Source organism: Larus michahellis, chromosome 2 (genome assembly GCF_964199755.1).
Source record: "Larus michahellis chromosome 2, bLarMic1.1, whole genome shotgun sequence".
NCBI classification, from domain to species: Eukaryota; Metazoa; Chordata; class Aves; order Charadriiformes; family Laridae; genus Larus; species Larus michahellis.
Window position 1 is genome coordinate 156,663,066 of NC_133897.1, and position 60,948 is coordinate 156,724,013.

General features: G+C 45.7%; 2 protein-coding genes across 2 annotated transcripts; both read right to left on the minus strand.

Annotated features, from left to right (window-relative positions):
• Positions 1-19,901: 19,901 nt before the first annotated feature.
• On the minus strand, positions 19,902-27,382 carry KLHL38 (kelch like family member 38). Its single transcript, XM_074577774.1, has 4 exons — positions 27,206-27,382; positions 25,175-26,650; positions 23,646-23,751; positions 19,902-21,705 (listed from the first exon to the last, which is right to left on the minus strand). Exons 2-4 carry the CDS (start codon positions 26,522-26,524, stop codon positions 21,419-21,421), a joined length of 1,743 nt encoding a protein of 580 aa, XP_074433875.1. The 5' UTR covers positions 26,525-26,650; positions 27,206-27,382; the 3' UTR covers positions 19,902-21,418.
• Positions 27,383-34,790: 7,408 nt separating this feature from the next.
• Positions 34,791-60,696, minus strand: ANXA13 (annexin A13). The gene is made up of 11 exons (XM_074577775.1): positions 60,641-60,696; positions 47,185-47,263; positions 44,801-44,895; positions 42,203-42,373; positions 41,515-41,548; positions 41,349-41,428; positions 39,511-39,579; positions 39,190-39,291; positions 37,212-37,287; positions 36,276-36,388; positions 34,791-35,094 (listed from the first exon to the last, which is right to left on the minus strand). Exons 1-11 carry the CDS (start codon positions 60,653-60,655, stop codon positions 34,975-34,977), a joined length of 954 nt encoding a protein of 317 aa, XP_074433876.1. The 5' UTR covers positions 60,656-60,696; the 3' UTR covers positions 34,791-34,974.
• Positions 60,697-60,948: the final 252 nt, after the last annotated feature.

Here is a 60,948-nt window from a genome sequence, read left to right on the forward strand (position 1 = left end):
ATCGACTTAGGGTTCCCATGTGTCACACTGTTTTCACATGAAAGCATTAACAAACTAAACGCAGCAAGGGAAAGAAGCAATAAAGCATCTGGACTTTCTTGGCCAGGCATGGAGTAGAGCGTGCCTGATTTTTCCAGGAAGCAAGTGGATTTGAAGAGAAAGTGCCAAGGAGTCACAGCAGCATCACTGTTATTACAAGGAGGGGATTTTCAGCACACACTGTGCCGAAATGACAATGTGTGGCTGCTACATCTTCAGGATCTTTTAGTCTTTGTGCAGGCAATGGGAGCCCAGCTCCTAGAAGATGCTGGAAAAGGGGAAGCAGCCTAGAAATAGCCCAAGAGTCCTACTCTCCAGGGTGTTTTTCATCAGCCCAGAGCTGGCAGCTGCAAGGAAAGGGCACAACAGTGGTACCTGCAACAGAAGGAATAAATTCAGAGTTTAAGTCCCTATTTCTTTGGCTGCAGTTAACTCTTTTCCGAGTTCTAGCTGGGAAAGAGGCAGTCTTGTTCTTGTAAAATAGAAGGAAGATCTAAGTAATACCAGATCTGTCTTTATAAATACAGATCTAGTGGCTTGATTATTAAATTTTAAAATATAATTAGAACTGCAGGAAATAATGCAACTTGCTGCTTTGAGGACCTTCCCATTCAAAAGAGAAGTCGTGTCTCTCAATTGGGGCTAATACTGCAATTACGCAGCCTTGTGCTGAGTTGCTCATCTCAACACTTGGATGATGGTGTGAAGCATTTTTTGGAGAGCATCACAGGTTCCTTTCCCAAAAATTGAGATACAAGCCTTGACAATCCCTCAAAGTCATGAAAAGGCCCCTTTATACATTGGCAGGGGTTCAGGTGTTTGGGGTCGATGGAAAAAATAATTAATCCCTGCCATAGTAAAATTTGGATACGGGCTGCAGGACTCTGAATAACTCCACAAGCTCAGCAGGCTCATAATTGAGAAGAAGCCCAAGCAGGCCACCTGCATGGCTGGAACATCGATTTGGGGGTTTTTGTTGGCAAGAGCTGGTGTGCATTAAGAGCCTCCGAGCTCTGCAGAAGCAGTTAGGTGCTCTACTCAGCCACCGCAAATCAATCCTAAAGGGAAAAAAAAGTTACCTGTCATCCTTCCTTGGCTCATGGTAAGATATGTGAGCTGCCACATTACAATTATAGGCCAGTTCAGGAGAAAATTTTATCCCTCTGATCCAAAATGCATTACCTGGCCCGGGGCAGGACCTTCCTTCTGTTTTTTGGCAGCCGAGATGCTCGTTCGCCTGAGTTTAACAAGTCCCGGTGCAGGAGGAGAGCTGCCGGAACGTCGTGCCTCCCTGCTCTTCGCCTGTACCAGCTGCGGGGTGATGCAATCTGCCTCCCCGCTCATTAAACGAGGTCAGATTACCTCGCTTTTCATTGGAGTCGGGCCTGTGCTCCGCAACAGTTACTCTGGCTCAGCTCACAGGCAGGAAATTGTTAAATTTCAGCAATTAACCTCAAGAACGAGTCTGTCAGCTGAGTCCCTCCCAGCCCGTTCTTTAGGTTGCAGGTCCTCAGGAGCAGGAGTTGCTTTTTTTTACTGAGCTATGTTCTCTTATGTGATTTCCCACCCATACTGCTTCAAAAAATAAGTGAGTCCTCCTAAGTTTGCATTTAATTTTAAGGTTCTCCTACTTCTAACTCACCAGGGGTTTGCCTGGGCTAGGTGGGACACAGTAGCTGCATCAACCTGAGAGTGCAAAATAGTCTCCTCTTCTGCTGCCAGAACAGCTCATTTGGCCCCTGCAGCTGCTGCTGGCGACTTTCCCACTGATATTAGTGGGGCAGGTTTTGTTCTTAAATTTGCAGCCTGTGTCCCGAAGGAATACTGTAGCTTGAAACACTGCGGTGGTTCGAATGAGGCTTTTTGCCGACGGCTGCAGCGGAGCAGTAAGTCCTCGTCCTCCAGCCCTGTTGTCTGGGGGCAGAGCGGGTGGCCAAGAAAAAGCATTTCCCAGCAGATACCGTGCTATTTACTGGAGGGTGTTGAGCGCTGTGCAGAGGATGCTGGCTTTTAAAGCGTGACCACTGTGAGTACACCAGCTGGAGCACAAGGAAGGAAAACGCTTCTAGATCCAAGTTTAGTGATCAGCTATTCCATTGAGCATGAAGCTTGTGTAAGAGCTTATAGCGCTCATCTTTCTGTTGAACGTCCAACAAGTGCTGCAGCAAAATTAATTCCAGATAATACAATTGAGGTTAACTTAATGGAGAAGAAGCTCGGGAAGCTTTTTTGGAAGGGGATGTGTTGTGTGTATCTATGTATCTATATCCATTATGGGAAGGACGTTAGCTCTGGTGTGGGAGGGGAATGACACATGGGGCCTGATGGAGGTCTCATCACGCGTCTGGAAAATACATATCGTCTAAGGCAGTGTGTGTGGTGTAGGAGAGTTAGGAAACCTTGAACAGGTGACAGATGATTATAAACAGCTGAATTTTAAGTCTCGGAGATATCTTAAATGCAGAGAGACATCCTAAGGCAGCTACCTACCTTAAATTGCCTGAACCCAGTCTTTTCCTCCTGTTCCCAGGCCCTGCAGCTTACCTTCTACAAAGCTGTTATTGTTTAGCCTGCGCAGAAACTGCCTTTGTCATCATATTGGAGCCTAACTCCTCCAGCTAAATTAGCTCATTGTGTCAGCGTCTACAGTATACAACCCTGCAAGCCAGAATGTAAATTTATTATTTTTCCCATAAAAATAATTTCACAATGTTTTTGGAACAAGCCTTCCTGCTGTCTTTCGAATAGAGCGTTTAAGTTGAAGGAAGAAAGAGAAGGTAAATTCAACTTAAAATCTTCAGACCCAAGATCACCCCCAAAGCATTGGTGTCACCACAGTCAGAAGCCACCTTATCTTCTGGTGTGGTTTCACTGCAGCTGAGAGCTTACGAGAATGGCTGATACCATGAGAACAGTTGATCCCTTTTTCACCCTTCCCCGGTGCTGGGATTTGTGCTAGATTACATCCAAATGTATTTCTCAAGAAAAGTCAACTGGGGATACCACTCAACTCCCTTATCTTGATGGATCTTCAAAGCCATTCCCCATCCCAATACCCAGCCTTATCTAAACAGAGGTGCTCGGTGCATCTCTGGGACATCTTCTCTGCGTGGTCGGACCGTATGATCATCAGCTGTTTCAGCAGCAGAAGTTGGTGTAAAAACAAAATGGCTGAAGGATCTGTAGGCTGTAAAGAAAGGACAAAATGCAAAGCGCAGATGGATGCTATTCCCAGAGAGGAGCGGAGGGGGGGCGTCCAGTCATACTCCCTGTTCATCCTCCTTCACTGGGGTGCATGGGGTCTGGCTGGATCATCCCATGGGGGCTTTGGGTAAAGACTTGAGGATTTAGATGATATCAGCTATGCCAGGAATTCGTGCCCCATCGCATGCTGTCAGAAAAACCACAGTTCCCTGTAGAAAGAGGAACCCATTTTCTCACCCGCCGGGGGCTGAAGTGCGGAGAGCAGAGCATTACTGCGCTGATCTGACTAAGCTGACATAATAGGCTTCAAATAAATAAGTCCGAGGCAGACAGTAATTGCAGTAACATGGGCTTAGTGGGGAAAACGCAGATTGCCACAGGTATGCCCCAGCTGCGAAGGAGGGCATTGTCTCTTCCTTTGCTCCTCGCCACATAGGACTCCGTTGTATAATTTACAATTACAGCTTGATTGGCACCACAGACCAGAACCAACAGATGAAATGAAACCTGATAGCCCCTCCCTGCTATTTAAAGTAATATTCCAAAAATATCCCCCCGTTCCCCAGGCGTGGATATCACAAAGGGCAGAAGAGGACATCGCCTCCCAAATTCTGCCTCCATCTCTTTCCCCTAGCTGTAGCCCGGTCATGTCCTAACTGTCATACAATGTGCATAAATATTTATATAGTTAACAAAAGAAAGGAAAAAGGGGAAGGGGAATCCTCTATCAGCAGCCAAAATGTCTGGCTGCAGTATTTCCAGCAGGAAAAGGTTAAATTCAACTTTATGACATTTTTCATGAAGTGTCTGCTTTCCAGGGACACTCTGAGTTTAGAAACATTAAGAGTTTGGTGCTGTGGTGATAGTACCTCAGTGTGCCCCGGGAGGCAGGGCTGTCCTCCTCAGCCACAGAAGGTCTTCTGTGGTGCACCAGCATCAATGACTCTCGTAACGTACCGTTGTCCTCCTCCAGGAGGGCAGACTTCACTGCTTCCTGGGCGTTTTGGTCTTTACCGGTGAAATGGTCCATACAGTCGGCAGGTTCCCCTAATGTTTAACAGGGATACAAAAAAGACGGCACTGGAGTTATGCCTCTTCACATGTAAACCCAATTTTCTGACCAATGACACGCATGGTTTTAATTTAATTTATCCTGTACAAGCTATCAGCTTGTCAGTTGGGTAGCAAGCTGTTGTTTTTTCCCCCTAGAAAAAGCAGCACAGAGATGACGTACGGGGTCAGGGATGGGACAAACTAACCTGGTGTAAAGGTGTAAAAAAGACAACATAAAAATGAGCCTGCACATAAAAGCTTTAAGTGGTGTAACACAATTCCTGCAATTAAACTGACACAGTATCAGTCAGACCCTTGATCTGGTTTGCTGGACTAACAGAGGAGGATAAAAACTCAACTAAAGTTGGCAGATAGCGGAGTTTCGGCCCAGAATTTAGTTCTTGGACTAAATTCGAAGACTAAAGTACAGCTCTGAAGGCAGAAGCTCATCCAGTAACTGGTTGATTCCCTCTGCTGGGAAGTGGTAAAAGACATCGCTTTTACCAGTGGACCAGAAGGATGTCTTTTCTCAGAAAACACTGTTGTGAATTTCAAAGGCATCGTGTTATGTACAATGTTCATCTCTCTGGCATGTTGGATGAAAATACTTTATCCATAATAATAAGGTAATTGGCTGTAATTTAGCATATTAAGCAATCCGTCCTCAAAAGTCGCAAGACAATGCATGGGAGGGTTTAGCCCCTAGTACAGGCAATCACGGCGTGTGTTTTAGTGGTGCAGGTAGTATGAGACCTGCCCCCTCTCGAACGAAATACATTATCCCGAGCACACAAGCAGCATGGATCCACTGAGACCAGTATTTGGAGCACAGAAGAATCCTGCTGGTCCTCCGTCACCTGTTCCAGCCAACTTTCTTCTTCCCCACCCAGATAAAATGCCCTGCAGATCTAATGGTAGAATTTGGCTCTCAAAGCTAGAAAGCTCCAACTGTAGCCAAAGTAATATCCCAAAATAGAAAGAAAAATGAGAAACCAGAAATGTTGTTTTCCTCTTTCAAAAGTTTCAGCAGGAAGCTAGCAGTGAGAAACCGCTAAAATGGCTCTCTCCCAATTACCTCTCCTCATCTGGTCATTGCCTGAAACGCTCAAAAGATTCCTCATCCTAAGGTCCAAAGGGACCTTGACTTCATGCCTGTGGCTCCGGTATCACTGGAAACCACCTTAAGGTAACTGAGCTCAGGATTTGGTCTTTCTGTATGAATCAGTCTTAGGGAAGCTGACAGCTACAAATCCCCGTGTTTTTGTTCTGATGAAAACAGCCTGAAGATCTAAATTTAACAGTTGATTTCACAATGCTCATTTTTGACTGTAAGTAAAATCACCCTTGAAAAAAAGCTTATAATAGGAAGAGCTATATTCTCCAGATGCTGGAAAAGCAAATCAAAAAAGCGAACGGGACAAATTTATCCTCATTCACAATTTAGACTGCTTCTCGTGGAAGCTTTCTAGTCTCTGCTTGGGATCTTTGGATAAATACCGTGAATAAAAATAATGTTAGTTACAGCAGAGATTCATAATTCCTGACCCCATTTCAGAGGAAGATACAGCACATATCTGCAATGTTTGGGTCAAGGGAAACGACGCCTGCGGATCAAATCTGTGATGTGAATGTTTTTTTCACATGAGGAAACCAGACAGAATATTTTTCCAAGATGAAAAAGACTCTTCCTCATGTACACAGTTATTCTGATGAATTTCTCCTGGTTGACGAGTTATCACTATCACTTACTCCACAGTCACATCACTACACTTTAACAGCGTAAAGGGACCATAGAGTGGATGTAAATATAATTTATAGTTGAAGAATGGCATAAATCACCTGCACATTATGAGGCGATTTATTGTAAATGAGAGTGGGGCCTCTACAGTGAAAATCTGCTCCCAAGAGTGACAAATGGCATGTTCTACTCAGCGCTTTCTATTTGAAACAAGGTCTGCTTTCAAATAAACCAGGATGGATACCAGAGAATGACCCGCGTCCTGCTCCTCCTCGTGCCTTGTCAGCAGTTCACCGGGTTCCAGCCATGCAAATTCATGGAAGAGAGGGAGATGTGCACGTGTCCTTGCAAACACGATTTTTATTTGGGAACATCCTGAACCTCGGATGCCAGTGACGTTTGTCAGTCCAGCACTTAGGAAAAAAGTCATTGCACTTCTAAACTGAAGGCAGCAGAGACCAGCTACTGCGAGAAGTTACACAGAGGGGTTTACAATACAGTGTGCCATGTCCCAGCCCCCCCCCCAAAATAGGAGAGGTGCACCCACTATGGCTCAGGGCCTGCCTTTGGCCATGTTCTACTGGTCCAGGGGGTGACAGAGGTGTCCCCTCTGCTTGTGCAGGTGCACATCTGCATGGACACCTCTGAGGAACCAGTTGGGAGATGGGTGCCAAGAGCACAGGTATGGCCCAGGCTGCCCTCCTGGGCCAAGTCCTGGGCTTCACCTGTCCTGGGTTCCTCAGGATGTTTCCCAGGCTGGTAGGATGCTCGAGCATGCAGGGAGACCTGAGGCGTCTTGCACTTCCTTGGAGGTGGTTGTCCCCAAAGCCATCTGCCCACTTCGGTGTGGGGATGACACCTGTGGTCTACCATCTCTGTGAGCACCTTCTTTCCTGGAAAACATCCGCCTGCATCCCCCAGGAGAGCTGCCAGCGGGAGGGTTGGTCCTGCAACACCCGGTGTGGACGTGGCAGGCAGCTGGGTGCGGCCGGAGGAGCCACACTCATGGCAGAAGAATGTGAGGTGCCTCCCTGGGCTGTGAGGCAGCCTGTGGGCAGGCCCAGTGCTGTGTCGACTGCATGGCTGGTGCATTGCTCCGTCTGCCACCTGACATATGAGCAGGTGGTATGGCATGCTGCTGCTCTTCAGCTATCAGTGGGGCCCGTCTGGAGAAGTGGTGGGCTGGTGTCAAGCATGATGTGTGCTCAGATGTCTAGCTGGATGGACCATGAGGCTCTACCTGGGCTGTCAGCTCTGCCCCCTCACTGTAATAGCTCCATGGGAGAGGCAGGGCTTGATAAGCTTTGCCAAGAGGAGCTGAAGCAGGGCTGACGTTTGCACTATGATCAGGTCTATGTAGCAGTCCCACCAGCAGTCCCACTCCCTGTAGCTGTGCTCCATCCTGCTCCTTTACATCCACCTTCTGCTTCAGGTCCATAAACAGCAATAAAACCATCTCTTTTTATATTGTTCCTTGACCTCAACCATGCCAGTCCCCTGGACTTTTGATTCAGAGCAGACGGCAGCTTCTCTAGTCTGCCTCATGGCTACCTCGACTTCACTAACGACCTCCTAATCCTGCCTGGGCTCAAACCGGGCCCTGCTCTTTGTGGGGGGGCTCTGCCTTGCCCTCTTCGTGCTTACCTGAGAGAAGGTCTTTCTCTGTTGAGTGCCCACTCTTTCCTTGGGGGACAAATTCTTCCCCCTCTGATGGACTTGGTGTCTGCCTTGGAGAACCCATGGGCTGAGTTCTGAGCTCCAGCCACCAGTGCCCCAGGCTGCGTCTTTAGGGCTTGGGAGTCTGGAGACACTTGAGAGTGAAGCTGTTGGTTTGGGTATTTCTCAGCCTGCGTTGCCCACTCCTTGTGGTAAAGCTACAGTTTAATTCCTCTGAGGAGTCTGAGGTGAGATTGTTAATGAAAATTTAAAAACATAATACCCCATGAGAGACCCCTCACGGTACAAGGACTGGTTTTGTTGACAAAGGCCAGCTCATCGGCTGGAGTTAATCAGTTCAGCATCAGTTTAGCATCAGTGAGGCTTTGTTGATTTGCACACGCAGAAGATTTGGCCTCAGCATCCACTCCATATTATTTTACAGCAGATAATGAATGCAGCATGTCATGCTTGCTTTTCCTACCCTTCTCTGAAGCTGCAATGTTGCTGACCTGAAAACATTTTCCTACTATTAAACTTTCCATCAGGACATAAGTCCTTTTTAAGATGCTGAACGCCACACGATCCTTTCCCCTTGTGTGGGAACAGCTTTGCTGTACCAAGAGGAGGTGTGATCTTGACTTTATGGGATAGAGATTCCTTGTGGCACTGACTCATACGCTGTACGTTTGTGCTCATTTTCACATCTTCCTCCTGATCCTGTTTTAGGCTGCGTTTCCATTACTCCTCCACCCTGGGGGAGGAATCCTCAGCCAACACAGCTCTAACCCGGAAACCACAGAGGATGAAAAGACCTTTCATAGCAGTGATGATGCCATGTTCCTCTCCTCTGCAGCTGCATTTCGAAAACAAAAGACCAGGAGGCAAAGTCACCACCCACAAGCAGAACTTGCAGCTCCGCAGCCGTCGGGGACTGGTGCAAATGGGGCTAATGCAGATGCCAGAGAACATACTTCCTATTGACACCAGGGAACAGCAAGATCCGAAACTATAACCTAATCTAGGGTGAGAACAATGTCTATTTTTGCATATTTAGCAAGGGTAAGCTCAGGCCATGAGCTGAGAATTAACTTTGGCCACACCCTAAAATCTTCACACGTTTATAGTCAGCTGTTTATCAATCTATTGTAAAGACTGTGGAATGTCTGCAAAATAAGGTGACGGATGCACTTCCACTTCGTTGCACCACCTCAGTAGATACCCATGCCTATTCACATATTCCAGCTCCAGTGTCCATGAAAGATTCTACACAAAATAGATAGGAAGACACATGGGAGCACATCGAGTAGTTTGGTGAGCCTCTTGTTTAACACAAAGTGTAGAAGAACAGGTTGAAGGCCATGCACCGATGACCTCATTTTACTACAGTGTATCGCTAGGCCAGGTTTAGCTGCGTGCTTCTGGGCTGAAGTGCTCCTTGGGTCTTGGTTTTCCAGCACGGATAGCACTTTTGAACTGGCAAAGGGTAGGTGATTGACATCAGACAGAAGGCATGATTTCATCAAGGCTTTGGCATGCCACTTGCTGGAAAATCTATTCTGATAAGTGCCATCCAGTGTTATTAAATGTGGCACTGAAAGGTAAACTAAGTTCCTGCCAAGGAACTGCCACTCTGGACTTGTTTGCTCTCTGCTCGTACAGGCAGGCCTGGTGTTAGTCATTGATGGGAAAAGGTCAGTGGGACCAGGAAGGGTCTGGCTGCATCTGGCTTTAACTTCTGAAAGACCGAGCCACGTAGCAGCAGTGTAATCCTGTAAGCTTAGTACGTAAAAATACAGCGCTTCCTTCTCTTGGTTAGGCTCAAAAACATGAATTGGAGGTAAACTATGACTTAAAGCCAGATGGTATTTCATGTGCATTTTATGTGCCAGTGCCCACATGAGGGGTAGGGTGGTGGAGAACCCAGCTCAGTGTCCACGTGAGACACTGAAATGTCTATGGGAAGTCTTTCTGATCTTCTCCAGAGACTGTGTTTCAAACCTTGTGCTAATTGTTTTCTTCTTGACCGGCTGTGAGTTCACTCCCCTTGCTGCCCGGGGCTTGATAATCTTCTCTGGATCGCAGTGCTCTGCTTGGATTTCTGTCACTGCCTCTGTGTGACCTATCTTCTGCCGGCCAGAAACCTGAAGGTTTGCATGAGGTGCCCGTGCTGAGCTGGAAACATGGGAATGGGTTATTTCTTCTGACTTGAGCGGGCCCCTAAAATAAGGACCTCATTTCAAATAGCATTTGGCATGGCAGAACACGTTTGTCTTCTCCAACATGCGAGGTAGGGAAGAGCTATTTTCTCCCCGGCATGGAAAGGAAACAGGAGAACTGAAACACCAACGCCCACGTCTATGAAGGTATTTAAGCACTCGCTGGGATCTGCACATCGTGGCCAAGTGGTTTGTTGATAGTCACACACAGTCTGGGACAGCAGGTGCATAAACCCCGTGTTTCCAAAGTCCTAAGGTACAGCCCTTGTTGCAGGGTCAGGTTTCTCGAAAGCTCCTTGCAGGACCAATCCTAGGAAAGGGCTGATGCTGCAGGTGCCAGTTCCTCTGTTTATTTCCATGGTGCCCCATCCCTGCAGACACTTCTCCACCCCATGCTGTGCAGCTCTCACCGCCCAGCTCTGCTTGTCCCTCGCGGGTGCTGCGAGGAACCACCTGTTGCTCTAAATCTGGCGGCGTTTCCTCATGTCCTCGTCTCCTGCATCCCCATTTCAACTCCTGTTAACTACATCTGCGTGACCTGTGTAGAAACTTGGACAGTCACATGGGGACATATGGGGTCACTTTTACTCCCCTGACCCTGTAAATGTAGAGGGGTCAGTTTATTTCCAGAAAGTATGGTTTACATATGGTTTTCCTTTCATTATTTTGGATGTCAGCTAGAAGGGCTCTGCTTGCTCCCTTCAGCAACAGCAAGTAAATACCCGACCTGTTTGGAAAAACTTAACACTAGAGACCTGGAGAAATCTTTGGATGCAAGATGCATGCTGAACTGTGTGTGACCCTCTGAAGAGAAACATTAGCTTAAAATATTAGTAAATGTTTTTTAGTGGAGATAAAAGAATATTAGAGAAAATATACAAGGCTTGAGGTCAAAGGTCCCTGCGCAGTCCATTTCCCATTGAAATCAATTGGCCAAAATGAAGAGGTCAGCAGAAGTTTGCTTGAATTCGGATTGAGGGAAACAAGGAAAGCTCTTTGCTCACTCCAGGCAGTGCTGTTATCAAGAAGATCTCATCATAACAGACTGAGGTCAGGATTTTCAAAAGCAGTTAATTGGTTTGCTTGCCTCGCTTGAAGCACGCTGAGCGGAGCTGCTTTTGGGAAGGTGTGAGAAACGGTGGAGCACCAAGGAGCCCCACGCTAGTCCTGGGAGACTTAACCAATGCCCTGAGGCTACTTTGAAGCATTTGACCCATCTGCTGTCAGATCAAACTCCAGGGGATAAATTAGAGAATTTTGACTTGGACAAGCGCAGGTGAAGCGTATGCTGTTGAGTCTCCTGGGTTGCCGGTTTGGGCATCTCCACGCTGTGTCCCCTTTAGTGCCAAGGCAGGCAGGCAGAGACCAAAGAATGGAGATACCTCATGTTAGCTTTAAGATTTCAGGATGAGTTGAGCCCACCAAGACAGGTGGTGAGTGCAGGGGCCTAAGGAATTGTGCTTGGAAGACAAGGTTGAAAGACTCCTGCAGTTCACAAATGCTACTTGGGAACCAGATAGTCAAGTACTGCCAGTTCCTAGGATCAGCTTAAAGCTAATAGAGTGATGGCAGGTGCCCAAAAATCCTTGCAATCCTACATTTGCAGGCAGTTTTCATCACAGAACAGACAAAATAAAATAGCTTTTAAAAACAACACACCCTGCAGGTCTCTGTCCTTGCCACTGGGTACGTGAAATTTAAGCTACTAAAAAAAAACCCCAAAAACCCTAACGAAAAAAGGGAATGGATTCATATAAATAACGAAATTGGAGAACATTGAAAGTAGCAAGAATGTGTGAGACTTTGATGCGTTTTTATTCTTTTAAAATAAAAGAGATGCTGAGGGGAGTTTATAAGAAGGCATCTCAGAAAGGCTGGTGCAAAAATCTTGAAAGAACTGAAAACCATGCTTTTTCCAAGGGAACAAGCAAGGACCTGGTCCTACAGACCTTGGATGTGGAAACGCATGTTACGGAAATGCCATGTTTTGGCATGACCTGAAATTGCAGACTTGGGGACTGAAATGAGTGCATGGAGCGCTCCATACATCATTACTCTGAATTTGAAATAAAGCTTCAGATGAACTCAAAGGGATGATTTTCCTATCTTTGAGCTTACCTGGGAGATTGCCTCCAAGCAGAAGAGCCCCTGCGTAAGTAAAAGCCCATCCGTGGGCATGATCCACCTGCAAACCCTGCAAGCCTTCGTGTCCTTTTCACAAGGCCCGTTCTCCCAGTGGGTCTATGACTTCACGTTCAATCCATCCTTGATTTCTGTGGAAAGCAGTGTACAAAAACACAGCGTAGGAAAAGGAGTTGTCGGCTAATTTCAGCCCTATTATTTATAAAAGGCTTTTCTTAACACTGGTAGTCTTCAGAGGAGCATTTAGGTTTCTTTTTTTTTCGGCGGGGGGATAGCCTCAGTCAAAATCAGACCCATTTTATAAGTCTTTGTACGTATCCATCTGATTACCAGTTCCTTTAAGATCATCCTTATATTCATTTCGTTGCACTGTTTCTGTAGGTGTGGTTACTTCCTAAATAGCAAGTAGCTGCAGTGGGATTGTACAACGGCAGTCTTTGGCAATTCACAAAAGACAGCATTTTTCAGGCTTTAGTGGATTCATTTGCAATGCCCTTGTGGGGTTGGTATCATCCTTATTCTAATGTCGTGGCGATGGAGACATAAAAGAAATAATGTTTTACCCACAATTACTCAGCAAGTCCCATCCTTTCTCACTTGACTGATGATGCTACGTAATTCTGCTGCTGATACACACTGGCAAACTAACTCTTATGTCCACCGTTAGTGATAACCAAGAGTAAAGTATGAAGTAAGGCAAGAAATGATGAACAGAAAGTCCCCCGTAAAGAAGGGACTTGTTTCCCCATGGGTGCACATCCGATTTGTCCCTCCCAGCTTCCCCCATCAAATGCACTTGCAGGGATGCCAGGGGAGTCCCACCCTTGCGACAGGCAGAGACGAAGGTCTGGCTCCTCAGGGATGTTTTTTGCTGTCCTGAAAGCATAACTTAATCCTGCGAGTGGATAAAAAGCAAAGCAGTGAGGATAATGCACTCTGGAGTTTCTGGCTCCTTTGACTCCATCCCTGCCTTGGACAAACTTCCGCTCGTCTCTGAGGAGTTAACTGAGTACAGATCTCAGCATTCTCCTCCCGAGAGTTTATTATGAATTTATTAAAAAAAAAAAAATCTAATCCCTTCAGCTATGAAAATTACCCTCATTTGTCTATAAATAGGCTTAACCTCTTAAACTGTGTCAGATGCTGCTGATTCACCAATCTGATCTAGATCTTCAGATGTTCTCTGCTCCTACAGCTCCAGGGCAAATGACTCATGCTGTTTGCAAGTGCCGTATCCCACTGAGCCTGGCAGTTCCACGATTCCGTTAGCAGCGTGTCTGCAGATTTCTACTAAAACCTGGGCAAGGGATTTTCTCCCGATCAAGCTGAGCTCAGGAACACCCTGCAGTCACAAAGCGGTATGTTGCATTTACATGAAAAATCCATGCATTTGCATTAGTCCAGCCACAGATCAGCAGGGCAAAAATGTATGCTAGAATCAAAGAAATATGATGAAGACAAGAACCAAGCGATCCATGTAAATCATTTCCCCAGCTGCGTTTCCCTTCCCTGGTGACAGTCCTAGGAAAGTCAGTCTGCACTACCTACCACCTTATCTTTGAGATTGCTTTGGAAATACGAAAGGGAAATGCCAAAGTATTTTCAGTCAGTCTTAATGGCTTTTATAGCTTGTTCCTGGAAATCAGAGAGCCCTGAGCTGACTGCATGTTCTCTCCTCACTCTATAAGGCATTTGTTTTTAAAAGCAGAAGGGATCCACTTTCCCAGTTGTGTGACCGTTCCTAGAGCTGTCCCAAAACTTCTGCCAGCTTTCCTGGGGAAAGGGAAAATCTGGATGTTGAAAACCACAGAAAAAACTCTTCTTCTAGGTATGTTTTAGGGTAATGATGCCCTTTTGGCTATGGGGCGTCTGGGGACAGAAGAGGCTGGTGTTAGACAGTTAATGCCCATCTTCCATGTCTTGCCTGAGTTTCCAGAAAGCCCTGGGCCTTGGCGCTTGTTTGATCACATTTGTGTGCTGATCTGTGGGATGGGCTGTGGACCAGGGAGCTACAGGGAAGAGCTGATTTTTTTTTTTTTTGAGGTGTACTTCAGTTATTCAGGTTATGGCATAAGGTGTTGCTCTTGCCTAACGAATGAGCTGGATGCTTTGAAACTCCATCTGATGATGCTCTGAGGGTCAACTGTGTCCTCTGCTCTGTGCCTCTTGTAAGCTCTTTGGAGTAAGGACCCGTGTTTTTATGCTGCCATCACACATAACAGACTCTTCGTCTTGAAACCTGCGATTGACTGTGCATGTCACATTTCATGCCACTAAAAACATAAGCTCAAGCTTGGAAGGACAAACATGCTTTTGGCTTCTCTGCCATTTATATTTCAGTCTTCAGGCACCACTTCTTTCACTGCGTGTTGCTGTTTTTCTCTTGAGAAAATTTCCAGAGCCCTCTATGCCTGGAGAAGAAACAGGCTCTATTTACTGACATTTGTTCCAAGTTATAATGAGCAGAAAGACAACTCTTGTAAGCTCTAAACAGGATCTCTCAGCTAGAAGCCTCCAGGGCTTCAGCCAGCACCTCCCAAGCCCAAAGACTGCCTTCTTTTAAAAAGGTCTGAATTATCCATTAAATATCACAGCATCTTGAAGAACATCCATAGGACCTCCCTGCTTTCCTCCTTGATCAAGGCTTGAGGTGGCACCCAGTTAAGCTGCTGGGAGTCTTCTCCTTAGGATGCCACGGCTATGCAGGCATTGCTTGCACAAGCATGGGTTGGTTCACACCGTGGGTAGGGAAAATTTGGGACACCATTAATGGCTAATTCAGGTGCAAGCTCCACTGCAAGGGAGACCCAGGGCTAAAGCATGGCCTGAAGCATATGGAGGCACCATTGACACTGGAGCCTTTCCATGCTTTTGCACAGGATGAACACCAGGTCAACACCTTGGGAAGGAAGCGTCTTCTGCCATTGGCTTCCTATCTGGCAACCTCAGTGCATGGCAGGGGAGTCTCCTCCGGTGGCTCATCCCTTTGCGTGTCTCAAAGGGATGCCATCCTGCCCAGCAGCAGCGGGCAATAGCCGTGCACACCCTGAACCCCTGGGCTGCCTTCGCGTGTCACGCTTGCTAACGGTCCTCATGCCAGAGGCGAAGTTTTCTTGCCAGGGGCCGTATTCTGCAGTGCTGTCTGTCTCTAAGACTAAGAGCCCTACCCGGGGAACAGATAAACAGAACAATGTTTGAGCCTCTGGTACTCTTTAATGTCATTTTCAGGGAAATATATGTGTCATAACAACAAAAAGCAGGCATAGTTCCCTTGCTTTCGATCTGCCTGGTGCCAGGGTTCACGTCATTTCAGCATCAAAACAGATCCAGCAAGTTCATGGTAGCTTTGGTCTCCCAAGAGCTGCCTCTTTTGCCCCTTTGGTTTGTACGTGTCTCTTGTTGTGCAGCAGCCTTCCTCACCCCTGGCAGGGGACGTCACGTACTCCTATGGTTAACATCTAATTTTCACTAGAAGCCCTTGGGAATTGGGCCCTTATCTCCACATACCATGCACATCAAAACGGTTTAATCAACCCTATTAATTCCAGGGCTCGCTGCTGATCTGGATAAAACACTGCACTTTCCCAGCACTGAAGCTTTGTAGCCAAGTTTCACATTGCAGCATCCTCCATGCAGTTTACTCTCTGCTTCTCGGGGCTGGACACGTTCCCCTGCAGTCCCCTGGCTCTCACAGAGAGGTGTCAGGGCTCTGCTCTAAGGCTCAGATTGTTTTTTACTGATTTTCCAGACTGGGAGCATCCCATCAGCTTGAAAATTTGGACTTGAGAATCCTTGGTGTCACTTTCCAGTGCTCTGGGCAGTCATTGCCACCTCCAACCATGGGTGCAGGGCACCTGCAGAGCACATCTGCCCAGTTGTTTGGCCTGAGATGGTGTCCGAGAGCAGGGAGAAACTGCAGCAATGCGCCAAGAGCAGGGCAAGACTCAGGGGATGTCACTACAGCTGTGGCACTGGGGGACCTGAGGAAGGGGACATGCCTTTGGCCTTGTCCCAGCATGCCCGCTGTAGGGAGAGGTGATGGGACATGGCTTCTTCATCAGAAGACACAGCCTGATCGAGAAACAAATTTCAGAGGACTAGACGTGGGAGGATTAGATATAGAAGGATGGTTTATAGAGATCTTTCAGATGATGAAGCAACGGACCAGATTCTGCCACCTTTTCCCACGTCCAGCAGTATTTTACCCCATGGCTCACCCCCAGCCTAAAGCCACATGTCTCCAACAGCTGTTGGGATGCCTCGTGTTTAAAGCAGCCACGAGGCACCCACCTAACGGCCCGGGGCTGCCCGAGACGTGCTGCTCCTTGCTTTTCTCAGAAAGGGCTCTTGCAACATGAAAGAAGTGCAGGCAAACAAAGAGCCCCAGGCAGAAAAGTGACAAGCGGCAGCTGGAGCCAGTGGGTGACGTGCCGAGTGACAGAGCAGTTGGGCTCCTCGCTACTCTGCTACTATTTTGGAAACTTCAATAAACAGAAGAGGCCAGATCAATCTCTCAGTGCTCCAGCATAAACCCTGAGGAGCCCCGTTGACTTTGGTGGCAACGGCAGCAGAAGCTGAGACACCAGCTTCTCCATATGCACTGTGCTTCATTTGGACCCCGGGCAAACTCATCAGAAATAGCTGCTGAAAACATTATTAGCAGTCCACTAATTAGCAGGTCTCAGCTCCTTTGCTGGTGTAAGCTTGCACCAAGGAATTCATGCTCGTTTGTGCCATGGAGAATATGACTGTTTAACTTCGGGTGTGGGAGCTTTCAAGCAGCTGGAAAAAAAGTATGGATGTTTATATTTTTAAAAAGGGATTGTTTTTGCCGCTGTCAATTATTAATGGCTCTCAGGTCAGGCTAAGGAACAATGCCAGGGATAAGTTACCCTGTACACTATTCATATACGCTCTCCCCAATTGTTTCCTTCTCGACAGGAGGATTCACCTCGCAGTGAACTCCTTGGTGTTTGGAAAAAAGGACTGACGAAGCGATGAACTCGGAGTGCCCGTTTATTTATGCGTTGACATCTTTCCTACTTTTTCAGGTGTATTTAATCAAAAAAGAAAGCGGGAAATGCATCATAATTATAAACAAATTGCTGCAAGAGAAAAAGGCTGCCCTTGGAAAGGATTGTATTGTTTGATAAATGGTTACGGTGAAAAAACACAGGCTTAACCTATGAAGCTCTTTGCTAAGATCAAAGCAAAGCTGCCGGCCGCCACCGGCTGCTGGTGCAGCAGGATTCAGCTCCGAGTTTGCAGCGAGGGAAGTGGAAGAAAGTTAAAAAGAAAATGCAGTCTTTTCCCTTCCTTTTTTAATTTTTTTTTTTTCACCCAAAACTTTCCCCCCAGTATAAAAAATGACTCAAACATTAAATATTTGCTGTTAAAATTAATAGAATTAGTGATGAACCCAGCTGAGAACACAACAGTTAGGGCCCGGTCCAAAGCCCCTTGCTGAAGCCCATGGAGAGACTTATTGTTTTCAACGGGATCTGGCTCAGGATCCTGGTGAGCCAAAGCAAAGATGGAGTTACGGTATAACCCTGGGAGATCCTGGATCTCCTGCAGTCTTTCCATGTGACCTTGCCCAAACTTGCAAGCATTCCTTAATCCTGAGCACAGCCGAACCCAAGTTGGTAATCTGCTGCTGCTGCGAGAAGCAAAAGTCCTTCAGGGCTGGGAGACCGGGAGTGCTGTAGGTAAGATGCAGGAGGGGTTTATTGCCCTTCTCAGCACTGTGAGGCTGAGCCATGGCCCTGCACTTAAATTAAAAAAAAAAAAAAATACAGACAAACTGGAAATTGTCCAGAGGAGAGCAACAAAAATGATCAGAGGTCTAGAAAACATGACTTATGAGGAAAGATTGAAAGGGCTGGGTTTGTTTAGTCTACAGAATTTGAAACATCCTAATAAACTTTAAAGATATATATAAAAAAAAGATATCAAAAAGGATAATCGATTGTCCTTTATCTCTGTGGGGACAGCAGAAGGTACAGCAAAGAAAGTTTAGGCTAGAGAGTATTAAAAGCTGTGAGGTTAATAATGCACTCAAGTGTGTTATTTGGGGAGGAAGCAAAGTGTCTCTCGTGGCAGAATTTCAATGCATTGGACGAGAACCTGCCATGAGGGACTGGGTTAAATCCCACGGAGCAGGCTGCTTTCAGCCATGTGGTCCTATGGTTTCCATGATCTCGTGACTGTCTCAGGACACCCAAGAATGAGACCTTGGAGATGGTGAGCCTTCACAGTCCTCTCTGATTTCAAAAAAAGCAGCAGGTGCTCAGCCGTTCCAAAAGTTGACCCCCAAACCAACAACCATTTCTAAACCCCCTCTTTTCCTTGGCTTCCATGCTTATTAAATAAAGAGCAACAAATTCCAACCTCTGCATGGCGCCATGATCATATTTGTGAAGCACCTTGCTGCTCTCCCACAGGGTATTCCCATCTAAGCGAGTGCTCAAACGCTTGAATACTAGGATGATGAGACCTCTGGAAAAGCATGTGGTGACTCAGAAAGTGTTCTGGGTAGCGGTGGCCTCGCAGATCCTGCTCGGGAAAGTCCCATCCTGACACTGGAAAAAGGGGTGTCTTGGTGGACCCTTGCTAACAATGTTTTCACCCATAGCACCACTGGGTATGACAACTGCAAAGCACTCGCCATGGTACCAGGTATTGCTCTAGGTGAGCCAGGTGGTGGCCAGCACCTGATTAGAAAGGCAGCATCCCTTTTCCCTGTAGCATCTTCCCTGGGGCTGCGTATCCCCTGCCCTGAAGCTGCGTGTGCTGCTGCCTCCCTGTGACCGAGCGACTCCGCCAGCCCCGCTCTGCCTCGGTAAAGCTCAACGCCATTCTCTGCTTTCAACCCTTTTTGCAACGGGCCCCAAAAGCTTTGGTTGGAGTTTTCATCAAAGCAAACTGACCACAAGACAGAAGTCTATCAGAATCCAGGCTTTCTTTTTACTGCCCAGCAAACCCAAATTCCTTGAATTATGGGCACAAAGTGAGAAGGTTGTGAAGGGAAGGAGCACAGGGTTGCAGCCAGAGCAGAGCTGGCCATAGCCCTTGGCATCTCTGAGGACTTGGGGGTGACGTGAGGGCTCCCCGAGGGCCAGGGGAAGGATGCTGGGCTCAATGCTGCTGCAACCACGGCTTGTCTTTGCACTCCCCAGTTCCTGCCCAGCTACAGCCGTGCAAGGTCGTATTTGGTCCCTGCATGAATGCTGAGAAAATCACTAGTTATATGATATGGGAATTAAGAAAATCTGTTTGCTTCCAAGCGTAAACCAATGACTGCTGCAATGGTTTGCAAACATGGGGTTATGGCCCCAAGTCAGCTTTTTTTCCTCGGTTCTGGGTACAGTCACGAGCCTGGCAGGAATCCGTGTCAGCTAAGATGCATGGCAGCAACGGACGTCTCCTGGAGTTTCGGAGCTGAGTGGGGTCACAACAGGAAGGAGTTTGGGAAGGCGGCACCGCAGGGTTAGGAATAAACATCTCCCTGGGGCAGACTTTCCATAATTGGCCATGACAAGGCTTCTTTCTCCAGAGAGCTGGAGCTGGCCTGTGAGGAAGCAGAATGAATCACTGCTCCCGTCCAATTTGGCAAGTGGTGTGATTTAGCCCTGCTTTGCACTGGGAGGAGAAGATGATATAGACTGAAAGACAGAGCAGAAACATAGCCAAAGGCTTCCGAGCTGGGAGATGAGTTTGGGTTCCCACTCGTTTTTTTGCAGGTTTACTCAGATCCTTAGAAGGAAACCCTGGCAAAAACTGCTGGTACAAAACCAATTCCCTTTATCAGCAATGCAGAGGGAACAATGGGGACTCCTGAACACAAAGCTCATACAAACAGTAATAACCGTTTTATTTTGCATTGTTAAAACAGCAGTTGATACACAATTCTTCTTTCCAGCCCTCTGCTTCGTTAACTATTTCTGTCACCCGTCTGCTCCCAGATACAGAATTATGGGAGGAAATCTTAGCAGTTGGAGTTGGTGTCCTGCAACGTGGTGGTGACCACATGGCTGCGCAGCCTTCGATGAGGAGGAGGGTTGAGTGTGGTTTCCTCATGCCATCCTGTACCTGTGGAAAAGTCCCACTTTCTCTCAAATATGAGGAAAAGGGGTGTTGTTTCTGCCATCCTTTCTCTGGATGGTGGTCATAGGTCCTATCTTTGAAGCTCCTTGCTGTCTCAGCAAACTTACCAAGCCTGGTGACCTGACACCAGTTCACAGCTTGTTCAGTATCTGATGATTAATCCCCTCCCTTTAAAAATATGCACGTAGTGGCAGAACACCACAAAAATATTGGTGGAGCCAGAGCTGCTTTGCCAAGTGGCAGACTTAGACTTGCTCTTCTTGGAAAGCTGGTTTCCTGTCACTGGCTTTCTCTCTTTGCTGTTTTCCAGTGGTTTGGAGAGAGGAGAAAGGAAAAAAAAGTTGTTCCTCCCAAATACCTCTTCTCTTTTACATCCCCTTTCCTCCATGTGTCCTCTCTGCTATTCCAGATTTCAGGAATTCCATCAGCCAAAGGGCTTCCTAACCAACCCCGCATCTATGACCGATGCAAAAGGAGGAGCAAGCTCCCTGCAAAACAAGACCCCTCGATAAAGAAGACACAGACAACCTTCATTTCCATTCCCCCTTCTCCTGCTCCTTTGGAGAGCAGGCAGATGGAACAAAAATCTCCCCTGCACTGTGAAAGAGAGGTAGCTCAGAGAAGTCAAACCTGCACCTTGTTGCAATGTGAGAGTTCAGATCGAAGCATCAGCCCTTTGCCGGTTTCCAGTTTGATGGTAGGAACACTAACATTTTATTTCTTATGACTACCATAGCTAGCGCAGGCAGCTGCTGTTGGGCTGGTTACAAAACTAGAGCTTGGGGCTTCCTATTCCAAATGCTCCCGCCACTTGAAATGGAAAGCTTAGTCAGCACCGAGTAGCAAAGGATCATGGCACACAGCTGAGCTTGCATGCTAACACAAATCCAGGTTACCCAGATCTTATTTTCCCTGGAGATAACAGCATTCCTATTCACCTTTCACTTTAAAGTCTGTACAAGGGCAAATCCCGCACCAGGATCTTACCCAGGGTTTTTTTCCTATTTTCTGCTGAGGCTCTGGGTCAGGTCTCCGGGCTGGGCTTAGCAGCACATGCAATACTGGTCAGGTGAATACGGCATGAGCACAAAGCTCGTGACCTTTCTGGCAGAGCGCTTGGGGAATGACTAACGCCGCTGGTGCCGTCAAGGTCAGGAGCTTGTGGGACCCCATGAGGATTCCCCGTGTGCTCTTTGCAGAGCAAGGTGCGTCCTTTCTGGGAAGGAAAGCACAAAACGTCCTGGGAAGTGCCAAAGGTCATTTAGAGAAGGTTAGAACAGGGGACACACTGGAGTGTAAGGCACCCATGGTCAAAGAGTTTGTGTGGCAGTTTTCCCTTTGGTGTCCATGTGTTGGTCTCTGGGTCATAGCAGTCCAAGGAATCCAAGTCCTCAATAACATTGTCCGCGGTGAGACATCGTCCTCCTGTCACATACAACTTGTTCTTGATGACAGTGGCCCCGTGATGCATTCGTCTGTCCTTCATGTCTGCACATTTAACAAACTTGTTGCCTTTTGTATCATAAGCGATTATTCTCCGGGTGTACCCTAAATGTGAAGCCAGAGATGGGAGAGACAGATGGGAATTAGAGTTTATGGCCAGCAGAAGGAATAATAATATATTTCCTGCTAGTCTTCAATAAAACTTAATATAAAGGTACATAATTTGGCAGAATTAAGATATCTAACCTGGAAAACGATGATGTGTCACAAGAATGCCTATCTGCCTGTCTTCCATTCCTGTTTGTCCTCATCCTGTCTCATATCATGTTGGCAGCCAAGGCTCAATGAACACAAGAAACCCCATCCTATCAGTCAAGCAACCTGTCAAACACAGCTGGCGCTCGCAGTTTTCTGCATGTGCCTTCAAAAGTCCTGAAGTATTTCTTTTCACCTGACAGACTCCTAGAGCTTCACTTGGAAATACAGAAACCAATGGCATGTGGGGAGGGAACAACAATGCCTTGTTGGGTTGGAGTCATAGCTGTCTACTGAATGGAGCTGGGTACTCAACAGCACAGTGCCACTGGCACTCGCTCCACTCCCAAAGCCCTCAGTGATGCATTTGTGCTGGCCACCATGCCCAGCGACCCAACGGACGGGTCTTCCACTGAGGGGTGATGTAACCTCACATCTGCCGAGAGGTAAGGGCTGGTTCCCAGGATCAATGGAGGTCTGGAAGCTTGGTAACCAGCAGTAGCTTCCCCATGTACATGGCAAACAAACTTGCTTTGGGCCTTGAAGCCACTTTCCCTAAGAAAAATCAAGGCCTGTCTTGTTTGGGCCAACCCACTCCCCTTTGTTATGATGTGACCAGTCATGCACAGATGACCTGAAATGTGACGAAAGCTATTTTTAAGAGAAAATGTTATTTTTCTGGGTTTTACTGTTGTTGATAAACTAGGAGTGTTTGGCCAATGTTTTGGCATGGAAGCTGGTAAAGAAAACCTTACCGTGGTGAATCTCTCTACTTTCAAGCAAAATGAAAGTTGTTTAAAGTTAACATGAATTTCTGTGGCTTTTGTTAGGTAAATAAAAAAAATAAATAGAGAACTTAAGCTCAGCAGCAGCAGATGGGTCAATACAGGCATCAAATTAATGCATCTGAAAATAAAGAGAGTTGCAAATGCTGTATTTTAGGCACTGTGGTCTGAGGTCAGAGTAATCTGCCACACAGGAGCCTGACAGTCTTGGATCTTTTGACTCAGCTCTCCCCTGTTCTCACTGCAAAGGGCAGCAGTGGCCTCTGGCTGAGAGATGATGCCACGTTTGAGTCCTGCGTGATATGGGTTCAGTCCTCTGCTCTGCTAAAGCTTCCCTTTGTCTTCTCTTAAATAATCTAACACATGCTTCCTCGTGCCAGCCTGTGGTCAGGGGAGCTGCATTAAGGACTGCAGAGTGCCAAACTACCAATGAGATGTGATCCATCAAAGTGCCATGGGCAGAGCCTGATCCACAGGTTGAAAAAGACACTGCGAAATTTCCCCTCTCGGAGTGGTTCATGGCCCTCTCAGGACATTTCACAATTACCCCCAAGAGACAGCTACAGGGCTGATTGACCCCTCACAGCCCTGCAGTCCACCCGTCCCAACAAGCCATCCATGGCCTTGTGGTGACCGCACTCTCCACCCTTCCAAGAAGAGCAGTCAGGGAGGGCCGGGCTGTGAGTCAGCAGGGGAGGAGCAGGACCCCCATGTCCTTGGCTTCCTCCCTGCTTCTGCAGAGCTGTAACTTGCATTGGCTTTTCCCCAATTTACCCCCACCCAGGTCCTGCTACTTGGAGAAAGAAGGTGCCCCGTGGAGAAATTGTCCCCACTTCCATGGCTGTGAGACCCCATGAGAGGTGTGTATGGAGGGTTGAGGCACTCCTCCTTCCCTATCCCAAGCTCCATGTGCTTTTTGAGGGAGCACCCCAAGCAGGAAGGCAGTGAAATCCTGCAGGATCTGGGCAGGGGGAGGTGGGAGGGAAAGTGAAACAGAGCCCTTACCACCTACGATGATAATCTGGTCTCCAATCAAGACAGCTGGTGCACAGACATTCTTCACCACTCTGGTCTCCATCCGAAACCAAGTATTCCTGGAGACATGGTAAACCTGACAAATAAATAAAGATACGAATGCAGCTGTTTATGTTGCATTTTAACTGGCAATTGTAATTACAGAGGAGCTTACGGTTTTTATTTTGTCCTAATGAATACAATCCTCTGGCTTGAACTGCTGGAAATCCGAGCATTTACCCACATTTTTCCTAATAAGTCCCCTTGGAAAGCGTTCTAGTTCTCCAGGCTTGTCTGCTCAGGAGATGCTAGCGCATGCACTAAGGCAGAGTGTGTCTGCCATATGCAAGCTGCTCAGCTGTAAATCTTTGTATGACTGTTAAATCACTGTAATTCCTGGATAACGCTTTCCTGAAGTGCAAGCCATTACATTTCATTTTCCAGTTATTCTGTGTATTCCTGTTTTAGCCTTAGCAATTTTCTGGTCAAACAAACCTCAACTTCACCTATCTCTGCTGGCAGCCACCGCGTTTGCCCAGCTGCTATATTTGTGCTGGTGGCTGGTATGCCCTCAGATTGGCAAAGGGACTTGTTGATGTGACTTAGAGTGGTATCTCAGTCATCAATTTATGTGAGAAAAAGAGCTGTTGCCAGATGATGATCATTCAGTCATCTGTATCTGGGGACACAAACTTTTATGTCACGTCATCCGCTTCTTAATACAGCAAATATCACCAGGACATCTCCCTGCTAATTGATAAATACATTTCCTTCCCCCTGATAATCAAGTAGTGTTATCACCATAAGGGTGCTGGCTGCCATCTTAGCCTTTCATGATCCTTCTTAGTTAAAACACCTAAACCAGTGAGAAACGCTCATGGGAAAAGTAACACTACAAAGTTGCTAAAGCATCAAATCAGATAAAGAAGGATTTAATGTAATTTTTTTTCCTCCTAATAGAGTGTAACCACTGAAAGCAGGCAGAGAGCCAGCAACATGTGGCAGCAGCCACATTTTTAACACAACTGTTTATGCGAAATAACTGTCAGTTTAAGTCCTGGCCCTTTGATGAGTGAGAATCTAATTGCTCTAATGATCGCGAATCTTTGCTTTTGCTGCGAGCGAGCAGGTGCGCAGCTGAGACCCCAGCTCGACCTCTGAGTGGAAAACGCTGTTTTTGGTGAGGTTGGCTACAGGCATGAAGCCAGGCAGGGGGTTGGCCGCTGCTTGCCATGGCGTCACCTGCGGCTGCCTTGGCCCCAGTGCCCACCAGTGGCAGAGCTGACTGACACCCAGAGAAGTACCTCGGGGCTTCTGCCTGAAAAACACTCAAAGGGGAAAATGAAAGAGTTGCAATGCTCCTTGCAGACAAAACTTCCCTGAAGCCATGTGTCAACTCATCCTGCCTCTTGCTGCAACTCCAAATAAAGTTTATTTGGGGGTTTGATTTCCTCAGGAGAGGGATGCACTGCAGAATACCCTAGATGAAACTGCCTACGCCAAGCAGGACTGACCATTACCTGGATCAGCCGGACAGGGTTTTGCATAATGTCTTCTCCCCCAAAGAGGTAGACCCTCTGATCTTTGGCAGCCACAGCAGGGTGAAGGACGGCAACAGGCATCTTTGCCATGCTCTCACAGGTGTTGTAGACGCTATCATATCTTTCCACAGAATTAAGGATTTCCTGGTTTTCACCAATTCCACCGAACGATAAAATATAATTTTTATATGCCAAGCTTCTGTGGGAGTAACGTGGAACTAACATGTGCTCAGCCAACCTCCACTGATTGAGTTTGAGGGAGTAAATGTAAATATTATCACTGACTGGGTTTTTCTTATTGCTAACGGGCATCCCTCCGAGCACATAAATATTGCTGTGTAAGCTCACTGCAGAGGCTTTGTACAGGCGCATGGGAAGTTTGGCCAGGCTTAGCCATTGGTTCGTCTTGTCATCATAAAGCAGGACGTCCCTCGTCGTCTGCTGGCTGTCCTTCCTGCCACCAATGATGATGAGGAACTCTTGGTTGGAGTACCTGCGAGGAACATGCAGCATGGGCTTGATGTCAGGTGCGTTGGTGCTGTACAAGGAAAACATTTGTCTCCGGGCTGACTCAAGGATGCTCCTGCAAGTAGGTGAGGACTGAACAAGGGAGTCATTGGCGATGAAGTGGAAGAGGAAAGTTGGATGGACGTACTGAAGCCGGACTTTCTTGAACAACTCTTGGATGTAGCCTTGTCTTGCCTGAAGGTCATGCCGGATCCAGACCATTAGTGTCTCAAAGACCTGCTCCTCCTCCCCGCAGAGCTCATCGTCCCCAAGGTAATCAATGAGCTCCAAGGGACAAAGGTCCTTCAGGTCCTCAGAAGAGGCCACCTCAGGAAAGCATTTCAAAGCCATAGCCTTGGCTTTCTTATTCAGGCTTTGGCAGTTCAAGACTTTGGCCAGTCTGATCATGCTCAGACAGTTGTCAGGAGTCAGCTTGTCTTGGAGGTAGGCAGAGCAGGCCTCGAACAGCTTAGTGTACTGCAGCATGGAGGCCGTCTCCAACAGGCGCGGGACATTCTCAGTGGATATAAGAATCTCCCCAGTGTAAACGTAAAGGATAAGCTGATCCAAAATCTCAGCATCGATGCCCTTCAGGATGACTTTAGCCTGACGACTCTCTCTGAAGTCATTGCAGAACATCGCCTTGAAGTATGGGCTGCTGGAAGCCAGCACGTTTCGGTGGCAGGGGATTTCGAAGCCCCCAGAGCAGAGGGTAACATCAGTCAGCATCCCGCTCTGCCGCAGAGCGTTCAGCTGCCTCAACAGTTCAGAGGAGAAGTCCTGGTCTTTGAAGAGAAACTCCTCAGTGGATCCCTCCTCCATAGCGAAATAGGAGAGAGATGAATTCCGAACTTGGCAGAAAAAAACAAATTCTTAGCAGCTTTTATTGAAGTATCCAGATCCAAGGGAACAAATCGGGACTTTGATGTTGATCTAAATATCCGTTCACTGTTATGCATAAAAATGGAACATGGGTTAAGCACAGTGGGAAACTAATAAAGAAGCTAAAAGGTCGCAAAGACCCTTTAAAATTTTCATGAAGTTATCAGATAGGTTGCAGCTCTGAGGTCAGCGCTGCCTGTGTCCCTGGCAAGAAGCAAAAGCACTGAAGTTATCTCACTGATTTGGGATGAAAGCTGGATGGCTGAAGCAATTGGTTTGTTCGCTTTAATCACGTTGAATAAATGCGCTTAGACATTTATTCACTATTTTAAAGTATTAGCAGTTTAGTAGCTTGCGCCTCTTTCCCCTAGAGTTAGTCACTCCCAAAGAATGTAAATCTGGCAGAGCTGAACTCTGCAGCAGGGCAAAAGAAACCCTAGAGACTGGGAATCTGCATTAAAACGGTTATTTATTAACTCTGCTTAGCTGTGCTTTTTTTAAAAAAATGTTAATCAGACACACAATGACTAAATTAAGTGCCAGGCAGAAAAATATGATGAGTATCTATTGTCATGGCTAACTGCTCAACCTGCAGTGAAACGGTAGGGTAGAAACGTTTACCTTCTGTTGTCCTTCACTGCATGCACTTACTCTCTGTCGTTTATTCTCTGCTGAGATTTTCCATAGCTAGAGCCTGGATAAAAAAACCTATAAACCCACAGGATGTTTCTTTCAGTAGGTAAGTGATTCATAGAGGGTGATTTCTGGACGTGTTTATTCTGAAGTCACTTTTGCCGCTTTGGGGAGCAGCGCGCAGGAGCGGCGAGGCGGTGGGGCATTGTATACATTCCAGAGCTAAGAATAGGCGCACACGGGCTTCTCGCTGTTATCACATGTGACGCCGCTGTTGCCTTTTGCAATGACCTGGACACTACTGAGCATGCCCGAGTGGTGTTTTTCTGGCAAATGTTTACATATAATAAATAGACACGGAGAGGAAAGTTCACTTATAAAAGTCCTGGCCGTCTGCTCGGAAAGAGCGGCAGGACCCTGTCCTAAAGTGCCTGGGAACTCTAGAAGCCTGTAAACAGTCTGCAACGCTAGGTAATGCACTGTCACCCTACTTTCATGGAGTAAAAAGGAGAAAGAAGGGCTTCCAGGGATGCCGGTGGGATGGACCGTGTCTCCACCTTATGGAGAGATCTGGGGAGCGACAGCCCATTGCTGTCTGGTGGGAGATGCTGGTGCGCCGGGAGCCCTGCGCCCAGGGCTGCCCCAAGGTGGGCAGGGGGAGCCCAGCTCCCTCTGCCAAGCAGAGATGAAGTTCACTCTTGGAGCACTTTATCTTTATGATGCTCCTTGATATTTCATATAGAAAATATCAGGTGGTGGCCTTTTGTGTAAGGACCTCAGCTCTCTGAAACCCTTAGCAAAGAACTTCTCAAGCAGGTGGCTTGAGGAAGCTCAGCGTTACGGGTGGGAGGGCTGGCGCAGGCTGCTGACGTGAGTGCAGGAAGCTGGAAACCAGCATCCCAGGGTGGCAGGTCCCAGGGGGGCACTTATCTCCCCAGGACAGACACTTCCATGGGCTCCCCGACTGCAGATGCCTGCACATGAACAAGGTGCCCGAGCTCCTTTTGCAGCCAGTGAGGTCTAGTCAATACAACTGTGTCTGCAGAGTTATTCAGGTCACCAGTAAGTACCACTTGTATTTGGGCAGGTGAACAGTCCTCCAGGCACTGTTAGGTCTCCAGGGGTGCTCAGCTGCCTCAATCACATGTAGGTGTCCATATTTAACACTCTTATGTAGGATTCTGCGATGGTGAGCCTAAATCCATCCCCAGAGCTGGGATCAGTCGAGTGTCCCATGCCAGCAGAGGATCGTCCAGAACCCCAGCTGGCCCCCGGCTGGGGTCTCCAGCAGGTCCAGTGTGATGTGTCCCAACTCTGTGGCAATTTCCTGGGTGTTTCAGGAAAAATGGCACTGCCTGCCCATGCCTGGGTAACTGGATCAGGCCCTTTCTGTGCTGAAATTCCTCCCGTTGTTCTGGGATGGGCTTGAATCCAAAAAATCATTTCTAAGCATTGCTACCACAGGGAAACACAAGGTTAAAGCAAAAACTCCTTCTCATATTTTCAAAGCCAAAGCTCACGGGTGAGTCATGTCTACATCTAGTCGCAGCGAGGCAGATGAGCGAAAATCCTTGGGAGCCACGGTGCCCTTAGGTCAACTCCCGTGCCGCACTGGTGTTTGCAGTCCTCCATATGTTCCTGCCCCCACATCCGCGTCCCAGCAGACTGCAGGGATGGGGGCAGCCTGTTCCTCTCAAAGCATCAGCTTTGCATCACGGGTCGTGCCGTACGTGGCCTTTCCCAGAGACTTTTCAGTGCAGCAGAACAAGATGGTGAAATGCCTGAAGGACAGACAAAACCCTGAAGGCCCAGACCCATGTTAAGGACAGGGTGGAGCCGGGCTAGCATAGCTTTTTGGAGGCTGTGGCATCTTACCATCCCGCACAATCTGTGTGTGTGTGTGCGAAGGGCCAGGCGAGGTGAGGGAGCGGAAGGGCAGGAGCCGCTGGAATGGCCTCCTGCAGATGAGTCACTGTGAGGGTAAACATGGCCATGTGCAGCCTTTTCCCTCTCCTCGAGGAACGAGACGACCCGGAGGATGATGTTGGGGCGCTGGGGAAAACGTGCCTTCCCCTCCCTACTCCCTGCTGCCGCTGCCTCACCAGCTGGCCATGATCTTGCTATAAATATTTAGAGTGGCATTAAAAACCCAAAGGAGAATTTCTCTCTCGTCGTCCAGAGAACATTAACTACCCAAACAAAACGCCCTCTCGCTTTCTTTCTTGCTGTGTATGTATATGCTCTTGTTGCGGTCCGTTTTGATGATTGATTTAGCTTTATATCTCTGTTCTGGCTCTAACTCTCTGCTGCCTGTTTAGTTCTGCCTCTTCCTGGCAGTGGCTGTGGATTATTTTTTTAACCCTTAAAGAAACAAATGATGCTATCCAACTTCACTAACGACACTGTTTTATGGGGTCGGGGGAAGGGTAGGTGGGATGTTCTTTTGCTTTCGATACTGATAAATGTGGCATTTATTTAGAAGATCTCAGGCTGGAGGGCTTTGCACGGTTATGCAAACTCCCGCTAACCCAGAGTACAGCGTGTGCTGTTTAAATAGCTTACTGCTCTCGGGGGGGTTGCTGCTCCCTGCTGAGTCCCCACACAGGTCCCTGCCAACTTGGGGCCAAGGCTCCCGAGCAATGAAGCTCCTGCTGCCTGCTTTGTGACTCGCTCTTCTTTCTTTCCCAGAGCTTATGGTTTCAGACACATCTCCAACAACCACGTGGGGACAGCAGCACTGCTTAGTTAGGATTTCCTTTATAAATAAACTAGAAATCATTTTTCATGGTGTATCTTAGAACAGTGTGTCCTGTATGGCCCTTACTGCTGCAGCGTGACCCCTGGCGAGAGGGAAGAGCTGTTTCTTCTGTGGGACAGTGTAACTTGTCTGAGAAAGTCTGTTCCTGAAGGAGTTCTTGAGGCAGGTTTCCCAGGTTGGCATGCTGTTGACTCAACCAGGACTGAGTGGTCTTTTCTGTGAGGACAGGATACTGTGTTAACCATGGGAGTGGGATAACAGAATCACAGAATGGTAGGGGTTGGAAGGGACCTCTGGAGATCATCTAGTCCAACCCCCCTGCCAGAGCAGGGTCACCCAGAGCAGGTTGCACAGGAACGTGTCCAGGCGGGTTTGGAATGTCTCCAGAGACGGAGACTCCACCACCTCTCTGGGCAGCCTGTTCCAGTGCTCTGCCACCCTCAGGGTAAAGAAGTTCCTCCTCATGTTTAGATGGAACTTCCTGTGTTCAAGTTTGTGCCCGTTACCTCTTGTGCTGTCCCCGGGCACCACTGAAAAGAGCCTGGCCCCATCCTCCTGACACCCACCCTTTAAGTATTTGTAAGTGTTGATAAGGTCCCCCCTCAGTCGTCCTTTTTCCAGACTGAAGAGACCCGAATCCTTCAGCCTTTCTTCATAAGAGAGGTGTTCCAAATGATGCACGGGATGTTGGACAGGTAACGGGCTGGTCTGAGCACCATATGCAAGTGGGGAAGTGGATTCATTTGCAGGTTGTGTGACCCAGCACCACTGTGGAACATGATGCTGCAGGTTCCCCATAGCCCTTCAGGGAGGCTGGAATCGTTGGGGGCTGTCAAAAACCGTCACCCTCTGCAACTGCTGCTGTATGAACTCCGTCAGTGGCTAGTTTCTAGAAAATGGAGATGCCTACCAAAGAACAACTGCTTTGCCGCAATGCTGTATACTCTGTATACGCACCCTGCTCCTTCTGCTCTCTCTCCTGAAGCGCTCGGGATTGCTCAGTTTTGGAATTAGGATGGCTGAACCTTTGCTCCAACCCAGAGCAGCTCTTCTTATGTTTTAATGTAATGGGATGATGAAATGTCTATTATCATGCACTAAGCAACAGACTGGAAAAAAGCTGTAATCTAATCGGCCAGCAGACAGGTGCACAGAGAAGACTGGCGATGTCAGATAACTTCTAAAACTCATACACTGATCCTATTACAATTCAGGTGAAAATGAACAAATATGGGTAAGGAAAAAGGACTGTTCAAGGCAGAAACTTTGCTGAATTTATTCAGTGTTACGTGCGCTGCCTCAACGCCTACCAGCTCCCAGTTATCAAGAGAGAGATCATCCCTTTCCCCAAATTTGCAGTCTAAATACATACAGGGACAAGAAAAAAATGTTCCTTATTATGGTCTTTATAAAACTGGGAGAGGGAACAAACCCCAGAATTAACATTCCTCACTGTAAAAAGAGACAATTACAGGGATCATAATTAATCAGATGCCACGAGCTGGAGAGAATGGGAAGATGCCGCAAGCAGCAGTGGTGTCTGGCTGGGGTGACAGCCTTCCGCCCAGGCTGGGAGAGCAGCCAGCACTGCCCGGGATGCTGCAGGCCCCGGCAGCATGGCGCTTGGTCAGTGGGCCCTGACCAGGGTGAGGTGGGCACCTGACACCATTTTGCTTATTATAAGCTGGAGGGGAGAGAAATATGGGATCAGAAAGGAAGACTAATGTGTTGGGGAGTTATAAGATTTATCTATTGCGTATTTACGCATCCATGTAAACATATATAATGAATATGTGGATTAAAAGAGTAAAGATATGTCTACACTAGCAAATTACTATGAAGAGATAGCATGGATCAGGACTGTTCTACTCAACACATGTATCTGTATCTCACCCAGCTGATACCACCACCAGGAGACCTAACTCCACATGCGATGTCTGGGCCAGACCTGTGAAGGAAATGTTTCCCTACACCCAGCACCCAGTTTTGGACTCATCCTGATACTCCCCACTGAATCACCTTCCCCGAGTCCTGTCCACGCTCAGCCAGAGCCCAGCGCGGATTTACTATTTGCTTCACTGGGTTGGGAAAAGAGCCCTTTTACCCTGTCCTCTAGCTCGCTGGTTGACATCTTGGGTTTACTGAAGGCAATGAAACTCCTCAAGCTAGCAAGTAGCGGAGAAGACATTGAAAAGTAAACAGAATCCAGTGTGAATATGGGGAATTGATGGACAATTGTACATGACAATAAGATGAAGTCGTTCGTGTTACTTCAGGCAACAGAAATACAATGACTATTCCACACAACACTGCCAGGTGTGGTCTCCTGCTCACAAACTACCTAATTCTCCTAGAGTCATGGGAAGATTGGGTTGGGGAGCCCCTGGGAGCTCACCTAGTGCAACCTCCTGCTCACAGCAGGGCTAACCTCGGAGTTAGGTCAGGTTACTCAGGGATTTGTCCAGTTGAATTTTTGAAATCGTGAAAGGCGGAGATTTCACAATCTCTCTAGACAATCTGCTCCAGTCCTGAACCACCACCAAAAGACTTTTTTCTGTAGGTCCAATAGGAATTTCCTTTGTTGCAACTTGTGAATGCTGCCTCTTGCCCACAGAGGTCTGCTAACTTCCTTCTGCTGCAACTAGTTGCCAACTGTCTGCTCTTCTTCCTATTCTTTAAGTCCGGATGCCCTTATGATCCTTCTCTCTCATTCCTCTCTAACTATTGCATTACTCATTTTCTATTTAGCTGCTCAGCAAACATAATTTCCCTGAGTGCCCTATCACCACAGCTGTCCTTCACATTGGTGTGATATTTAATTGTGAACTAAGGCTTAGTTTAAGACTTGATCGAGTCTGGGTTTGGTTCTGATTTTGTAGGCGAGGTAGCAGACTACATCTGTAAACACCGGTCTTGAAACGTGAACTTGAATTGTGAGCCCCTGACCTAAACTTTTGTTATAGAGGCATAGTGACAAGTTTTACTCATACAGCACTGGAGACACAGAGCAACTTCACAAGTGTCACTGCCACCACTCTATGTATTGTGCCCAGATAGAGAGATACAGCATGTAATTCAATAATGACTTTGGCCCAGTATGCGTGGGTGTGAAGATGTGTGGGATTCTGGCATGGTTTCAGGCCAATCTCTAATTAAAGAGTGAAAGATTAAGATGAAAGCAATTGTACTCTTCCTTCTTTAGTCAGAATGACCTACTAGCGTTAATTAAAACAGTCTTCAGGCAAAAATAAATTTGGCTGCCAAAGTTATGCGCTTCACATTAAATTAAGGTTTAAAGTGTGCTGAGCTTCTAGAGGTTTCCCAGAAGCCACTCATATAGCTTTAGGCACTCTTATTGGAATATTTTAAAACAAATCCTTTGCCTAAACCAGCTCCTTCATGTGCATTTCAGACACCCGCTGGCTTTTTCTTCAAACTACATCCTTTGAGAATGGGTGCCGGCCAGCTTATCTTGGATTGAACATACAGTGTGACCTCTGGAGGATAAAATATCACCGTGAACACTGGACACCTAAGTAGATTATTCATCTATCCTTTCTATAGTCTCTGGTTACAAGAGCCCCATGGCAACAGCAACAAGAAGATACGCAGATCCTGCACTGCTCCACTCTTTCTGGGTCTGAACATTAAAATGCCTTTGATAAAGGAAAATCTGGAACCAGATGCTTCATTTCAGGTTCAGTATCTGCCTCTGATATTTTTAGGTTGCTAGAAATCTTGCCAAAGGAGGATCAGGCCTCTGAAATGCTGGAACATCCTGTTACACCTGTGTGACACACAGATCATCCTTCTTAAAAGCACTCCATCCTTCCCATCTCCCATTTATTTTGCCCCATCTTTACAGACTATAACTAGGCGTCCAGGTACTAGTGCTGTGACGTTGACACAAGCTGGGAGAAACAGGTCCAGTGCTTCAGAAATACTGTTTTCAATGGGAATTTCATGCCATCAGCCATCACACCTCAGAGGATCTAGGTCTGAAAGACCCTTCCCTTTGCGGAGCAGTACACTCAAAAGGGGGAAAGGGCCAGACACAGAGAAACGCTTACAAGCTCATCTCCTTGACACAGACTCTCCTCTCTTTCTTCTTATTTGTCAGGCCCTGTCATGTTATTTTTCATCTACATCTTTTGTCATTTGATTATAGAATTTTAGGGTAGTTCGGGGAGGAAGGGACCTTCGGCAGTCTCTAGGACAACCTCCTGCTCAAAGCAGGGTGAGCCATGAGATCAGATCAGGTTCCTCTTGGAAACCTCCAAAGATGGAGACCATGCAGCTGTCCTGAGGCCCACATCTGCCTCTGTGGGAACAGCATTTCCCTGCCTGACCGATCCATCTCATGAAGCCCCATCCCCTCCCCAGCTGTGCTCCTGCACCATATCCCAGGAGGTGGTGCCAATGTGGACTGCAAGTCCTTATCTCCTTCGTGGAATAACTTAGGAGGTGACTATGCTGAGAGGGCAACTCACTGACAGGGAAACCACTCCGACCTTCCCCGCTGGTAGCAGGATTTTAATCACGCCCTGACTTAAATCATTAATTCACAACCCTCAGGTTGTTTAAAGAGCTGCGATAATGGGCTGAGAAGAAATTACTATCCATTTTCTCTTGGCAGGACTGTAACGGCATGACATGGCACCCGTCAAATTGGGGAAAGAACAGGGATAATTTTCAGAACCAGAAAAAGACAGAAAATCTACCCAGAAGAAACAATGACAGAAGATTCCTCCACATAGGCAAACACAAAGAGGTCAATTTAGATTTAGTTTTTTTAACATGCCTTTATTGCTTAAGGACATTTGGCGAGATAGCCATAACATAAACCTCATGTCCAACATTACTTGGCAACACATTTCCCAGCTGGAAAGAAAATAAATTGGATTTTTTTCTTTGTGCTAATGCCACATTTTTTGGATGCTATTTTGGAAACTAATCAAGAGGTGGCTGCTCAGCATGCCTCTTCATTCTTGATGGCTTTTTAGTGCAAAAGAGCCAGCAGCAACTTTCTGAAGTCCCCAGAGGTATCAGACCGGACAGCTTCAGCTAACGACTTCTTGTACATTTGCTGGAACTTCTCCTTTATTGCTGGCAGGTCGCTCTGAGGAGACACCAGGAGTCTCTTTAGAAGAGTGGGATGTGCTTTGAGTAATATGCCCTGCTCCTACCAGGACCCCTGGGGTCTGCTCCAAGCTCCACCGCAGCCGGTGGGAGGAGGAGAGGAGAAAGCAGGAGGCCTAAAAACTTTGGAGGACTTTCAGCTTAATGTTTGGATTTAAGGTAAGCTCACATCAGATGGTGTGGTGAGGGGATGCTAGCTGCAAAGAGGGTCTGAGCGGAGAGCCGTGCCGGGGTGGCCAGGGGCATCTCTGCCCAGTGCTCAGCGGTGCCATGTGGGCGCAGCCTTGGACAAACTCACACCGGTCACTGCCAGCTCCTGAGGCCACTCTGTGGTGGCAAGCAGGGACAGAGGCACCTCAAGGAGTACGGCTAAAAGGGAGTTTTGTTCCACCCACAGAAGTAATTTTCTGGTTACCACAGTGGGGAGAATTAAATGCCTTGTCTCGAGCTTTCCTGTGAAATGGCACCCATGGCACAGTTTGATCTTTATCACTGGGGTTTTAAATGTTACTACGACTGGACCGTGTCTTAACAGAGAGACTACCCTGGAGACTAATTTCTCACATTGCCGATCATTGAGAAATAGGCTCTCCTTGTCCCTGTGAATGACTTCTCCTCTATGTCAAGGCTGAAACAGCCCTGCAGTTACAACCTACACAGCTTACAAGGAAGGAAGACTTAAAGACTGTGTTTAAGAACTCAAATGTTTTGTGCAGTTTTGTGCTTTTTAAAATGACAATTATCTCCTTTGGCTCTTTATTTTTCTTCCCTTCTCCCCATCTGTTTTTCCCAGCTGGAATCAGAGCGAATTGGCAACATATGTTTATAAGCAATTCTCAATTTGGGAACTGCTGCTTTATCATTACTTAACGAGGAATTTACTTTTAACATCCTATTGGGGCCAGACCTCCCCGTGGGCTAGTTTTAACCAGGTACAGTTGACTCCATTTGAAATTGCCTGCATGCTTTCTGGTTTAGTTCTTTTGAAAACAGAACTAGATGCAGTATCAAAATTAGAGTCGCCCGGGTACAAAAGCAGAGTGTCACTGAGCTGAAATGGGTTGACTGAGCACATGAGCTACCAGGACTCACTCCATACCCTCTACATTTGTATTTCTCCCAGAGCTGATGTGAGGTATTACAGGTCGCAGGGTACCCTACCTCGGCCCTGGTCACAAGGATGCGAATCAAGGTCTCTTCGTCAGTCCCGGCTCCTTTCATTGACTTGTGCAGAAGTGTAGCGAAGTAACCTGGGCAGTCTTTGGCACAGCTGACTGGAGAAAACAGTAAGAGGCTTCATTATACTTGTATATTTATACTTTGTGATACATCTTCAATGAGAAGGAAATAAATAAGGAAGAAATAAAGGAAACTCCCTAGGGTTTGTGCTCAGACAGACATATGAGCTGGTGGGGCTTTCATTCTGTGACCGGTCCCCCATCGGTATGCAAGGAGAAGTCTTAAAGTCTGAATGGGGACATACGTTTCTCCACGGGGAAAGCATGTTACACAGGGAAATGATCAGCACTGAGTACTCTGCCATTCCCCAGTGAAAATGAAATGAATGAGAACAAGCATTTGCCCCTCTGGAGTTCCGCTTGCCCATCCATTCTTGGGGTAGCTGCTCACTCCACAGCTCACAGGGGCAAGATTTGGGAGAGCCCGGATCCAGACTGATAACAGCAATACCAGAAAGCTAGCCAGAGCCAGGGGACAGGCTTAAGTGCTGGTTACAGTCATCCCCAGTGCTAAATTGCTGTCAAGGGCCCTGTACATTTCCGTGGTGGCTGGCTAGCACATTTCCGATGATGCCCAGGCATCCTCTGGAAGTTATCAACAGCCATGGCCTCGGGAGCAGTTTGGAGATGGCCACCCTGTGTTAGAGGGCAAATAATTTAGCTGTGTGGAGAAAAGCTGTGTCTAGCAAGTCCAAATCACTATTGAAAACTGGCTCTTCTTTTCCTGGCAGATATGTCACCTCAGTTTAGGGTTATCTCGATGTCTGTCACCAGGCTGTACACAACCCCCAACAACCAATGTCAGATGATGGCAAGAACTAAAAAAGAAAGCTCTTGACACTTTTTTTTTTTTTTTTACCAAGGGTGAGATAAGCCTTCTCCAGATCTCCAGATGTTTCACTTTTAATGGATTCTTCTATGTCCTTCCCACACACCTATGAGGACAACAAAAAAGGAGCCATCAGAGCTGTCTGTACATGCCATCCCACTGCCATAAAACCAGCATCAGACTTAGGATCCAATGGCAAAAGGCCAATTCAGATCCTTTAGAGCCTTTCCAAGGGAGTAATTCAAGGGCAAATTAAGTTCTCCTCCGGCGTAAGCACTCACGGATCCACTGGCACCAAGTTAAGAAGGTCTATGTGGCCAGGTAAGGCACAATGCTTAAGAGATGGATAACCTAAATCTAGCAGCCACATGTATCTGAGGGCTTTTAGGACAAAGAAGCTGTAGCTTCTTCTTGAGTGACCCCTGGGCAGGAGAAACTGTTCGAGCTTCCTCTAACCCCTCTATCAAAGGCTCTGGATGCCTCCCACAGAAATAAGATAATTTTTGGACCTTTACCAGCTCTATGAAGTTTTGTTACTTATTGTCTTTGGCTTCCCAGGGAAAGTTTATAAGCACTGCAGTTGTTCCCAAGTTTTTGTATTATTCTCTAAGAAAGGGGAAAAACAGACTGTCACTTCAAACCAGAGTTTATCCTGACTTTTGTGAACTTCATGAACATCAAAGCCTTTTACTTTGCTCTGTTTTGCCTATCAGGATGGCCCTACATGGTTCAAGGCTCTAGTGGACTTTTAGGTCAGAGCTGGGAGACCATGGGTACAAGGTGGGAAGGATTTGGGCTTAAGTTCTGCAAACCCTCAGCCTGGTTTAGATCTGGGCCTATTTATCTTTCCAAATGCAGAGAAGGTCTGATGTTTGCATGGCTCTAATCTTGGCCCACTTCTACTTCAAATACAGCCAGGCAGGATGTGGTAGACCGGTTTGGGCAACCTGATCTGCTTGGCTTTAGGAATCAAAAAGCCAAGGTAGCTTGGCTATTGGAGCATTTAACTGAACCCCCAGGGTTTGGGCCACTCCGAGGGAGAGAGTATCAGTTAGTGACTGGTTTTGTTCTCCTGCCAGCAACAAACCAAAACTTGGATTAAGCTGCAAACATTTTTCCAACTATGGGTTCCTTATTGTGCTGACACTGAAATATGGCCTTGACTGGAGTTTTTTTCCATCTTCAGTGCCTAGGGTTACAGTTTCCTGACAAACTCAGAGGAATCCTTGGGGAGTTCAGGACTATGAGCCAGAGGCTGGAGCGGGGGACCCTCTCCTGAGAATAAGTATCTCTGCTGAGCTTCCACCTTGCTGCCAGGAGAAGGATTTCCCATTGCTTTGACTTTCTCAGGTCATTTCCAGGCAAGAGGTCTCAGTGGAGGTCAGCTCCAGGCCCAGGTGTGAGTAAAATGTCCCTGGTGGGTGCCACAGGGCAAAGTACCAGACAGCCGGGATCCTGCTGCCTACCTTGCCTTATATTTGGAGACAGAGGAGAGTGAATCAAAGTACCTGCACAGGCTGTCTGCCCAGCGCGGGCAGAGAGGAAGAGGCTGGAGATGTGCCTCTGCCCAGCCAAAATGAGCATGTGAAGTAGGGGGATCAGGAGGAGACACCTTGACAGGCTCTGCTTTGGAGAAGGAGAGGAAAAAACCAGAAAAAGCAAAACCCTGCTTCAGGGCAGGAGTTTGTGAACTGGTCTTCTTGCAGGAGTGGGGACACCCACCATGGTGCAGCTGTGGGAAGGAAGCAACATCGCAACATTTATTTGGCTGGATGTTGCGTAGGTTATGAAGGGGAATAGGTTCTTCACTGGCAGAAGATACAGCTTTTATTCCCTATTTCCAAAAGATCAGGATCCAGTTGTATGAAAATGTTTTCCAAGATTCTTAAAGCTTTCAAGAACTTTTAAAATGGCAAAGAAAGGATCTCTTGCTCTACATGCCATTTTAGGGTCTGCAAACTACACGTCAGGCCCTACGCAACTCACATTGCAGAAGAGAATAACTCACCTTTTCGTAGGCTTGAAAAGTAGCTCTCAGCTGACTATAGCTTCTCTTTGCTAAGACCACATTGAAAGCCAGCTCCTCTGTGCCCCACCGGCCTTCTCCTGCCTTGAAGATTACATGTTATTTTTTAGAAGCATTTGCTTATTCACAGTAGACACAAAAAGTCAGCCAGAGCCCTTGATCCACCAAGCTCCAGCCTATGCCCTCCTCGCTTCACGCCCTTACACTGCCATTGCCCCCCTGCTTGGTGTGTTTAGTCACCCCCCAGGCAGCCCTTGCTGCGCAGCACAGGGGAAACAGGGATTTTTCCACAATTGCACTTACTTTATACAGATCTGTGGCATCTTGCTCAGCGAGATCTGCATTGACCTGTTGGGTCTCATCTCGGCTTGCCTACAGGAAAGGACATGACAGTAAAAAAAACCAGACCAAGCGCTGATTACATTTTGTAGTGGAAGGGAAGACTGTCAGCTCGTGGCCCTCAAATATTTTGGTTATAGTTTTGCTGCCATCTGCTGACAAACGCCTAGTAAAGGGGCACGGTGGGACTTGGTGGTACAGCTTGGAATGGTCTGTTCATGTTAACCGCAGCCCCTGATTTTCCTGACTTTACAGGTGAAGCCTGAATGCTAGGGCTTATCTCCCAGTTTTATTTGCTGCGTGCTGGGACCCTAATGAGATTGCAACTCTGAGATTGCTTCTCTGGAGCAAGAAGGGACTATCGGGGCTCAGTAGCTGCACAGCAGTAGACTGTACTCTGTGGATGCTCCCCTGTAGCTGGTCCCCCTTGTCCCCAGTGTCCTTGCCATCCCGTGCTCCCGCTCCCTCTCCCAGCTAGCACATGTCCAGAGCAGAAAACAAAATCAGCAGAAAACCTGGTCTGGGTTTAGAGTTAGCCTGGCTTTGAGGAAGGCCAGACCAGAAGAGCTGCAGAGGTCCCTGCCCACCTGGGTTGTTCTTGTGTTCTGGTTGCTGCTGGGTTTTGCGGGTATTTTTCCACCGGTGGGAAGCGGCAGCATGCGTGGGCAGGCACTGGGGTGGGAATGGGGCTGAGCTGTGTACACATTGCTGGGGCAGGACCGTCCCACCATGGCCTTTGGTTTCATCCCAGAGGGCTGAGCTGCTGGACACATACAGCAACCCGGGCTCAAACCACAGTGTTTCTTAGGAAAGCAGCTGGAAAGCAGCTGGTGTATCCACCGTCCAGCTACTGAAAAGATGTTCCTGGTACCTGCAGTGAAGTGCTGCTGGTTTTTGTGGTGCTGGATGTGCCCTGATAACTGCAAGATATTTTCCTGACTAACCCATGTATTCTGAGCATTCACTAACACTGTAATTCCTGTTATTTGAAATTACGAAGGACTAATCTATGACAAAGATCTGAATAATTATGAAAAATTATTTTCACTCCTGAAAATATACCCCAAGAGGTGAAGAGAGCTGTATCAGTGCTCTCCAGAATGGGAATCTAACTGCGGTGTATTTAGTGATGTGACCTTTGAAGATCTTTAAAGCTTATTCTATTTAATGAATCTTTTCATTTCTCAGGGCTGTCTGATCAGACTGGCCATCATGTTGCATTTCTAGGTGTGATCGTATTCTTCTTAGTTAGTTATATTGTGTCTTTATGGAGATATTAATCTTTTTCTTTATTTTGTGTAGGTGGTTTAAAACAAAGTGTGTTCTAATGGAAAATATGCTTTTTTGGTCAATGGAAAACTAACTTAACAGCAATCTCTTTCTTATTTATTCTATATCTATCTGAATTGTAAATTCCTTAGCTGAGATGGAAGTAAGATTTTGCTGGTTTGGGGCAGAACTCAGCATAATGTAGCCATGACCTTGAACAGGTATTCTAGCCATTACCATGGTATAAATAATAATAAAACAATTCTCTTGTCTTCAAAGTATTGGAATTTATAAAATTACCTGTGATTTTACATAGCCCCTTTAGTTATATTAAAAAACTATAGATATAGAAGGGTCTCAACCTGAAGAATGCCTTTTGCTTATTATAATTACCTCATTATTATATTCCATATCATAATTACATTATTGTAAATACCAGCTAATACTTATTATGATTACCCAGCGTAGATAGGATAAAGAGAAGGAGCTGACCCTATCAGGTAGACGCGTAAGAGGAAAGCCCCCAGCCTTACCTCTAGCACAGTGACTAATACCTTCTTCAGGGAGCCACTTGTGTCACTTTTAACATCAGACTCTAGATCCCTATCAAAGACTGGGGAGGAAAAAAAAAACATCTGTGAGGTCTGACCCAGTGATAAAGGCGTTAAATGAAAGCGTTTGAACGACAAAACTACTTACGCCGTTTGTATGCCTCCTTTATGTTTACAATTTCCTAGGCAAATAAATCAAATAAATAAATAATCAATTTAATAAATATGGCAAATGAAAATAAACAAATGTAATTAATTAATAAATAAATAAGCGACCAAAACCCCAGCAAGTCAGTACCATGCTTGTGTTGCTTGAGGCATAGGAGGCATGGAGGGGGGAAAAGCCGAATTCCCACTTCTTGCTCAGGGCAGAGACACGGCACAAACCCAGCCTGGCTCAGGACACATCCCGATGGATGCCTGACTCATGCAGGTGTCCCTCTGGTTTCAGCTGCGTCTAGGCATAAGCTGAAGGGCTTTTTGAAGAGGATTGCATTCCCGAACCTGGCAGGAGCCACCTCTGAACGGCAAGAGTATTGCCAACGCTGCCTTTAAACAGGCACCTGGGGCTTTCTCTGTCATCAGTGTTGCTTCTGTGCCGTCCATGGGAGATGGGAGTAGGACCAAGGAAGGAATTTTAATCATACTACAATTAACTCCTCCAAGAGTTTCAGCCTCAGTATGGCAACCTTATGGCTGCAGCCACGACAACAGGCATTTCAGTCATGGAAGCTGGTCTGATCCCTCCTCCTCGTCCCCGGGGGGATGCTCTTGGTGAGCTCTTTGCCCTGCGACCCAGGGAAGGTCATGCATAAAAACTACCTGGGTGTCCCAACCTTATTGTTTCGTGTGCAGAGAATCTCGATCAGCAGCGACTCATCTGTCCCAGCGCCCTTCATTGCCTTCCGAAGCTCTCGGGCCTCATACTCGCAGGGCAGGTCCATCAGAGCCAGCACAGCCTTTTCGAAATTCCCGCTCAGGTCTCCCTTCAGGTCGTCTTCCAAATCCTGCGGGGACAGTCAGAAGGGTTAGTGCAAAAGCTGAGCTGGGGTTTTTTATTTGTTTCAGGGAATTTCATTATTTCAAAGCTTCTTCTGTACCAAAAAGGGACAAAAACATAAAAAAGGCTTTAAATACATGGACTTTTTTTCACAAAATAAAATCCCTACAAATTTTTGTTTCATATTGAATTAAACGACGGTTCCATCTTCAAATACCAGTCAATATCAGTCCAGTTTTGACTCTTACTTGTTTAAACAACTACTTACTTGTGTAAGTAACTACTAACTCGTTTAAAAACACTAGACCGCATAGTCTAGTATTTTCAAAAGCTTAACAGGAGAGTTTGCTCTGAAACACAATGCAGAAACTTTCTGCTTCAAAAGAGCTGCAACAGAAGGGATCAAACTTACTAAATTTCTCTTCCAGTTTTGGTTAAAATTGATTTATTGGAAAAAGCACCAAATTTCTACAGAGTGCTTCGGTACCAAGCAATCAGCATTTTTTCCACCAAAAAAAAAATCAACCTTCTACTAATGGTCTACTTAATTCAAAATTTAATAAGACCCTAGAGAAGAACTCGCTAGTGTATGCATGCTGAGAAGGATGCCTGCTGATGATTTATTTGAAGCTCTATCTGCAGTCAGCATTTCCTGTAGTATGGGAAGTATTTGACAAGTTCAGAACAAAAAAACAGAAGCCCAGCTCAAAGTCTATTGTTCTTAAATACCCTCTTACACAATCACAAGTGAACACTCAATCTGTTCAAGTCAGAGGCTGACGTGGGTGTCGGAGCAGTTTCAACGCGTGCACCATCAACCTCACTTCCTTGAGCAGCAGGAGCGAGAAACGGTACAACTTGTGGCTCCTTAGAATCAGAATCACAGAATTGCCGAGGTTGGAAGGGACATTTCAGATCACCGAGTCCAACCATCAACCTAACTCTGACAAAACCCATCACTAAACCATGTCTCTAGGCACTATGTCTACCCGTCTTTTAAACATCTCCAGGGATGGTGCCTCAATCACTTCCCTGTGCAGCCTGTTCCAATGCTTAATAACCCTTTCAGTATAAAAATTTTTCTTAATATCCAATCTAAACCTCCCCTGGTGCACCTTGAGGCTGTTTCCTCTTGTCTATTGCCTATTACTTGGGAGAAGAGACTGACCCCACCTGGCTACTACCTCCTTTCAGGTAGTTGTAGAGAGCGATAAGGTCTCCCCTCAGCCTCCTTTTCTCCAGGCTGAACAACCGCAGCTCCCTCAGCTGCTCCTCATAAGACTTGTTCTCCAGACCCCTCACCACCTTCTTTGCCCTTCTCTGGACCCGCTCCAGCACCTCAATGTCTTTTTTGTGGTGAGGGGCTGCCCAGGCCCACAAGAAGGGTTGCTCCATGATGATGTAACTGGGATGTCCCATGGCATTTTCTCATTTCTAATGCCTATTTTTATTAATCCTCACTATAGAACTCAATCTATAAGATTTATGTAACCAAAATCTTTATCATGCTTGCTGTAACTGTTACATACTGAAGATGGAGACGCACTGGCACAGGCTGCCAGTTGTACAGGTTGTAGTTGCCCCATACCTGGAAACATTCAAGGTCAGGTTGGACAAGGCTCTGAGCAACCTGATCTAGTGGGAGATGTCCCTGCTCAATTGCGGGGGGTTGGACTAGATGGCCTTGAAAGGTCCCTTCCAACCCAAACTATTCTATGATTCTTTATAGAAGGCTTTCAGGTTCAGTGCTGCCAGTCCTATTAACATTGACTGATGACTAATGAGCAAGCTGACCTTAAAAAAATATCAATATAATAACAAGCTCTGCAGGATTTAACTGTTTATCTAAATAATATATTGGGAGCTTTATTTGTCTTATTGGAAACTATTTTTCTTGCACACAGAATCATTAAGGCGTTCTACCTTTCCTCCTCCAGAAATCAAGTACCCAATGAGAATTCTCAGGTTTGCAACGTGCATTCTACTTCATCACTGGAAAATATCAATAACTACATCTGTTAAACTCAACAAAAATATAATGGTGTAAGATCAAATAGTCCTTCTGAATTTGCATCTGGTCTGAGAGGGATTCTGACTTAAAATTTCCTTTTTACATTAATTCCTTTTTCTGAATGTGCTGAAGATGAACACAAGCTGAAGTATTTTTTATTTCAGTTATGAATAATTTTCTAGCTCTCCCAACTTTGATTAAAATGCTCTGATCTGGTTAAGGCTGATTTCGAGAAGACTCTGAGGCCTAAGATTAGAAATATAATTGGTATTTTAGGAGATAAAATAAATTGCTGAATCAGAAACTAACTGGTGTCCTCCTTAAATCCACTGTGCCCTTGATATTTTCAGGAGCAGAGGCCTGTAGGCTCTATTTCTAGCAGGCGTGCCGTATGAAACAGGGAGGCCATTTATTTTGAAATACCTTGCTATACAGAGCCTTGTACTTCTGTTTTATTTGCTGTCTCTGCTCCGCTGTTCGACTTGACAACACTTCAATAATTTTCTTTTCATCGGTTCCTGAAAAAGAAGTTGCGCATAGGAATTATTTAATCAGGAATCTAATCCAGAGGAAAGAAAACATGATCTCTGAAGAGAAAAAAACCTGCTCTCTATATATCCCCACTGGTGCCAACTTTAGGATTTGTAGCATCTAAGATTCTTTTGAGGATATACTTAACTGTAGTCAGCTACAATGTTCAGACCATAAAATAAAAGTTCACTATCTCGCGCTGCTCTTATTTTATCAGGGAAATCGAGTCTTCTGTTCGAGAAGGTCAGACATGGCTCCTAAAGTCAGGGTTATGGCAGTGCCCATAGGCTGACATACCCGTCTTTGGTGGCAATGCTTGTTTGAGTAGTCCTGAGGGATCAGCCACAAGATCCAGTTCATTAAGTGTGCGAACGCTTGTGCCGGCACAACAGAACGAACGGCGTGGGGCGAGAGGCCCAGGTGGGTGGGGATGTGTTTAAATCAGCTTCGTTAACCCATAGCCTGAATGTCCAGCCTGTACAAAATGGGTTGTGCTTTGCATTGAATGGAGTCAGGAAGAGGAGCCGGAACCGGCCGTCGTGGTCTGAGTCTCTGCTGATGCTGTTTTGCTCGGCAAGAGTAAGTGAGAATGAATTGGGAGTATGGGATGCCCCGGTGATGGGCACCAGAGCAGCTGCATCCCCCGGGAACCCGTGGGGAACTCAACACACAGCATCCCCCCAGCAGGAAGCCCTGGGGCAGCTTTGAGCTGTAACTTATGCGATGGATGGAAGCAGCTCCCTGAAGGCAATGACCTTGTTCTTGTACTTTTCTTGCCCTCAGCCATATAAACAGATGTTTGCACTAAACAAAGCTGCTGGAAGGCGTTCGTTACGTGTGCGGTTAAAGGGAAAGGACTGCAGTGATGTTGCTTGGATGCCTGAAAGACACAATAGAGTAGCTATTGCATTAACACATGTGTCCTGGTGCGCTTCCATCTGAGGGCCAGCAGCTTGCCTCAGGCGTTATTTCTTCAAGGTAAGTACTGAAATGGAGAATGGGTATCAGGAGAGACCTATGACCCTGCATGTGATGGGCACTGCCAAACTACCCGTAGCATATAAAGGGTTTAGATGGCAGAGCAAAGGCATCAAGCCATAGGCCAGGTCTGCTGATGCATGCACGTCACGCTGGTGGACACTGCCCCATGCTCTCCTTGTGCTCTTCCATCTGTTGGATCCACCTACTGGGCTCTGGGCCATGCCTGGTCTCAGGCTCTCGGGAGCAGGGACCAACAAGGGTTTCTAAGGAGCTACCAGTACAAAGGATAAAAACACAAATGATATTGGCATTCAGCAGCAACTGATGCATTCTCATCCCTGCATATCATCCACCAGGTACATACAGGACATGTTTAGGGCATCTTGTCCAGTTTCTTCCTGCTTAGAACTGAGGCAGAAGGCATGGTCCTATGTTAGAAGGAAAAGCACTCCTATCTGACAATGTGGGGTTAAACTCTCAGTAGGAGAGCCCTCTGGGGAACTGTCTTGAGGGGCCTCAGTTGATAGGACAGGAAGAGTTCCTGATATTCAGCACTTAACTAGCTGGTTCTGAATGTCGGTGCTATACCAGGAAGAAATGCTTAAATACATGTTTACTGTGCAAATGCCTGGAGTGAATGAATAACTTCTTGCTCTGGTATGCTGCCTGGCAGTTCTTCCTCTGCTGGACGTTGTCATCTCCGGGGACCTGAGGATCCCATGAACGCTGTGCATTCCTCATTCGCATCAGTGCACGCTCAGCCAGCTTACTTCAAACTACCTTAGAAGGTGGTGGGAGCCAGTATTTTTGGTTAAAAATCACTGATGCAGATTGAGAGCACCGTATGTTCCTTTTAGGAGATGGAGGTGCAATGGGCTCTGATGAGCATATAGAGGTGGTGATGTTTTTTGCTGGTCCTTGAAGGTCTGGGAAAGGACATTTAACCATGACCTTAATCCGACCTGAGTAGCTAGACCCCATGACTGTCATATCAGCCTTGACAGCTTGGTGTTCCTGTCACAGGGAGCAAATATCATGTTTATCCCAATCCCCTGGAGGCAAGCAATTAACAAACTAGATTTTACCAGTCCTTGAGGAACAAGCTGGCTTCCCTTCCCATTTATGTTAATCATATAAAACTCCATGGCTATGCATGTTCTTTGAGTCAGTAAGTGACAGAAAGCATAAAGATTACCTGAAACCAGTTGGAACAGTTGTTTTGCCCTAAATTTATTTATATGCTCCTTATAATACCAAATTGCCCTTTGTGTAAAAAAAAAAAAGAGCTTTCTTACCCGCTCCTTTGCAGGCACTATGTATTTTCTTGGCATCTCGGTCTGCATCAAACCCGTGATGATGGTGTTTATTGGTTGACTGGGAAAACAGAGGCACAACAGATACATGGGAAACAATTTTGCATTAGTCTCTGAACAACAGCAGTTTGGGCCAGGTTCTTGCTTGATCTTCATTCACATCATCTAAACCATGAAGTTCATGCTGGGCTTTGCTGAAATACTGGATCTATCCCTAGGGCTCCTAGAATGGATCCACAAATAGCTGCCACCACATGGCACACGGTGCTGATCCGATATAACTTCGTTCCGCCAGTTCAGGCTTACTCAAATGATTTAAAGGTAATAACTTCATACCAGGCATTTTCATGCCAGATCAAATATTATTTGTTTGTACCACTTTAACAATAGGCCAATATAAACGCCTTATCAGATGTGTACAGAACCAGGCCCCGTCTCTGCAGTACGTTCGTAAGTACTAGGAGTTTACAATCCAAATCAGCTGAATAAAACCTGGTCCTGCAAACCTTTCTTGCGTTGATGCATTCATGCAAGTGAGATAATTGGAGATATGTAACATGATAAAGCTGGTGTTTTTTTTTTTTTTATTTTGGCAAAATAGCACATGTGGTTACCTTGAGCTAAATCTACCAGGGAAAAGTCCACAGCCACAGTGGCAGTTTACAGCCTGACATACCAATGTAAACAGAAAACGATGCCCGTTCCTGCTGTTCTGACAAGCTGTGAATCACAAGGGCTGAAATGCTGGTACACCCTCTGTTCTGCTGTTTCTCGGACAGGGGTAGAAGTATCTGAGACCAGGAGGGCAGCAACATTTTCAACCTCTGTGGTATCATGAATCAGTTATTTTAAATGCCTAAACTCTAAAATAATGCTGTAAAATAGGTTCTAGGCTCCTCAATCAAGTAGAACTACATGCAGGCCATGGATTCGGGGCGCGCTGCAAGTGCTTTGGCATTTCCATTCAAATAGCAACACGTGGATCAGGCTATTGGCTTTGCTGGGCTGCCAGGGCCTGGCACCACCACTGTTAATTAAGGGTTAAGATACTCCAGGGCATGGCACTCTGCTCTCCACTAAATTAAGGGTTATGACACCCCAGGGCACGGCAGTCTGCTTCTAAGCCCTCCTGAAAATGCCACCATCCTGCTGAAGAGCAGAATAGGCTAAATGGCTGATTGGCCCCCTTGTCTTTGGGGACAGCACAGGGCAGAGACAACTCCTGAAAGACATTAGGCACAAGACCATTCTGCTTGTGGGATAAACAGAATTTAGCCATATGGCTGTGGGCCGTGCTCTGCCATGTACCCACCTGGCCAGAGGACGCCCTGTTTTATTTACAAGTATAGATATAGCCCGGAAGCGTGGTTGTTGGTATTCTTCAAAAGTTTCATGCTGTGATCTACCAGCTCTGGTAGAAGAGCTACAGCTCTGGATAAAGGAGTCTCCTAGCAAAAGATAAAGGGTATTATCTCAAGGAGAAATCCCAAATCCAGTCCCTACCCTGCTTTACCAATGTACCTTGGCGATAGACCAAAGACCACGTAGGTAGCTGGCTTTTCTAACGCAGTTAGCAGCTAGGATACAATTTACTGTTAATAGTAGTGCAGCCATCTCACTGAAATTGAAAGTTATTTTTACAACAATGGCAATTAGTCAGGTACAATAATAATGCAATAATTTCTCTCGATCTCTACAGCACAAGCTAAGACTTTCATTGCCACATCGTTATCGCAATGTTGCTTGTAAATGTGTATCCTGCTGTATGCTCTGACACACACAGAGGCTTCTCTGAACCTTTCATATCAGGTGGAAACAGATGCATATAAGTAACTAGTATTTTCTAGAGGGAGATTTTATTTAATGGTCTTCAAATTTCTCAGGAATTTTCTCAAAAAGGAAAGGGAAAAGCACAAAGTTAGAGAAGAGATACACTGATCACTGTTTTTATAGAAAATGAATTGCATTCACATTTTTCTATTACGATAGGGTGTACGTGCTTCTCCTTTGATGGAATCATGTACGAAAGATATCTTTTTGCACAACATGCTTGAAAATTAAGCAGCTCTAACTTCCTTCATCTCTTCTGATTGCTACCCCCCCTTTTCCATTCTTGGGAGAATAAAATTCACCTTTGTTCTCTCTAATACCAAAACAAACGACGACAGCTAACCAGGCTCAGTGGCCGAGGAATCTGGGGGAACAGAATAATGGGATCCCACAATCCAACCAAAGCCTGTTCTGGATATACAGCCCCAGGATGCAAATGCTGCATGCACAGCCAACCAGAGGCACAATGGGCCTTTTTGCTGAAGAGTCGTAAAGGCAGGGTGTTTATGCAAGGAGTGTGGTCCGGGTGCTCCTCAACACGTGGCAGAGTCAATGGGCATCACGGTCGTAGCCTCCAAGAGGATGCTCTGCTGCCCGTTCCATTGACTGTGCCCCACACACCGCCCTGTGCGGTGCCAGTACAGATTTCCCCTCTCCATAATACCAAGTTTAACAGGCAAAGTGTTTTGAACACTTCAGTTCCTACTTTAGCATATGGTTGTTAGTATTACTGGGTAATGCACTCCTAATTACTTCTTGCACCCACAGGACACTGTAAGCTGGACAGACGGGGTACAATATCTGAATGGACTAATGATGATGACATTAAGATATCATTATTTTGGCTCCATAGCGCTAGCACACTTTTCAGATGACACTCATGCCACTCATATGGTTGACCCTGCTGTCTGTGTCAGCCAGCCAGTACTGAAATTATTCTTAGAGTTGGTTAAAAAGCATTTCTTTGTGAGGGTAAGGACCAGATAAACAGCTGAAAAATCAGCAAAAAAGGGACAATTCTGGAGCACAAAATACAGAAAAAAGTGCTAACGTATTAAATGCATAGATCATAGAATCATAGAATGGTTCGGGTTGGAAGGGACCTTAAAGATCATCTAGTTCCAACCCCCTGCCATGGGCAGGGACACCTCCCACTGGACCAGGCTGCTCAAAGCCCCATCCAGCCTGGCCTTGAACACTTCTAGGGACGGGGCAGCCACAACTTATGCCTTGATGGCTGGTCAATTATGCTCAGGTTTTAGCAAGTCCCTAACTCCTATGTGCAACTTGTCATTGTGGCTGTTGTGTTTGTGTGTAGCACAGTTACAACAGGTAGCAAAATGGTAGCACCAGCAAGTGAAATAACATTGTGGATTTATGGGGACTCATAAAGACTTAAAAAAAGGAAGGCATTTCTTTTCAATGTGGAAGGGAAGGAAGGCCTGTTTCTTAATGATGTTCAGGACATGTTTGTTTTAAAGCACCAGAGCAATCTATTGAGTCAGCTCTGCTAAAGCCTCCGTCTTCAAATATATCACTGTAAAACATTAAATGATGCACCTGGGAGATATCATTCTTATAGTGCTGTGTGCAAAACTACTATCAGCTTTATAGAGAGGAAGTCTGATACTCTGGTTAAGTGACTGACTGTTAAGGCCAAGTCCTGAGTCATCTAGAAAGCCCTGGTTAAAATTCACCACCTGCTGGGTCCCAGTCTTGTTCTTGCCCAATGACACAGCCTTCCCAGCAGGAGAGCGAGGCCTGTTTCAGACCTGTACTGCTTCCCACCCTGCAGATTTTGATGGATAGATTTTCCTGCAAGGGACAAATGACAAAAGAAATTGGTGTTTAATACCATTTGTAACTTGTAGGTATTCTTTTAAAAATATGGGCAGAGTCACTTTAATATAGTTCTTGTTTTAGAGTTAAGGTCTTAGATTAGGCTTGAGTAGTTAATGACTTATAAATGTTAAAGCAATTTTGGTGATAGCATGATGTGGAGCCTGAAATATCAGGTGGAGAGAATGCATAAAAATTTTGCAGCTGGACATAGGATGTAAAGGAGCTTGCTCTCATAAATTGGTCCAGCTCCATCTACTCTGTTACTTCATTTTCTTCTACGATTCTCTCCAATACTTCCATATTTATTAGCGTAACCAGAGTTCTGCTGGTAAGAAACCCTCTTTTCACTTCCAGCCTAGCTGTCTTCATGGCCTATGTCCACTTGCTTTTTCTGCCAACAGTGTTCCTTAGCTTGAACAGTTTTTGCCTCACTCATACATATTTTTAGACAACAATCATTTGCCCTTGCAGCTTTGGCTAAAATTGCCACAGACTTATTTCTATGAAACTGGATAGATTATAACGGATCTAAAACTAAAACTTATACCTTGTTGTAAGGCACATTACGTAGTTTTTCCTACTGTAAATTACATTTGACTTTAAGGAGAGGTAAGATCAGTTTGTAGTTGAAGATGGTCTGCAATGCTTAGAGAAGCATTTGGAAACTGCTCTTCGATATTTCAGCATGTGGAGCCCTTATGGTGCACAAATAAACAGTTTAACAAAAAGGTCAGCAAAAGCAAGAAAGACATGGCGGGGAAAGAAGAGCTCTGATGGATTCAAGGCATTGGTAGTTAGAACTGGTGGGATGCTGCAATACATTGCAGATATTTCTGAAGACAAAATCTAATATCTTCCTTTAGCTAAAGACAACTAAGCTTGTAGTAGATACAAAGTGCTCGTCCATCAGCAGACAAGAACAGAAGAAACACTACCATGAGCACAGAATTATAGAATCATAGAACCATAGCATCGTTAAGTTGGAAAAGACCTTTACGATCATCGAGTCCAACTGTAAACCTAACACTGCCAAGTCCACCACTAAACCATGTCCCTAAGCTCGAGGTAGCTTCCTGTATTGCAAATACCCTACCTGAAAATAGCTGATAATACAGCTGAGCAATCACAGCTATTTTTCCATTTCTGTCATCTCAAGCAGATGCCACAACCATGCTCGGGAACAGAGGTTTATGGAGCAGTAATGTCAAAATACCAGAAAGGGTAGCTGCTCGGGATGCTGCTGACAGTGCTCACCCGCTGCAGGTCCAACACAGATCCATACGGATAAAGTGCATGGGAAAGTGCAGACACAGATGCTTACAAGCAAATTGCTGAGAAGAGCCAGCAGGAATGTGGCTGCTGACCAGAGCAGTCGAGATGCAGGTCTAATAGTGATGGGCGGAGCCCTAAAAAGGGCTGGATCGATCCAGGAATGTTGAGTGCTTCCTCCAGTCTTCATTTTTGCCAGGTCCATTTTATCTTTATTTTTGCCAGGTCCATTTTATGTGCTTTATTTAGTGGATGTCTAAGTTCAAGCTTCAATTTGATGGATGTTTCCATTTTTCTTTGGCTTAACAGAAATAAAAATTAAATCTCAAAATAGCAGCACATAGAAAGGGCAGACTGAGCCTGCCATGCTCTTTACAGCACTGACTCCTGCTCATGACTGCGGTCTGAAATAAAATTTAGGGCACTATTCAGTTGTCTAAACATAGGTATCTGGTGCCGTTAGAGGTGCCGCAGGGTAAGCTGCCCGCTGCCTGTCAGAAATAAGTGGCCTCCTGTGCAACCTTCATCGGTCAACCCGGTGCGGATGTCTCGCACACAAGAGGGCATCTCCAATGGTTATTGGAGCTGGGCTACCACAGCTATTTCATCAGTTTTCTTATTCTTCAGATAATTTTAATTACGTTCACCAAAATGCATTGGAGAAAAACGAGGTTTTAAAAAGAATGACACAAACCGGTTCCACGTGCAGCAATCTGAGCTTTCCTTTCTACCAAGCAGGTGAGCTCGAGCCTCAGTCTTTTGTTCAGGAGATTTGTAATACACTCTCTCTCTCCTCAAGATTTTCAAGACACATAACAGGCACCTAATAATTTTGAGGTTAACACCCTGCTGGTAAATTCATCTAAAAAATGTCCAGTGGGTTCACATATTTCAGCTGAGGTACCAGATCTATACATACTGCAGTGTCATGCCTCCTGTTTCTTTAGGAAGCCAAGCCCCAAACTTTCCATAATGTCCCAAAGGTGAGCACAGGACCGCCAGAAAAACAAACAGACAAGCCAAAACGATTGAAAACCCATCCCAGATCGGAAACTGTGGAACCTGTTGAGATTTCCCAGTTCTCACCCATGAACAGTCACTGAGTCACCAGTTCAAAGGCCTTCGGGTAGCCTTGTCTCCAGCTAATGAACCAGTTCTCTTCCAGCCCAGCAATGCTAGAGCTGTCAGGACTGGTTTGGGCAGAGCTGATCTTGCTGTAGGCAATGGATAAGTGAGCTGACATCTCAAGGTGCTTTCCAGTCCTCTGATTTTCTGTATTCCTCTTCTGGGTGGAGAGGAGAATTTATTTTCCTTGTCTACCAAGAAATGTCCCAAACCATCTTGTCATCTTGTTAGCATAATAAACAACAGGACTGGGGTGCTTATCTCATTAGTTAAATTGTTTCTAATACACTGGGATCATGGAAGACAGCTTTTGGCAAATCAGCGCCTACATGATTAATTTTTTATCAACGCATATATACTCAAGATTAATTATTTATCCTGGCAGAAGCCTTTAATAAGCTATAACGCAACTGGAATCCAAGGGTAACTAGACTAACAGCACTGGATAGAGAGAAAAAAAAGGGCACGTTGTCTTGATCTTGTGGTTTTAGTCTTCTACATCACATGTTGTCAGAATAACATCCTGTTAGCGGAACAAACTCGGAGTTCTTACTCAAAGGGATAGTCTTAGTGACAAACAGACCAAATCTCATCACTCATTTCCAAGCATTTCCGTGTGTTAAGAAAAAAACACCAGAACAAAAACGGGAGTAGGCTGCAGTATTTTGGTTCTGATCTACTTCCAAAGACAGACTGAAAACACCGTGCCATGTCTGTACTTCACCAATAATCTGAGTTACCAGAACAGACATTTCCAGTCATAAATATTTTTTTCACTGTCATAATGCTACCTGAGCCTTCTACCCCTGCATAAGGTATATTATTCTTTTATAATATGGTCACCTTATTTTAAACATATGCATTCCTAATAGAAAATATATCTGCCTGCTTGTGTCTGTTAAAAATGCAGTTGAGGCTGGAATGAACACCAAAAGAAAGGAGGAAAAGCCATTTCAGCGGTAGCATCCGCCCTGCCTGACGAGCAACATCCCTCCCTCGCCCACGGCAAAGAGTCTGGAGACGGGTATTGCACACCTCGGGGCTGTGGGTGGAAGAGCTCTCAGAGCCAGTGGGCAGAGGATCACCCCTCTGCCGGGAGCCTCTGGCTTTGCTGTGGGATGGATGAGGGCCCTGGGCCAAGCTGGCAATGGGGTCTGGTGATCTGTGGCTGCTTTCTGTGTCAGCAAGGCCCCAGGACACCCAGGACATCTCTATTCCCAACCGTGTCAGCCAGCCTGGCATGGGGCTGCAAATATTCCTGGGGGATAAAAGTGTGACTTGCTCAGAAAGCTCCAGACATCAATCAGAAAGGGCAGAATTGCAGATAAAGCCCATTTAATTTCAGTGTATAGGTGCTTTCATGGGAAAAGCTTCTTAATATTAGAGGTCTTTAATATAGTGGAGAAGCAAAAGAAACAAAGATCAATTACTGGTAGGCAAGGTTGAGTCTCATCTAGCTAGCAAAGGCTGTTCAGGCATGAGGATATCTGGTCATTAGTGGATGGTGGGTTCCCCACCTCCTATCACCCTTGCATCAAAGAAAGATGTTCTTCTGCAAGTTCTTCTGGAAGATTAAATAATTGGGCTCAATTATTCAGGCAGGAATTTATGTGAAATAAAAAGGCTTTTAGCACACGGGTCAGAATAGATGGACACTAACATTTAAAGACAAACAGAAGCCAACAGCTGCGGCACATTGGCAGTGGGGCAGCGTCAGCAGGCACCAGGGTTTGTGCTACGGCAGTAAAAGGTGGGGTTGAGAAACACCTTTTTGACGTATGTTAATTGGCAAGCGCTACCTTAAGGACTGCCTGTGTCCTTTTGACCACGAGGTTTCTTCCTCCGCTGTTTTGTAAAATGTACCTGTCATTTTTGTTTGTTTGAGTAATTTTCTCAGTCAACCACAATATGTAACTGCAAAACTGCCATCTGCCTCCTTGACTGCTCAGAGAATGGTATCGGCGTCTTCGAATGCCATCCACCATCTGCCAGGCAGGCTGTCACTCTCCCAAATCCTTACGGCGGTTTTAGGCGGAACAGCTGTATGACAGCAACACGCACTGTCAGGCTAGCTTGTTGCTGGCAGTCTGTTGCTATCAGGAACAAAACAGTTTCTATATGAAGTATAATAGAATGGATAATACAACGTATGTAAGTCATGTCGACCACACTTCACTACTCAACAGCCTTTGCAATGATTCAGTGGCTCCTTCCAAACTGAGAGGTGCAAATAACCTTGTCTTCTCCATCTAAGACTAAAGCTACAGTGACAACAAAATCCTAATAAAATTAGTGACATTTCCTTTTTCCTATTGCAAACAAGTGGCAACGGTGAAGGTAATTGCTCTAACAGTTATTTAAACTGCAAAATTAAAACCATCAGTCTCCTACGACGTCCCTCCTGTTTCTAAATAGCTGTTAAAATATCACCTCATAAGAGCTTATGGATAATGTTTTATCCACTCCATTTATTCACGCTCATCACCATTAAGAGAAAAAAATTTGGGAGGGCTCTCTCATGGCTGGCTTTTCCACTGTCCAGTTTTAATGTGTCCACACCTCCTTGTGGCTGGTGGAACCCCTAACGCAGATCACTTTTAAAATCAGAGTTAGCTACCAGGGCATCACCCAGTGGGAACGCCAAAGGCGTAAAACTGCAGCTTTTATTTCTAAAGGGCTCAATTCACCGGCTTAAATACAGATACCTTTGAGATGTTGTAGAGCACCCGGCCCCTGCGTGGGGCTGGCAGAGGTGACACAGGGCTGACAGGGACCTGACTCCCTGGTGTGGCTGCTGAACCCAGGGCAGGAAAGGATGCTAGAAATCTCCAGAGGCTTTACGCCTGTGTTTAGACATGAGTCATGCCTCACATCACTTCCTTTTAATACTTATCGTGCAAATGGAAGCCACAAAAAAATGACAAATGGCTTTATTCAGCTGGGACAAATCTGGAATTCCAAGTGTGGAATTATTCTGTTACACCTGGGGTGGATTTGTCTACTTTTATTTTACTGACCATAATGCCTGGTTGGAAAACACTTCACATGCTAGGCCAGTAGGGATAATGATAACCAAAATGATTGGAATCTGGCATATTCTGCCTCTTTTTCAGCTGAGACAGCCAATCTCTGACTTGCATACCGATGAAGAGATAGCTCGAGTGTTCTTAGGTCTTATTAAAAATTTTACACTCATTACCTCAACTAAGACTTGTGATGAGTTTTGGTAAGTTAACACTGATGGAACCGAAGTAAATTCTTGTGTATGCCAGCATGAAAGCTAACATGACTTAATAATGCCCACGCAGGGCTGAAATACGTGGACGCAATCTTTGGGAACATCCTGCTGACTCTTTCATGTTTTCTAAAGCTGAATTATTTAAAAGGAGAAGAACTGGAAGGGCAACGCACCCCATCAGGGAAGCCCCAAGATTACATACTTCTCCCCTTGATTGGGAGAGGTCTCATTGGTTTTAAAACATTCCTCTGCAAGATGCATTATCTAAACACCATCTATCTATTCATAGACACGTAGAAGGGCTGTTACTATACAGACATGGCATGTTTAGTGTCCGACAAACCAACTGTGTCTACTGAACTTGGAGGTTTCTGTGTCTAACTCCTCTCCACCTCACAGGGTGGAGGAAATCTCAAATAGTCCCAGGTCAGCTGAGTCACCCAGAGCAGCAGTAATCAGTCCGTTGCTTCAGTCAGTAGTCGTAGTTAACAATAAAGGCAGTGTAATTTTTCTGGATAGTAACAACAGAACTTGGTAGAATACACTAAAACTGTTTTATACAAAGAAGAGCATTAGACTTCAGAAATTTTTGGAATTTTTTTACGGTTTTGTAAAACATAATTGTTTGACCTGTTTGCATGATGTAACACATAAATATAACAACCCTTTGATACTTCAGATGGGTTCTTTTTCTTGCCACAAACTCATAATAAATTTTTCACGGGTAGATGCTTGTTAACACCTACCACAGCTGCACTCACAGGACAGCCTCAGACCTAAAAGGAACAGCAAATGCCCTGGATAAAAGGGGAACCATGGAAACGAAAAGAATCCGCCGCAGCTCTTCCCCAGTGTTGGGTGGCTGAACAAGAAGGTATATTTATTTTCTGCTGACTGTGGGCTTGTGGCCAGGAACTGAACAAGAATCAACTGTCACCGAATATTGGTCTGCCAGGGGAAGCAACAAATAGCAATTGTTGAGCTTTGTGATGAGATCATAAAAATCACCCTGTGGTAAGTAATACTTGCACTAAGGAAACATTTCTACAAGGATAGAAATGTCCATAGGCAACACAGAAGCCCTTGTGATGTCTGTGAGCTTATCCCCAAGAGGACCCCCAAGGCAGATGTGCTCTCCTGGTTATACTTACTTTTTTACCTTCAAGTTCTCAAACCACCTGTCTCACAACAACCTGCCACCCCCTTCTTATGTTACAGTCCTCCCTGGCAGAAGGTCTGGGCTGCTTTACAGTGAGAAGATGGAAATCAAGGGAGTCACAGAGAATCTCAAAAAGTGGTTTAAATTAAAAACAAAGAACTCGCACCCCCCCGAGATTGATCCAAGTCACAAACATCACAGAGAACAGAATAACGCGTAAAGAGTCATCTTGGATTCTTGAGAGAAGGCTAAAAAAACAATTACACAATTTCACAAACGTCAAAATCCATCAAACTTTTCAAACCATCATATCATCAAAACTATTGGTGCTGTTCCCAAAATGTCCCCAAAGCACCTTGCTGACAGCAGAGCAGCTACCCAGATTTTCAGGTGGATTGATTCTATTTGTGGCAATTTTGAAGACAGCAGAGGTACAGATAAGCTTGATGGAAGACTGCAAACAGAGTAAATAATTAGAGACTTTAAATCTCTAAGGATGTACAGTCAAAAACTTTGTTTGATTGTAGAAAAAGGGACCGGATTGGGTTCAGAGAGCAAAAAGCATGTGGAAATATGCAAATCTGTAGCTGTAATGTTGCACCAGGTGCAGATCTTAATCGAGAGCTCAGTTTGTATGTGAAAGGTAAACTTTAGAGCCGGTTGGAAATTTTTGTTGAAAGTATTTTTTTTCAGTAAAATTTGTTACTTTTTTTCAAATTTATATGTTTAGGAAGATAGTAATTTTGATGAAAGCTCCATTTTAAAATGAGACATTTTGATAGAGCTGAAAAGTTCCATTTTAACATCCACATAATGGAACCTTTTCTTTGAACAATGCTTAGCTTTCAGTGAAAACTTCATTTAATCACGACGTTTTTAAAAAAAGTTTTAAAACCTGAATCCATTTCACCAAATAAAAAAAAACCTCATTTGACATAGATCATTAATTTGACATTTATCCCAGCAGAATTTGGGCTATTAAAAAGATTTCACTCCTGAAATTTCAAAGCAGACAAAATTTTGGAAAGATGCAGCACTCAACAGAATAAAACAACAGAGTTTTACCCAGCTTTCCAGTGTCAGTCTTGACCATGAAAGAGGAGTTGCCTTTGTGCACTGCAGTGCCTCCCAAAGCCACCATAAACCACAGCAACACGTGCTGCAACACCACGGTGCCCCTTTCATCCTTCATTAAAAAATGTGCTTACTGGCTCCTCTGCTGACAAACTGGTAGTCCCTACGGTTGGTTTCCGTATATCCGCTGCGAGTTTGTAAGACTTGCTCTGGAGGTTTAAAAAACACAATACATAAGACACTCATGAACCTATGGTTGCAAAACATGAGATTAGGAGAAAGAACAAACTGCAGCTGAAAAGCTCTGTTAAGAATTTTGTATTTTCAGGCTGTTCCAGAAGTGGTTTGCTGATGCAGATGCAGGCATTTCTCCAAGGTTACCTATAATTTTCTAGGGACAAACACAGAATGATGCAATTCCCAGATGAGTCATGGGCTGAATCATGGGATTCTATTCCAACATGGGCTCACACCTCTTCCCACCGGAGCCTACAGCACAACTCCAGTTGCATCTACATCCAGGCTACCTAGTCCAGCATGGAGCCCATACAACTACTAAACCTGCCTGAGATGCATGTGCTGAGCTCTCTCTTGACACAGATAGACCTCAACTAGCTAGTTTAAATCTAAACTGGATATGCTTGCTCTACACCGCATTCAGTGCGTTGTCCAGTGAAAGGCTCTCCAGGGTCAGCACCCTCAGGAGACGCCCGCCAACAACCCTACAATGTGTGCTTATGTGGACACAGGGGGCAGGAGCTTTCTCGGCCTTGTTTCCTATGCGAAGATAGGTTGCTGAGCTGCTCGCTTCTCTCCCCTCACACAAGCAGCCAGGCTACAAAAGGATGGTGTGGAGATGGGACCATGTACCCTTTCACAGGGGGACAAAAAGCTGGAGCTTTGCACAAATGGTATGGGCTCTCTTGCTCAGCCTGGCAAAGACAATGTCCTGGAGAGCTGGGCCGAAAGCAGCAGATGCTCAGCACCTTTCAAGACCTTGCTGAATTTGAATTAAAAAAATAATCACGTAATAAAATAATACAAATCTTAAAGAAACAAATGTAACATTAGCCTGTATCAGCAAACAGGCTGTTGTCTATTGATACGTACCGTAAAACTGCAGGTTTTCAGACAGCACGCAAGGATAAAACGTGCTGCTGAATAAATATTGCCTTTTATCCATTAGTTTTAAAATTGGAGCTAAAAAACCCCAGTTTCTTCAGCATAAGCTACTTAACTTCCAGAAGCACCAATGATTCACAGCTATCACATAAGCTTTTGACGATCAGGCTGTTTTGAGGTTAAATATCCTTATGCAGATTTAGCTATTTATTATTAAACACCCAAATGTTAGCCAAAATTGTCTCGGTCAAAACTCATACAGTAATTTGATGTAGTAAGTCCTGAAATCTGGATTTTAATCAGGCCCTTCTGTGAGCACCGCATTGTGAGGCTACTCCTCTCCCTACTATTCAGTGATAAAGTTAGCCAGATATTGAAAGTGTTGGCCTCCGGGACAGGAAGTTTTTCATACATCTTTAGGGAATTATTTTACTGTTCAGAAAGTCCCAACACAAATTTGCTAAACTAACTAAAATGAGTTTTCCCATGACATCCTATGCATCATTTCTTTTTCTCAAAATTAAAGCGCTGCCCTTTTTAACCAAGCCACAATGGGTATTAAAACACCTAGAATCTGCGTTATAGTAATTTTCATTATTCATGTACTGCAATTAAGGATGTTACCACCTATATACAAGTTTCCCACCCACACTTAAAAGTAGATTTTGAGGTTAAATCTTCATTTGCAGCTGTATTAACGTCATTTAAAGTGAAAATGGACAAAAATAAAAATAGGAAATTGCTGCATTCTTGACAATCCAAATTAAATAACTACTTACGTGTGAACCGCCCATTTTTGCTTAGCTTGAGTAAGGAAGATGCAACTCTTCTGCTCTTCAATAAAACAAGCATTCAGATGGAACAGTCAACTTCTACTAGAGCAGCTATATCCTACCCAACCCTGGGTTAATCAATAACTTCTGTCATTATTTAAATTCTAGTCATTACAAGGTGGGGCATATTCATCATTACATGGTGGCTTTATTATCCCTACTATCTAATATCATATCCTGTTTGGTCATGGAGCTGGCTGCTTTCTCCAAAAAAAATCAGGATTTCACAGTATAAGCCTCGAGATTATACATAC

What these genes read in the sequence shown, in the direction of transcription:
- ANXA13 (XM_074577775.1), bottom strand. An exon ending in TCTGCACACGAAACAATAAG is followed by an intron (nt 41,549 to 42,202) that starts GTTGGGACACCC and finishes TTATTTGCCTAG; the next exon opens with GAAATTGTAAACATAAAGGA. An exon ending in TCCTTGTGACCAGGGCCGAG is followed by an intron (nt 35,095 to 36,275) that starts GTAGGGTACCCT and finishes GTGTCTCCTCAG; the next exon opens with AGCGACCTGCCAGCAATAAA.
- KLHL38 (XM_074577774.1), bottom strand. Translation starts at nt 26,524, where the DNA reads ATGGAGGAGGGATCCACTGAGGAGTTTCTCTTCAAAGACCAGGACTTC. An exon ending in ACCCTGTCCGGCTGATCCAG is followed by an intron (nt 23,752 to 25,174) that starts GTAATGGTCAGT and finishes TTTATTTGTCAG; the next exon opens with GTTTACCATGTCTCCAGGAA. An exon ending in CCAGATTATCATCGTAGGTG is followed by an intron (nt 21,706 to 23,645) that starts GTAAGGGCTCTG and finishes CTTCACATTTAG; the next exon opens with GGTACACCCGGAGAATAATC.